This window comes from Danio rerio, chromosome 2, assembly GCF_049306965.1.
Source record: "Danio rerio strain Tuebingen ecotype United States chromosome 2, GRCz12tu, whole genome shotgun sequence".
Classification (NCBI taxonomy): Eukaryota; Metazoa; Chordata; class Actinopteri; order Cypriniformes; family Danionidae; genus Danio; species Danio rerio.
Genome location: NC_133177.1, coordinates 16,583,459 through 16,652,532, shown reverse-complemented (window position 1 = coordinate 16,652,532; position 69,074 = coordinate 16,583,459). Strand labels below are relative to the sequence as shown.

Genomic DNA, 69,074 nt, shown 5'->3' with positions numbered 1-69,074 from the left:
TGTCTGGGGCAGCTTCAGCTCCAAAGGGACCCCTGGGTAAGACTTATGGAGGGTTTCTTGAATGCCAAAACAAGCTGCCAGCAACTGCCACAATAGGCGGGAATCAGTCACTCTTTCTGGGGCAGCTAGACCTCTTGAAGGACCCCAAGAACAAGACCTCCAGGGCGTTTCTTCCAAGCCCAAACGAGCTGCCACAATAGGCGGGAATCAGTCACTCTTTCTGGGGCAGCTAGACCTCTGGAAGGGCCCCAAGAACAGACCTCCAGGGCGTTTCTTCCATGCCCAAACGTGCTGCCCCAACTAGCAGGAATCAGTCACCCTGTCTGGGGCAGCTTCAGCTGCCCAAGGGACCATTGGGAAGGACGTCCAGGGTGATTCTTCCATGCCCACTTGAGCCACCACAGTCAGCGGGGAAGGAGTCACTCTTTCTGGGGCAGCTTCAGCTCTAAAGGGACCCCTGGGTAAGACTTGCGGAGGGTTTCTTGAATGCCAAAACGAGCTGCCAGCAACTGGCAGGAATCAGTCACTCTTTCTGGGGCAGCTTGAGCTCTTGAAGGGCCCCAAGAACAAGACCTCCAGGGCGTTTCTTCCATGCCCAATTGAGCTGCCACAATAAGCGGGAGTCAGTCACCCTGTCTGGGGCAGCTTCAGCTCCAAAGGGACCCCTGGGTAAGACTTATGGAGGGTTTCTTGAATGCCAAAACAAGCTGCCAGCAACTGCCACAATAGGCGGGAATCAGTCACTCTTTCTGGGGCAGCTAGACCTCTTGAAGGACCCCAAGAACAAGACCTCCAGGGCGTTTCTTCCAAGCCCAAACGAGCTGCCACAATAGGCGGGAATCAGTCACTCTTTCTGGGGCAGCTAGACCTCTGGAAGGGCCCCAAGAACAGACCTCCAGGGCGTTTCTTCCAAGCCCAAACGAGATGCCTCCACAAGCGGCAATCAGTCACCCTTTCTGGGGCAGCTTCGGCTACTCAAGGGACCAGTGGGAAGGACTTCCAGGGCGATTCTTCCATGCCCACTTGAGCCACCATAATCAGCAGGAATCGGTCACTCTTTCTGGGGTGTGTTTTAGCTCTCAAAAGCGCCCTGGAAGGACTTCCATGGCCACAATTAGCGGGAAACCATCACCTTTTTTAGGGTCAGACCCAGCTCTTAAGGGACCCTTCCATGGGAAGGACTTCCAGAGCCTTTCTTCCAATCCAGCTTGGCCGGAAATCAGTCACCCTTTCCCGGGGATACGCTTAAGCTCCTAAGGGCCCCCCTTTCCGGAGCGTTTTTCCTTGCCCGCACTGGCCTTGACTCTGGCTGGGTAATCTTCACCCTCTCTGGGGGCAAGCACCTGCCCTGTGGGGGACCCTGGAGGAACACCTGTTCTCCAGCAGTGCCCGGGTAGCCCAAACTTAAGCCCGGGAACATTGACTTGGTTAACCGCAGGTGCCAGCCTTGCGTGCCGCTGGTGCCCCAAAGGGGCATGTACCTCTAGGCGCGGGACGTCCCCACACGTAGGCTGGGAGTTGGGGCCCCGGCCCGGCGCTTTGGACCCTGGGTGAATGCGACAGGAGCGGGGGTTTCATGCTTTGCCATTTTTCAAATCCTCTGCACAGCTCTCTGGACCCACCATCCCCCAGGTCAGACTTAGGTCCTGATTGGGAATTATCCTCTCCACAGCTCTCTGGACCCACCATCCCCCAGGTCAGACTTGGGTCCTGATTGGGAATTATCCTCTCCACAGCTCTCTGGACCCACCATCCCCCAGGTCAGACTTAGGTCCTGATTGGGAATTTTGGATGGATTTTTTTTATTTATTTTTTTTTCCTCCCTGAGTTGCAATATGTGCATCGTGGCTCATGGACTAGAATAAGAGGATCCTGCCAAGAGGGTTGTTCATGCTCACTGTCTAAACGAGCGCATAAGACAGATACCTAATCGCAAAGAAGCGCAAGTCCCTACATTCAATCTAACGTTATGTTAAATTTCATGCAATCTAGTTCTGCTGTTCACCGCTTAATGAGTGCACCGTTCCCGGAGGTACTGCAATACCAGGTCGATGCGTGGAGTGGGTGGAGCAAGCCCCTAACCCATCTCCCAGCTGCAAAAATCAATTTAATATATAGTGCCCGGGTAGGGCACGTATCAGATATTAAACTGATAAGAACAGATACTACACTTGATCTTAGCCAAAAGGCCGAGAAGCGATACCCACAAACTGTCAGCAGTAGGAGCCGCAATCTACGCCACAAATAATACAATGTCGGCAAGCATAACAGGTACTAATTTTTAACCCTTAAACCTCCAGCACATTTGCTGACAGACAGACAGACATAACATTTTAGGCTTAACTAAGAGCCGTTGGTGACCAAAAACAAACTCCAAGCTTGAATACGGCAAAGAGACGTGACTATGGGCCGCTGGTGCCCAATGAGGGTACTTGAAAAGCCCCTGTTTGAGAGACTTTTCCGACCAAGTCAGTGTAGTTGCCATCCCCCCTTCAGAAGTCCAGACCAGGATTTTGTCTGGGCCGGCCTCGGAGATCAACCTGTCTTCCTTTACCTGCTTGAGCCTTGGGAAAAGACTTCCATGCCCGTATGAGCCACCACAGTCAGCGGGAATCAGTGACTCTTTTTTGGGGCAGCTCCAGCTCTAAAGGAACCCCTGGAAAGGACTTGCATGGCATTTCTTCCATGCCCGCGTGAGCCACCACATCAGTCACTCCTTCTGGGGCAGCTTGAGCTCTTGAAGGAGCCCAAGAAAAGACCTCCAGGGCATTTCTTCCAATCCCAAACGAGCTGCCCCAACTAGCAGGAATCAGTCACTCTTTCTGGGGCAGCCTCAGCTACTTAAGGGACCCCTGGGAAGGACCTCCAGGGTGATTCTTCCATGCCCACTTGAGCCACCACAGTCAGCGGGGAAGGAGTCACTCTTTCTGGGGCAGCTTCAGCTCTAAAGGGACCCCTGGGTAAGACTTGCGGAGGGTTTCTTGAATGCCAAAACGAGCTGCCAGCAACTGGCAGGAATCAGTCACTCTTTCTGGGGCAGCTTGAGCTCTTGAAGGACCCCAAGAAAAGACCTCCAGGGCATTTCTTCCATGCCCAAAGGAGCTGCCCCAACTAGCAGGAATCAGTCACTCTTTGTGGGGTAGCTTCAGCTACTTAAGGGACCATTGGGAAGGACCTCCAGGGTGATTCTTTCATGCCCACTTGAGCCACCACAATCAGCGGGAATCAGTCACTCTTTTTGGGGCAGCTTCAGCTCTAAAGGGAACCCTGGGAAAGACCTCCAGAGAGTTTCTTGCGTGCCCGAACGAGCTGCCAGCAATTGGCAGGAACCAGCCACTCTTTCCGGGGGCAGCTTCAGCTCTGAAGGGAACCCTGGAAAAAGACTTCCAGGGGGCTTCTTGAACGCCCACGCGAGCTGCCAGCTCCTGGCAGGGATCAGTCACTCTTTCTGGGACAGCTTGAGCTCKTGAAGTAGCCCAAGAAAAGACCTCCAGGGTGTTTCTTCCATGCCCACTTGAGCCACCACAGTCGGCGGGGAATCAGTCACTCTTTCCGGGGGCGGCTTCAGCTCAAAATGGACCCCTGGGAAAGACTTCCAGAGGGTTTCTTGAATGCCCTAACGAGCTGCCAGCAACTGGCAGGAATATGTCACTCTTTCCGGGGCAGCTTGATCTCTTGAAGGAGCCCAAGAGAATACCTCCAGGGCATTTCTTCCATGCCCRAACGAGCTGCCAGCAATTGGCAGGAATCAGTCACTCTTTCCGGGGCAGCTTGAGCTCTTGAAGGACCCCAAGAAAAGACCTCCAGGGCATTTCTTCCATGCCCAAAGGAGCTGCCCCAACTGGCAGGAATCAGTCACTCTTTCTGGGGCAGCCTCAGCTACTTAAGGGACCCCTGGGAAGGACCTCCAGGGTGATTCTTCCATGCCCACTTGAGCCACCACAGTCAGCGGGGAAGGAGTCACTCTTTCTGGGKCAGCTTCAGCTCTAAAGGGACCCCTGGGTAAGACTTGTGGAGGGTTTCTTGAATGCCAAAACGAGCTGCCAGCAACTGGCAGGAATCAGTCACTCTTTCTGGGGCAGCTTGAGCTCTTGAAGGACCCCAAGAACAAGACCTCCAGGGCGTTTCTTCCAAGCCCAAACGAGCTGCCACAATAGGCGGGAATCAGTCACTCTTTCTGGGGCAGCTAGACCTCTGGAAGGGCCCCAAGAACAGACCTCCAGGGCGTTTCTTCCATGCCCAAACGTGCTGCCCCAACTAGCAGGAATCAGTCACCCTGTCTGGGGCAGCTTCAGCTGCCCAAGGGACCATTGGGAAGGACGTCCAGGGTGATTCTTCCATGCCCACTTGAGCCACCACAGTCAGCGGGGAAGGAGTCACTCTTTCTGGGGCAGCTTCAGCTCTAAAGGGACCCCTGGGTAAGACTTGCGGAGGGTTTCTTGAATGCCAAAACGAGCTGCCAGCAACTGGCAGGAATCAGTCACTCTTTCTGGGGCAGCTTGAGCTCTTGAAGGGCCCCAAGAACAAGACCTCCAGGGCGTTTCTTCCATGCCCAATTGAGCTGCCACAATAAGCGGGAGTCAGTCACCCTGTCTGGGGCAGCTTCAGCTCCAAAGGGACCCCTGGGTAAGACTTATGGAGGGTTTCTTGAATGCCAAAACAAGCTGCCAGCAACTGCCACAATAGGCGGGAATCAGTCACTCTTTCTGGGGCAGCTAGACCTCTTGAAGGACCCCAAGAACAAGACCTCCAGGGCGTTTCTTCCAAGCCCAAACGAGCTGCCACAATAGGCGGGAATCAGTCACTCTTTCTGGGGCAGCTAGACCTCTGGAAGGGCCCCAAGAACAGACCTCCAGGGCGTTTCTTCCAAGCCCAAACGAGATGCCTCCACAAGCGGCAATCAGTCACCCTTTCTGGGGCAGCTTCGGCTACTCAAGGGACCAGTGGGAAGGACTTCCAGGGCGTTTCTTCCAAGCCCAAACGAGCTGCCACAATAGGCGGGAATCAGTCACTCTTTCTGGGGCAGCTAGACCTCTGGAAGGGCCCCAAGAACAGACCTCCAGGGCGTTTCTTCCATGCCCAAACGTGCTGCCCCAACTAGCAGGAATCAGTCACCCTGTCTGGGGCAGCTTCAGCTGCCCAAGGGACCATTGGGAAGGACGTCCAGGGTGATTCTTCCATGCCCACTTGAGCCACCACAGTCAGCGGGGAAGGAGTCACTCTTTCTGGGGCAGCTTCAGCTCTAAAGGGACCCCTGGGTAAGACTTGCGGAGGGTTTCTTGAATGCCAAAACGAGCTGCCAGCAACTGGCAGGAATCAGTCACTCTTTCTGGGGCAGCTTGAGCTCTTGAAGGGCCCCAAGAACAAGACCTCCAGGGCGTTTCTTCCATGCCCAATTGAGCTGCCACAATAAGCGGGAGTCAGTCACCCTGTCTGGGGCAGCTTCAGCTCCAAAGGGACCCCTGGGTAAGACTTATGGAGGGTTTCTTGAATGCCAAAACAAGCTGCCAGCAACTGCCACAATAGGCGGGAATCAGTCACTCTTTCTGGGGCAGCTAGACCTCTTGAAGGACCCCAAGAACAAGACCTCCAGGGCGTTTCTTCCAAGCCCAAACGAGCTGCCACAATAGGCGGGAATCAGTCACTCTTTCTGGGGCAGCTAGACCTCTGGAAGGGCCCCAAGAACAGACCTCCAGGGCGTTTCTTCCATGCCCAAACGTGCTGCCCCAACTAGCAGGAATCAGTCACCCTGTCTGGGGCAGCTTCAGCTGCCCAAGGGACCATTGGGAAGGACGTCCAGGGTGATTCTTCCATGCCCACTTGAGCCACCACAGTCAGCGGGGAAGGAGTCACTCTTTCTGGGGCAGCTTCAGCTCTAAAGGGACCCCTGGGTAAGACTTGCGGAGGGTTTCTTGAATGCCAAAACGAGCTGCCAGCAACTGGCAGGAATCAGTCACTCTTTCTGGGGCAGCTTGAGCTCTTGAAGGGCCCCAAGAACAAGACCTCCAGGGCGTTTCTTCCATGCCCAATTGAGCTGCCACAATAAGCGGGAGTCAGTCACCCTGTCTGGGGCAGCTTCAGCTCCAAAGGGACCCCTGGGTAAGACTTATGGAGGGTTTCTTGAATGCCAAAACAAGCTGCCAGCAACTGCCACAATAGGCGGGAATCAGTCACTCTTTCTGGGGCAGCTAGACCTCTTGAAGGACCCCAAGAACAAGACCTCCAGGGCGTTTCTTCCAAGCCCAAACGAGCTGCCACAATAGGCGGGAATCAGTCACTCTTTCTGGGGCAGCTAGACCTCTGGAAGGGCCCCAAGAACAGACCTCCAGGGCGTTTCTTCCAAGCCCAAACGAGATGCCTCCACAAGCGGCAATCAGTCACCCTTTCTGGGGCAGCTTCGGCTACTCAAGGGACCAGTGGGAAGGACTTCCAGGGCGTTTCTTCCAAGCCCAAACGAGCTGCCACAATAGGCGGGAATCAGTCACTCTTTCTGGGGCAGCTAGACCTCTGGAAGGGCCCCAAGAACAGACCTCCAGGGCGTTTCTTCCATGCCCAAACGTGCTGCCCCAACTAGCAGGAATCAGTCACCCTGTCTGGGGCAGCTTCAGCTGCCCAAGGGACCATTGGGAAGGACGTCCAGGGTGATTCTTCCATGCCCACTTGAGCCACCACAGTCAGCGGGGAAGGAGTCACTCTTTCTGGGGCAGCTTCAGCTCTAAAGGGACCCCTGGGTAAGACTTGCGGAGGGTTTCTTGAATGCCAAAACGAGCTGCCAGCAACTGGCAGGAATCAGTCACTCTTTCTGGGGCAGCTTGAGCTCTTGAAGGGCCCCAAGAACAAGACCTCCAGGGCGTTTCTTCCATGCCCAATTGAGCTGCCACAATAAGCGGGAGTCAGTCACCCTGTCTGGGGCAGCTTCAGCTCCAAAGGGACCCCTGGGTAAGACTTATGGAGGGTTTCTTGAATGCCAAAACAAGCTGCCAGCAACTGCCACAATAGGCGGGAATCAGTCACTCTTTCTGGGGCAGCTAGACCTCTTGAAGGACCCCAAGAACAAGACCTCCAGGGCGTTTCTTCCAAGCCCAAACGAGCTGCCACAATAGGCGGGAATCAGTCACTCTTTCTGGGGCAGCTAGACCTCTGGAAGGGCCCCAAGAACAGACCTCCAGGGCGTTTCTTCCAAGCCCAAACGAGATGCCTCCACAAGCGGCAATCAGTCACCCTTTCTGGGGCAGCTTCGGCTACTCAAGGGACCAGTGGGAAGGACTTCCAGGGCGTTTCTTCCAAGCCCAAACGAGCTGCCACAATAGGCGGGAATCAGTCACTCTTTCTGGGGCAGCTAGACCTCTGGAAGGGCCCCAAGAACAGACCTCCAGGGCGTTTCTTCCATGCCCAAACGTGCTGCCCCAACTAGCAGGAATCAGTCACCCTGTCTGGGGCAGCTTCAGCTGCCCAAGGGACCATTGGGAAGGACGTCCAGGGTGATTCTTCCATGCCCACTTGAGCCACCACAGTCAGCGGGGAAGGAGTCACTCTTTCTGGGGCAGCTTCAGCTCTAAAGGGACCCCTGGGTAAGACTTGCGGAGGGTTTCTTGAATGCCAAAACGAGCTGCCAGCAACTGGCAGGAATCAGTCACTCTTTCTGGGGCAGCTTGAGCTCTTGAAGGGCCCCAAGAACAAGACCTCCAGGGCGTTTCTTCCATGCCCAATTGAGCTGCCACAATAAGCGGGAGTCAGTCACCCTGTCTGGGGCAGCTTCAGCTCCAAAGGGACCCCTGGGTAAGACTTATGGAGGGTTTCTTGAATGCCAAAACAAGCTGCCAGCAACTGCCACAATAGGCGGGAATCAGTCACTCTTTCTGGGGCAGCTAGACCTCTTGAAGGACCCCAAGAACAAGACCTCCAGGGCGTTTCTTCCAAGCCCAAACGAGCTGCCACAATAGGCGGGAATCAGTCACTCTTTCTGGGGCAGCTAGACCTCTGGAAGGGCCCCAAGAACAGACCTCCAGGGCGTTTCTTCCAAGCCCAAACGAGATGCCTCCACAAGCGGCAATCAGTCACCCTTTCTGGGGCAGCTTCGGCTACTCAAGGGACCAGTGGGAAGGACTTCCAGGGCGATTCTTCCATGCCCACTTGAGCCACCATAATCAGCAGGAATCGGTCACTCTTTCTGGGGTGTGTTTTAGCTCTCAAAAGCGCCCTGGAAGGACTTCCATGGCCACAATTAGCGGGAAACCATCACCTTTTTTAGGGTCAGACCCAGCTCTTAAGGGACCCTTCCATGGGAAGGACTTCCAGAGCCTTTCTTCCAATCCAGCTTGGCCGGAAATCAGTCACCCTTTCCCGGGGATACGCTTAAGCTCCTAAGGGCCCCCCTTTCCGGAGCGTTTTTCCTTGCCCGCACTGGCCTTGACTCTGGCTGGGTAATCTTCACCCTCTCTGGGGGCAAGCACCTGCCCTGTGGGGGACCCTGGAGGAACACCTGTTCTCCAGCAGTGCCCGGGTAGCCCAAACTTAAGCCCGGGAACATTGACTTGGTTAACCGCAGGTGCCAGCCTTGCGTGCCGCTGGTGCCCCAAAGGGGCATGTACCTCTAGGCGCGGGACGTCCCCACACGTAGGCTGGGAGTTGGGGCCCCGGCCCGGCGCTTTGGACCCTGGGTGAATGCGACAGGAGCGGGGGTTTCATGCTTTGCCATTTTTCAAATCCTCTGCACAGCTCTCTGGACCCACCATCCCCCAGGTCAGACTTGGGTCCTGATTGGGAATTATCCTCGCCACAGCTCTCTGGACCCACCATCCCCCAGGTCAGACTTGGGTCCTGATTGGGAATTATCCTCTCCACAGCTCTCTGGACCCACCATCCCCCAGGTCAGACTTAGGTCCTGATTGGGAATTTTGGATGGATTTTTTTTATTTATTTTTTTTTCCTCCCTGAGTTGCAATATGTGCATCGTGGCTCATGGACTAGAATAAGAGGATCCTGCCAAGAGGGTTGTTCATGCTCACTGTCTAAACGAGCGCATAAGACAGATACCTAATCGCAAAGAAGCGCAAGTCCCTACATTCAATCTAACGTTATGTTAAATTTCATGCAATCTAGTTCTGCTGTTCACCGCTTAATGAGTGCACCGTTCCCGGAGGTACTGCAATACCAGGTCGATGCGTGGAGTGGGTGGAGCAAGCCCCTAACCCATCTCCCAGCTGCAAAAATCAATTTAATATATAGTGCCCGGGTAGGGCACGTATCAGATATTAAACTGATAAGAACAGATACTACACTTGATCTTAGCCAAAAGGCCGAGAAGCGATACCCACAAACTGTCAGCAGTAGGAGCCGCAATCTACGCCACAAATAATACAATGTCGGCAAGCATAACAGGTACTAATTTTTAACCCTTAAACCTCCAGCACATTTGCTGACAGACAGACAGACATAACATTTTAGGCTTAACTAAGAGCCGTTGGTGACCAAAAACAAACTCCAAGCTTGAATACGGCAAAGAGACGTGACTATGGGCCGCTGGTGCCCAATGAGGGTACTTGAAAAGCCCCTGTTTGAGAGACTTTTCCGACCAAGTCAGTGTAGTTGCCATCCCCCCTTCAGAAGTCCAGACCAGGATTTTGTCTGGGCCGGCCTCGGAGATCAACCTGTCTTCCTTTACCTGCTTGAGCCTTGGGAAAAGACTTCCATGCCCGTATGAGCCACCACAGTCAGCGGGAATCAGTGACTCTTTTTTGGGGCAGCTCCAGCTCTAAAGGAACCCCTGGAAAGGACTTGCATGGCATTTCTTCCATGCCCGCGTGAGCCACCACATCAGTCACTCCTTCTGGGGCAGCTTGAGCTCTTGAAGGAGCCCAAGAAAAGACCTCCAGGGCATTTCTTCCAATCCCAAACGAGCTGCCCCAACTAGCAGGAATCAGTCACTCTTTCTGGGGCAGCCTCAGCTACTTAAGGGACCCCTGGGAAGGACCTCCAGGGTGATTCTTCCATGCCCACTTGAGCCACCACAGTCAGCGGGGAAGGAGTCACTCTTTCTGGGGCAGCTTCAGCTCTAAAGGGACCCCTGGGTAAGACTTGCGGAGGGTTTCTTGAATGCCAAAACGAGCTGCCAGCAACTGGCAGGAATCAGTCACTCTTTCTGGGGCAGCTTGAGCTCTTGAAGGACCCCAAGAAAAGACCTCCAGGGCATTTCTTCCATGCCCAAAGGAGCTGCCCCAACTAGCAGGAATCAGTCACTCTTTGTGGGGTAGCTTCAGCTACTTAAGGGACCATTGGGAAGGACCTCCAGGGTGATTCTTTCATGCCCACTTGAGCCACCACAATCAGCGGGAATCAGTCACTCTTTTTGGGGCAGCTTCAGCTCTAAAGGGAACCCTGGGAAAGACCTCCAGAGAGTTTCTTGCGTGCCCGAACGAGCTGCCAGCAATTGGCAGGAACCAGCCACTCTTTCCGGGGGCAGCTTCAGCTCTGAAGGGAACCCTGGAAAAAGACTTCCAGGGGGCTTCTTGAACGCCCACGCGAGCTGCCAGCTCCTGGCAGGGATCAGTCACTCTTTCTGGGACAGCTTGAGCTCGTGAAGTAGCCCAAGAAAAGACCTCCAGGGTGTTTCTTCCATGCCCACTTGAGCCACCACAGTCGGCGGGGAATCAGTCACTCTTTCCGGGGGCGGCTTCAGCTCAAAATGGACCCCTGGGAAAGACTTCCAGAGGGTTTCTTGAATGCCCTAACGAGCTGCCAGCAACTGGCAGGAATATGTCACTCTTTCCGGGGCAGCTTGATCTCTTGAAGGAGCCCAAGAGAATACCTCCAGGGCATTTCTTCCATGCCCAAACGAGCTGCCAGCAATTGGCAGGAATCAGTCACTCTTTCCGGGGCAGCTTGAGCTCTTGAAGGACCCCAAGAAAAGACCTCCAGGGCATTTCTTCCATGCCCAAAGGAGCTGCCCCAACTGGCAGGAATCAGTCACTCTTTCTGGGGCAGCCTCAGCTACTTAAGGGACCCCTGGGAAGGACCTCCAGGGTGATTCTTCCATGCCCACTTGAGCCACCACAGTCAGCGGGGAAGGAGTCACTCTTTCTGGGGCAGCTTCAGCTCTAAAGGGACCCCTGGGTAAGACTTGTGGAGGGTTTCTTGAATGCCAAAACGAGCTGCCAGCAACTGGCAGGAATCAGTCACTCTTTCTGGGGCAGCTTGAGCTCTTGAAGGACCCCAAGAACAAGACCTCCAGGGCGTTTCTTCCAAGCCCAAACGAGCTGCCACAATAGGCGGGAATCAGTCACTCTTTCTGGGGCAGCTAGACCTCTGGAAGGGCCCCAAGAACAGACCTCCAGGGCGTTTCTTCCATGCCCAAACGTGCTGCCCCAACTAGCAGGAATCAGTCACCCTGTCTGGGGCAGCTTCAGCTGCCCAAGGGACCATTGGGAAGGACGTCCAGGGTGATTCTTCCATGCCCACTTGAGCCACCACAGTCAGCGGGGAAGGAGTCACTCTTTCTGGGGCAGCTTCAGCTCTAAAGGGACCCCTGGGTAAGACTTGCGGAGGGTTTCTTGAATGCCAAAACGAGCTGCCAGCAACTGGCAGGAATCAGTCACTCTTTCTGGGGCAGCTTGAGCTCTTGAAGGGCCCCAAGAACAAGACCTCCAGGGCGTTTCTTCCATGCCCAATTGAGCTGCCACAATAAGCGGGAGTCAGTCACCCTGTCTGGGGCAGCTTCAGCTCCAAAGGGACCCCTGGGTAAGACTTATGGAGGGTTTCTTGAATGCCAAAACAAGCTGCCAGCAACTGCCACAATAGGCGGGAATCAGTCACTCTTTCTGGGGCAGCTAGACCTCTTGAAGGACCCCAAGAACAAGACCTCCAGGGCGTTTCTTCCAAGCCCAAACGAGCTGCCACAATAGGCGGGAATCAGTCACTCTTTCTGGGGCAGCTAGACCTCTGGAAGGGCCCCAAGAACAGACCTCCAGGGCGTTTCTTCCATGCCCAAACGTGCTGCCCCAACTAGCAGGAATCAGTCACCCTGTCTGGGGCAGCTTCAGCTGCCCAAGGGACCATTGGGAAGGACGTCCAGGGTGATTCTTCCATGCCCACTTGAGCCACCACAGTCAGCGGGGAAGGAGTCACTCTTTCTGGGGCAGCTTCAGCTCTAAAGGGACCCCTGGGTAAGACTTGCGGAGGGTTTCTTGAATGCCAAAACGAGCTGCCAGCAACTGGCAGGAATCAGTCACTCTTTCTGGGGCAGCTTGAGCTCTTGAAGGGCCCCAAGAACAAGACCTCCAGGGCGTTTCTTCCATGCCCAATTGAGCTGCCACAATAAGCGGGAGTCAGTCACCCTGTCTGGGGCAGCTTCAGCTCCAAAGGGACCCCTGGGTAAGACTTATGGAGGGTTTCTTGAATGCCAAAACAAGCTGCCAGCAACTGCCACAATAGGCGGGAATCAGTCACTCTTTCTGGGGCAGCTAGACCTCTTGAAGGACCCCAAGAACAAGACCTCCAGGGCGTTTCTTCCAAGCCCAAACGAGCTGCCACAATAGGCGGGAATCAGTCACTCTTTCTGGGGCAGCTAGACCTCTGGAAGGGCCCCAAGAACAGACCTCCAGGGCGTTTCTTCCAAGCCCAAACGAGATGCCTCCACAAGCGGCAATCAGTCACCCTTTCTGGGGCAGCTTCGGCTACTCAAGGGACCAGTGGGAAGGACTTCCAGGGCGATTCTTCCATGCCCACTTGAGCCACCATAATCAGCAGGAATCGGTCACTCTTTCTGGGGTGTGTTTTAGCTCTCAAAAGCGCCCTGGAAGGACTTCCATGGCCACAATTAGCGGGAAACCATCACCTTTTTTAGGGTCAGACCCAGCTCTTAAGGGACCCTTCCATGGGAAGGACTTCCAGAGCCTTTCTTCCAATCCAGCTTGGCCGGAAATCAGTCACCCTTTCCCGGGGATACGCTTAAGCTCCTAAGGGCCCCCCTTTCCGGAGCGTTTTTCCTTGCCCGCACTGGCCTTGACTCTGGCTGGGTAATCTTCACCCTCTCTGGGGGCAAGCACCTGCCCTGTGGGGGACCCTGGAGGAACACCTGTTCTCCAGCAGTGCCCGGGTAGCCCAAACTTAAGCCCGGGAACATTGACTTGGTTAACCGCAGGTGCCAGCCTTGCGTGCCGCTGGTGCCCCAAAGGGGCATGTACCTCTAGGCGCGGGACGTCCCCACACGTAGGCTGGGAGTTGGGGCCCCGGCCCGGCGCTTTGGACCCTGGGTGAATGCGACAGGAGCGGGGGTTTCATGCTTTGCCATTTTTCAAATCCTCTGCACAGCTCTCTGGACCCACCATCCCCCAGGTCAGACTTAGGTCCTGATTGGGAATTATCCTCTCCACAGCTCTCTGGACCCACCATCCCCCAGGTCAGACTTGGGTCCTGATTGGGAATTATCCTCTCCACAGCTCTCTGGACCCACCATCCCCCAGGTCAGACTTAGGTCCTGATTGGGAATTTTGGATGGATTTTTTTTATTTATTTTTTTTTCCTCCCTGAGTTGCAATATGTGCATCGTGGCTCATGGACTAGAATAAGAGGATCCTGCCAAGAGGGTTGTTCATGCTCACTGTCTAAACGAGCGCATAAGACAGATACCTAATCGCAAAGAAGCGCAAGTCCCTACATTCAATCTAACGTTATGTTAAATTTCATGCAATCTAGTTCTGCTGTTCACCGCTTAATGAGTGCACCGTTCCCGGAGGTACTGCAATACCAGGTCGATGCGTGGAGTGGGTGGAGCAAGCCCCTAACCCATCTCCCAGCTGCAAAAATCAATTTAATATATAGTGCCCGGGTAGGGCACGTATCAGATATTAAACTGATAAGAACAGATACTACACTTGATCTTAGCCAAAAGGCCGAGAAGCGATACCCACAAACTGTCAGCAGTAGGAGCCGCAATCTACGCCACAAATAATACAATGTCGGCAAGCATAACAGGTACTAATTTTTAACCCTTAAACCTCCAGCACATTTGCTGACAGACAGACAGACATAACATTTTAGGCTTAACTAAGAGCCGTTGGTGACCAAAAACAAACTCCAAGCTTGAATACGGCAAAGAGACGTGACTATGGGCCGCTGGTGCCCAATGAGGGTACTTGAAAAGCCCCTGTTTGAGAGACTTTTCCGACCAAGTCAGTGTAGTTGCCATCCCCCCTTCAGAAGTCCAGACCAGGATTTTGTCTGGGCCGGCCTCGGAGATCAACCTGTCTTCCTTTACCTGCTTGAGCCTTGGGAAAAGACTTCCATGCCCGTATGAGCCACCACAGTCAGCGGGAATCAGTGACTCTTTTTTGGGGCAGCTCCAGCTCTAAAGGAACCCCTGGAAAGGACTTGCATGGCATTTCTTCCATGCCCGCGTGAGCCACCACATCAGTCACTCCTTCTGGGGCAGCTTGAGCTCTTGAAGGAGCCCAAGAAAAGACCTCCAGGGCATTTCTTCCAATCCCAAACGAGCTGCCCCAACTAGCAGGAATCAGTCACTCTTTCTGGGGCAGCCTCAGCTACTTAAGGGACCCCTGRGAAGGACCTCCAGGGTGATTCTTCCATGCCCACTTGAGCCACCACAGTCAGCGGGGAAGGAGTCACTCTTTCTGGGGCAGCTTCAGCTCTAAAGGGACCCCTGGGTAAGACTTGCGGAGGGTTTCTTGAATGCCAAAACGAGCTGCCAGCAACTGGCAGGAATCAGTCACTCTTTCTGGGGCAGCTTGAGCTCTTGAAGGACCCCAAGAAAAGACCTCCAGGGCATTTCTTCCATGCCCAAAGGAGCTGCCCCAACTAGCAGGAATCAGTCACTCTTTGTGGGGTAGCTTCAGCTACTTAAGGGACCATTGGGAAGGACCTCCAGGGTGATTCTTTCATGCCCACTTGAGCCACCACAATCAGCGGGAATCAGTCACTCTTTTTGGGGCAGCTTCAGCTCTAAAGGGAACCCTGGGAAAGACCTCCAGAGAGTTTCTTGCGTGCCCGAACGAGCTGCCAGCAATTGGCAGGAACCAGCCACTCTTTCCGGGGGCAGCTTCAGCTCTGAAGGGAACCCTGGAAAAAGACTTCCAGGGGGCTTCTTGAACGCCCACGCGAGCTGCCAGCTCCTGGCAGGGATCAGTCACTCTTTCTGGGACAGCTTGAGCTCGTGAAGTAGCCCAAGAAAAGACCTCCAGGGTGTTTCTTCCATGCCCACTTGAGCCACCACAGTCGGCGGGGAATCAGTCACTCTTTCCGGGGGCGGCTTCAGCTCAAAATGGACCCCTGGGAAAGACTTCCAGAGGGTTTCTTGAATGCCCTAACGAGCTGCCAGCAACTGGCAGGAATATGTCACTCTTTCCGGGGCAGCTTGATCTCTTGAAGGAGCCCAAGAGAATACCTCCAGGGCATTTCTTCCATGCCCAAACGAGCTGCCAGCAATTGGCAGGAATCAGTCACTCTTTCCGGGGCAGCTTGAGCTCTTGAAGGACCCCAAGAAAAGACCTCCAGGGCATTTCTTCCATGCCCAAAGGAGCTGCCCCAACTGGCAGGAATCAGTCACTCTTTCTGGGGCAGCCTCAGCTACTTAAGGGACCCCTGGGAAGGACCTCCAGGGTGATTCTTCCATGCCCACTTGAGCCACCACAGTCAGCGGGGAAGGAGTCACTCTTTCTGGGGCAGCTTCAGCTCTAAAGGGACCCCTGGGTAAGACTTGTGGAGGGTTTCTTGAATGCCAAAACGAGCTGCCAGCAACTGGCAGGAATCAGTCACTCTTTCTGGGGCAGCTTGAGCTCTTGAAGGACCCCAAGAACAAGACCTCCAGGGCGTTTCTTCCAAGCCCAAACGAGCTGCCACAATAGGCGGGAATCAGTCACTCTTTCTGGGGCAGCTAGACCTCTGGAAGGGCCCCAAGAACAGACCTCCAGGGCGTTTCTTCCATGCCCAAACGTGCTGCCCCAACTAGCAGGAATCAGTCACCCTGTCTGGGGCAGCTTCAGCTGCCCAAGGGACCATTGGGAAGGACGTCCAGGGTGATTCTTCCATGCCCACTTGAGCCACCACAGTCAGCGGGGAAGGAGTCACTCTTTCTGGGGCAGCTTCAGCTCTAAAGGGACCCCTGGGTAAGACTTGCGGAGGGTTTCTTGAATGCCAAAACGAGCTGCCAGCAACTGGCAGGAATCAGTCACTCTTTCTGGGGCAGCTTGAGCTCTTGAAGGGCCCCAAGAACAAGACCTCCAGGGCGTTTCTTCCATGCCCAATTGAGCTGCCACAATAAGCGGGAGTCAGTCACCCTGTCTGGGGCAGCTTCAGCTCCAAAGGGACCCCTGGGTAAGACTTATGGAGGGTTTCTTGAATGCCAAAACAAGCTGCCAGCAACTGCCACAATAGGCGGGAATCAGTCACTCTTTCTGGGGCAGCTAGACCTCTTGAAGGACCCCAAGAACAAGACCTCCAGGGCGTTTCTTCCAAGCCCAAACGAGCTGCCACAATAGGCGGGAATCAGTCACTCTTTCTGGGGCAGCTAGACCTCTGGAAGGGCCCCAAGAACAGACCTCCAGGGCGTTTCTTCCATGCCCAAACGTGCTGCCCCAACTAGCAGGAATCAGTCACCCTGTCTGGGGCAGCTTCAGCTGCCCAAGGGACCATTGGGAAGGACGTCCAGGGTGATTCTTCCATGCCCACTTGAGCCACCACAGTCAGCGGGGAAGGAGTCACTCTTTCTGGGGCAGCTTCAGCTCTAAAGGGACCCCTGGGTAAGACTTGCGGAGGGTTTCTTGAATGCCAAAACGAGCTGCCAGCAACTGGCAGGAATCAGTCACTCTTTCTGGGGCAGCTTGAGCTCTTGAAGGGCCCCAAGAACAAGACCTCCAGGGCGTTTCTTCCATGCCCAATTGAGCTGCCACAATAAGCGGGAGTCAGTCACCCTGTCTGGGGCAGCTTCAGCTCCAAAGGGACCCCTGGGTAAGACTTATGGAGGGTTTCTTGAATGCCAAAACAAGCTGCCAGCAACTGCCACAATAGGCGGGAATCAGTCACTCTTTCTGGGGCAGCTAGACCTCTTGAAGGACCCCAAGAACAAGACCTCCAGGGCGTTTCTTCCAAGCCCAAACGAGCTGCCACAATAGGCGGGAATCAGTCACTCTTTCTGGGGCAGCTAGACCTCTGGAAGGGCCCCAAGAACAGACCTCCAGGGCGTTTCTTCCAAGCCCAAACGAGATGCCTCCACAAGCGGCAATCAGTCACCCTTTCTGGGGCAGCTTCGGCTACTCAAGGGACCAGTGGGAAGGACTTCCAGGGCGATTCTTCCATGCCCACTTGAGCCACCATAATCAGCAGGAATCGGTCACTCTTTCTGGGGTGTGTTTTAGCTCTCAAAAGCGCCCTGGAAGGACTTCCATGGCCACAATTAGCGGGAAACCATCACCTTTTTTAGGGTCAGACCCAGCTCTTAAGGGACCCTTCCATGGGAAGGACTTCCAGAGCCTTTCTTCCAATCCAGCTTGGCCGGAAATCAGTCACCCTTTCCCGGGGATACGCTTAAGCTCCTAAGGGCCCCCCTTTCCGGAGCGTTTTTCCTTGCCCGCACTGGCCTTGACTCTGGCTGGGTAATCTTCACCCTCTCTGGGGGCAAGCACCTGCCCTGTGGGGGACCCTGGAGGAACACCTGTTCTCCAGCAGTGCCCGGGTAGCCCAAACTTAAGCCCGGGAACATTGACTTGGTTAACCGCAGGTGCCAGCCTTGCGTGCCGCTGGTGCCCCAAAGGGGCATGTACCTCTAGGCGCGGGACGTCCCCACACGTAGGCTGGGAGTTGGGGCCCCGGCCCGGCGCTTTGGACCCTGGGTGAATGCGACAGGAGCGGGGGTTTCATGCTTTGCCATTTTTCAAATCCTCTGCACAGCTCTCTGGACCCACCATCCCCCAGGTCAGACTTGGGTCCTGATTGGGAATTATCCTCTCCACAGCTCTCTGGACCCACCATCCCCCAGGTCAGACTTAGGTCCTGATTGGGAATTTTGGATGGATTTTTTTTATTTATTTTTTTTTCCTCCCTGAGTTGCAATATGTGCATCGTGGCTCATGGACTAGAATAAGAGGATCCTGCCAAGAGGGTTGTTCATGCTCACTGTCTAAACGAGCGCATAAGACAGATACCTAATCGCAAAGAAGCGCAAGTCCCTACATTCAATCTAACGTTATGTTAAATTTCATGCAATCTAGTTCTGCTGTTCACCGCTTAATGAGTGCACCGTTCCCGGAGGTACTGCAATACCAGGTCGATGCGTGGAGTGGGTGGAGCAAGCCCCTAACCCATCTCCCAGCTGCAAAAATCAATTTAATATATAGTGCCCGGGTAGGGCACGTATCAGATATTAAACTGATAAGAACAGATACTACACTTGATCTTAGCCAAAAGGCCGAGAAGCGATACCCACAAACTGTCAGCAGTAGGAGCCGCAATCTACGCCACAAATAATACAATGTCGGCAAGCATAACAGGTACTAATTTTTAACCCTTAAACCTCCAGCACATTTGCTGACAGACAGACAGACATAACATTTTAGGCTTAACTAAGAGCCGTTGGTGACCAAAAACAAACTCCAAGCTTGAATACGGCAAAGAGACGTGACTATGGGCCGCTGGTGCCCAATGAGGGTACTTGAAAAGCCCCTGTTTGAGAGACTTTTCCGACCAAGTCAGTGTAGTTGCCATCCCCCCTTCAGAAGTCCAGACCAGGATTTTGTCTGGGCCGGCCTCGGAGATCAACCTGTCTTCCTTTACCTGCTTGAGCCTTGGGAAAAGACTTCCATGCCCGTATGAGCCACCACAGTCAGCGGGAATCAGTGACTCTTTTTTGGGGCAGCTCCAGCTCTAAAGGAACCCCTGGAAAGGACTTGCATGGCATTTCTTCCATGCCCGCGTGAGCCACCACATCAGTCACTCCTTCTGGGGCAGCTTGAGCTCTTGAAGGAGCCCAAGAAAAGACCTCCAGGGCATTTCTTCCAATCCCAAACGAGCTGCCCCAACTAGCAGGAATCAGTCACTCTTTCTGGGGCAGCCTCAGCTACTTAAGGGACCCCTGGGAAGGACCTCCAGGGTGATTCTTCCATGCCCACTTGAGCCACCACAGTCAGCGGGGAAGGAGTCACTCTTTCTGGGGCAGCTTCAGCTCTAAAGGGACCCCTGGGTAAGACTTGCGGAGGGTTTCTTGAATGCCAAAACGAGCTGCCAGCAACTGGCAGGAATCAGTCACTCTTTCTGGGGCAGCTTGAGCTCTTGAAGGACCCCAAGAAAAGACCTCCAGGGCATTTCTTCCATGCCCAAAGGAGCTGCCCCAACTAGCAGGAATCAGTCACTCTTTGTGGGGTAGCTTCAGCTACTTAAGGGACCATTGGGAAGGACCTCCAGGGTGATTCTTTCATGCCCACTTGAGCCACCACAATCAGCGGGAATCAGTCACTCTTTTTGGGGCAGCTTCAGCTCTAAAGGGAACCCTGGGAAAGACCTCCAGAGAGTTTCTTGCGTGCCCGAACGAGCTGCCAGCAATTGGCAGGAACCAGCCACTCTTTCCGGGGGCAGCTTCAGCTCTGAAGGGAACCCTGGAAAAAGACTTCCAGGGGGCTTCTTGAACGCCCACGCGAGCTGCCAGCTCCTGGCAGGGATCAGTCACTCTTTCTGGGACAGCTTGAGCTCGTGAAGTAGCCCAAGAAAAGACCTCCAGGGTGTTTCTTCCATGCCCACTTGAGCCACCACAGTCGGCGGGGAATCAGTCACTCTTTCCGGGGGCGGCTTCAGCTCAAAATGGACCCCTGGGAAAGACTTCCAGAGGGTTTCTTGAATGCCCTAACGAGCTGCCAGCAACTGGCAGGAATATGTCACTCTTTCCGGGGCAGCTTGATCTCTTGAAGGAGCCCAAGAGAATACCTCCAGGGCATTTCTTCCATGCCCAAACGAGCTGCCAGCAATTGGCAGGAATCAGTCACTCTTTCCGGGGCAGCTTGAGCTCTTGAAGGACCCCAAGAAAAGACCTCCAGGGCATTTCTTCCATGCCCAAAGGAGCTGCCCCAACTGGCAGGAATCAGTCACTCTTTCTGGGGCAGCCTCAGCTACTTAAGGGACCCCTGGGAAGGACCTCCAGGGTGATTCTTCCATGCCCACTTGAGCCACCACAGTCAGCGGGGAAGGAGTCACTCTTTCTGGGGCAGCTTCAGCTCTAAAGGGACCCCTGGGTAAGACTTGTGGAGGGTTTCTTGAATGCCAAAACGAGCTGCCAGCAACTGGCAGGAATCAGTCACTCTTTCTGGGGCAGCTTGAGCTCTTGAAGGACCCCAAGAACAAGACCTCCAGGGCGTTTCTTCCAAGCCCAAACGAGCTGCCACAATAGGCGGGAATCAGTCACTCTTTCTGGGGCAGCTAGACCTCTGGAAGGGCCCCAAGAACAGACCTCCAGGGCGTTTCTTCCATGCCCAAACGTGCTGCCCCAACTAGCAGGAATCAGTCACCCTGTCTGGGGCAGCTTCAGCTGCCCAAGGGACCATTGGGAAGGACGTCCAGGGTGATTCTTCCATGCCCACTTGAGCCACCACAGTCAGCGGGGAAGGAGTCACTCTTTCTGGGGCAGCTTCAGCTCTAAAGGGACCCCTGGGTAAGACTTGCGGAGGGTTTCTTGAATGCCAAAACGAGCTGCCAGCAACTGGCAGGAATCAGTCACTCTTTCTGGGGCAGCTTGAGCTCTTGAAGGGCCCCAAGAACAAGACCTCCAGGGCGTTTCTTCCATGCCCAATTGAGCTGCCACAATAAGCGGGAGTCAGTCACCCTGTCTGGGGCAGCTTCAGCTCCAAAGGGACCCCTGGGTAAGACTTATGGAGGGTTTCTTGAATGCCAAAACAAGCTGCCAGCAACTGCCACAATAGGCGGGAATCAGTCACTCTTTCTGGGGCAGCTAGACCTCTTGAAGGACCCCAAGAACAAGACCTCCAGGGCGTTTCTTCCAAGCCCAAACGAGCTGCCACAATAGGCGGGAATCAGTCACTCTTTCTGGGGCAGCTAGACCTCTGGAAGGGCCCCAAGAACAGACCTCCAGGGCGTTTCTTCCATGCCCAAACGTGCTGCCCCAACTAGCAGGAATCAGTCACCCTGTCTGGGGCAGCTTCAGCTGCCCAAGGGACCATTGGGAAGGACGTCCAGGGTGATTCTTCCATGCCCACTTGAGCCACCACAGTCAGCGGGGAAGGAGTCACTCTTTCTGGGGCAGCTTCAGCTCTAAAGGGACCCCTGGGTAAGACTTGCGGAGGGTTTCTTGAATGCCAAAACGAGCTGCCAGCAACTGGCAGGAATCAGTCACTCTTTCTGGGGCAGCTTGAGCTCTTGAAGGGCCCCAAGAACAAGACCTCCAGGGCGTTTCTTCCATGCCCAATTGAGCTGCCACAATAAGCGGGAGTCAGTCACCCTGTCTGGGGCAGCTTCAGCTCCAAAGGGACCCCTGGGTAAGACTTATGGAGGGTTTCTTGAATGCCAAAACAAGCTGCCAGCAACTGCCACAATAGGCGGGAATCAGTCACTCTTTCTGGGGCAGCTAGACCTCTTGAAGGACCCCAAGAACAAGACCTCCAGGGCGTTTCTTCCAAGCCCAAACGAGCTGCCACAATAGGCGGGAATCAGTCACTCTTTCTGGGGCAGCTAGACCTCTGGAAGGGCCCCAAGAACAGACCTCCAGGGCGTTTCTTCCAAGCCCAAACGAGATGCCTCCACAAGCGGCAATCAGTCACCCTTTCTGGGGCAGCTTCGGCTACTCAAGGGACCAGTGGGAAGGACTTCCAGGGCGATTCTTCCATGCCCACTTGAGCCACCATAATCAGCAGGAATCGGTCACTCTTTCTGGGGTGTGTTTTAGCTCTCAAAAGCGCCCTGGAAGGACTTCCATGGCCACAATTAGCGGGAAACCATCACCTTTTTTAGGGTCAGACCCAGCTCTTAAGGGACCCTTCCATGGGAAGGACTTCCAGAGCCTTTCTTCCAATCCAGCTTGGCCGGAAATCAGTCACCCTTTCCCGGGGATACGCTTAAGCTCCTAAGGGCCCCCCTTTCCGGAGCGTTTTTCCTTGCCCGCACTGGCCTTGACTCTGGCTGGGTAATCTTCACCCTCTCTGGGGGCAAGCACCTGCCCTGTGGGGGACCCTGGAGGAACACCTGTTCTCCAGCAGTGCCCGGGTAGCCCAAACTTAAGCCCGGGAACATTGACTTGGTTAACCGCAGGTGCCAGCCTTGCGTGCCGCTGGTGCCCCAAAGGGGCATGTACCTCTAGGCGCGGGACGTCCCCACACGTAGGCTGGGAGTTGGGGCCCCGGCCCGGCGCTTTGGACCCTGGGTGAATGCGACAGGAGCGGGGGTTTCATGCTTTGCCATTTTTCAAATCCTCTGCACAGCTCTCTGGACCCACCATCCCCCAGGTCAGACTTGGGTCCTGATTGGGAATTATCCTCTCCACAGCTCTCTGGACCCACCATCCCCCAGGTCAGACTTAGGTCCTGATTGGGAATTTTGGATGGATTTTTTTTATTTATTTTTTTTTCCTCCCTGAGTTGCAATATGTGCATCGTGGCTCATGGACTAGAATAAGAGGATCCTGCCAAGAGGGTTGTTCATGCTCACTGTCTAAACGAGCGCATAAGACAGATACCTAATCGCAAAGAAGCGCAAGTCCCTACATTCAATCTAACGTTATGTTAAATTTCATGCAATCTAGTTCTGCTGTTCACCGCTTAATGAGTGCACCGTTCCCGGAGGTACTGCAATACCAGGTCGATGCGTGGAGTGGGTGGAGCAAGCCCCTAACCCATCTCCCAGCTGCAAAAATCAATTTAATATATAGTGCCCGGGTAGGGCACGTATCAGATATTAAACTGATAAGAACAGATACTACACTTGATCTTAGCCAAAAGGCCGAGAAGCGATACCCACAAACTGTCAGCAGTAGGAGCCGCAATCTACGCCACAAATAATACAATGTCGGCAAGCATAACAGGTACTAATTTTTAACCCTTAAACCTCCAGCACATTTGCTGACAGACAGACAGACATAACATTTTAGGCTTAACTAAGAGCCGTTGGTGACCAAAAACAAACTCCAAGCTTGAATACGGCAAAGAGACGTGACTATGGGCCGCTGGTGCCCAATGAGGGTACTTGAAAAGCCCCTGTTTGAGAGACTTTTCCGACCAAGTCAGTGTAGTTGCCATCCCCCCTTCAGAAGTCCAGACCAGGATTTTGTCTGGGCCGGCCTCGGAGATCAACCTGTCTTCCTTTACCTGCTTGAGCCTTGGGAAAAGACTTCCATGCCCGTATGAGCCACCACAGTCAGCGGGAATCAGTGACTCTTTTTTGGGGCAGCTCCAGCTCTAAAGGAACCCCTGGAAAGGACTTGCATGGCATTTCTTCCATGCCCGCGTGAGCCACCACATCAGTCACTCCTTCTGGGGCAGCTTGAGCTCTTGAAGGAGCCCAAGAAAAGACCTCCAGGGCATTTCTTCCAATCCCAAACGAGCTGCCCCAACTAGCAGGAATCAGTCACTCTTTCTGGGGCAGCCTCAGCTACTTAAGGGACCCCTGGGAAGGACCTCCAGGGTGATTCTTCCATGCCCACTTGAGCCACCACAGTCAGCGGGGAAGGAGTCACTCTTTCTGGGGCAGCTTCAGCTCTAAAGGGACCCCTGGGTAAGACTTGCGGAGGGTTTCTTGAATGCCAAAACGAGCTGCCAGCAACTGGCAGGAATCAGTCACTCTTTCTGGGGCAGCTTGAGCTCTTGAAGGACCCCAAGAAAAGACCTCCAGGGCATTTCTTCCATGCCCAAAGGAGCTGCCCCAACTAGCAGGAATCAGTCACTCTTTGTGGGGTAGCTTCAGCTACTTAAGGGACCATTGGGAAGGACCTCCAGGGTGATTCTTTCATGCCCACTTGAGCCACCACAATCAGCGGGAATCAGTCACTCTTTTTGGGGCAGCTTCAGCTCTAAAGGGAACCCTGGGAAAGACCTCCAGAGAGTTTCTTGCGTGCCCGAACGAGCTGCCAGCAATTGGCAGGAACCAGCCACTCTTTCCGGGGGCAGCTTCAGCTCTGAAGGGAACCCTGGAAAAAGACTTCCAGGGGGCTTCTTGAACGCCCACGCGAGCTGCCAGCTCCTGGCAGGGATCAGTCACTCTTTCTGGGACAGCTTGAGCTCGTGAAGTAGCCCAAGAAAAGACCTCCAGGGTGTTTCTTCCATGCCCACTTGAGCCACCACAGTCGGCGGGGAATCAGTCACTCTTTCCGGGGGCGGCTTCAGCTCAAAATGGACCCCTGGGAAAGACTTCCAGAGGGTTTCTTGAATGCCCTAACGAGCTGCCAGCAACTGGCAGGAATATGTCACTCTTTCCGGGGCAGCTTGATCTCTTGAAGGAGCCCAAGAGAATACCTCCAGGGCATTTCTTCCATGCCCAAACGAGCTGCCAGCAATTGGCAGGAATCAGTCACTCTTTCCGGGGCAGCTTGAGCTCTTGAAGGACCCCAAGAAAAGACCTCCAGGGCATTTCTTCCATGCCCAAAGGAGCTGCCCCAACTGGCAGGAATCAGTCACTCTTTCTGGGGCAGCCTCAGCTACTTAAGGGACCCCTGGGAAGGACCTCCAGGGTGATTCTTCCATGCCCACTTGAGCCACCACAGTCAGCGGGGAAGGAGTCACTCTTTCTGGGGCAGCTTCAGCTCTAAAGGGACCCCTGGGTAAGACTTGTGGAGGGTTTCTTGAATGCCAAAACGAGCTGCCAGCAACTGGCAGGAATCAGTCACTCTTTCTGGGGCAGCTTGAGCTCTTGAAGGACCCCAAGAACAAGACCTCCAGGGCGTTTCTTCCAAGCCCAAACGAGCTGTCACAATAGGCGGGAATCAGTCACTCTTTCTGGGGCAGCTAGACCTCTGGAAGGGCCCCAAGAACAGACCTCCAGGGCGTTTCTTCCATGCCCAAACGTGCTGCCCCAACTAGCAGGAATCAGTCACCCTGTCTGGGGCAGCTTCAGCTGCCCAAGGGACCATTGGGAAGGACGTCCAGGGTGATTCTTCCATGCCCACTTGAGCCACCACAGTCAGCGGGGAAGGAGTCACTCTTTCTGGGGCAGCTTCAGCTCTAAAGGGACCCCTGGGTAAGACTTGCGGAGGGTTTCTTGAATGCCAAAACGAGCTGCCAGCAACTGGCAGGAATCAGTCACTCTTTCTGGGGCAGCTTGAGCTCTTGAAGGGCCCCAAGAACAAGACCTCCAGGGCGTTTCTTCCATGCCCAATTGAGCTGCCACAATAAGCGGGAGTCAGTCACCCTGTCTGGGGCAGCTTCAGCTCCAAAGGGACCCCTGGGTAAGACTTATGGAGGGTTTCTTGAATGCCAAAACAAGCTGCCAGCAACTGCCACAATAGGCGGGAATCAGTCACTCTTTCTGGGGCAGCTTGAGCTCTTGAAGGACCCCAAGAACAAGACCTCCAGGGCGTTTCTTCCAAGCCCAAACGAGCTGCCACAATAGGCGGGAATCAGTCACTCTTTCTGGGGCAGCTAGACCTCTGGAAGGGCCCCAAGAACAGACCTCCAGGGCGTTTCTTCCATGCCCAAACGTGCTGCCCCAACTAGCAGGAATCAGTCACCCTGTCTGGGGCAGCTTCAGCTGCCCAAGGGACCATTGGGAAGGACGTCCAGGGTGATTCTTCCATGCCCACTTGAGCCACCACAGTCAGCGGGGAAGGAGTCACTCTTTCTGGGGCAGCTTCAGCTCTAAAGGGACCCCTGGGTAAGACTTGCGGAGGGTTTCTTGAATGCCAAAACGAGCTGCCAGCAACTGGCAGGAATCAGTCACTCTTTCTGGGGCAGCTTGAGCTCTTGAAGGGCCCCAAGAACAAGACCTCCAGGGCGTTTCTTCCATGCCCAATTGAGCTGCCACAATAAGCGGGAGTCAGTCACCCTGTCTGGGGCAGCTTCAGCTCCAAAGGGACCCCTGGGTAAGACTTATGGAGGGTTTCTTGAATGCCAAAACAAGCTGCCAGCAACTGCCACAATAGGCGGGAATCAGTCACTCTTTCTGGGGCAGCTAGACCTCTTGAAGGACCCCAAGAACAAGACCTCCAGGGCGTTTCTTCCAAGCCCAAACGAGCTGCCACAATAGGCGGGAATCAGTCACTCTTTCTGGGGCAGCTAGACCTCTGGAAGGGCCCCAAGAACAGACCTCCAGGGCGTTTCTTCCAAGCCCAAACGAGATGCCTCCACAAGCGGCAATCAGTCACCCTTTCTGGGGCAGCTTCGGCTACTCAAGGGACCAGTGGGAAGGACTTCCAGGGCGATTCTTCCATGCCCACTTGAGCCACCATAATCAGCAGGAATCGGTCACTCTTTCTGGGGTGTGTTTTAGCTCTCAAAAGCGCCCTGGAAGGACTTCCATGGCCACAATTAGCGGGAAACCATCACCTTTTTTAGGGTCAGACCCAGCTCTTAAGGGACCCTTCCATGGGAAGGACTTCCAGAGCCTTTCTTCCAATCCAGCTTGGCCGGAAATCAGTCACCCTTTCCCGGGGATACGCTTAAGCTCCTAAGGGCCCCCCTTTCCGGAGCGTTTTTCCTTGCCCGCACTGGCCTTGACTCTGGCTGGGTAATCTTCACCCTCTCTGGGGGCAAGCACCTGCCCTGTGGGGGACCCTGGAGGAACACCTGTTCTCCAGCAGTGCCCGGGTAGCCCAAACTTAAGCCCGGGAACATTGACTTGGTTAACCGCAGGTGCCAGCCTTGCGTGCCGCTGGTGCCCCAAAGGGGCATGTACCTCTAGGCGCGGGACGTCCCCACACGTAGGCTGGGAGTTGGGGCCCCGGCCCGGCGCTTTGGACCCTGGGTGAATGCGACAGGAGCGGGGGTTTCATGCTTTGCCATTTTTCAAATCCTCTGCACAGCTCTCTGGACCCACCATCCCCCAGGTCAGACTTGGGTCCTGATTGGGAATTATCCTCTCCACAGCTCTCTGGACCCACCATCCCCCAGGTCAGACTTAGGTCCTGATTGGGAATTTTGGATGGATTTTTTTTATTTATTTTTTTTTCCTCCCTGAGTTGCAATATGTGCATCGTGGCTCATGGACTAGAATAAGAGGATCCTGCCAAGAGGGTTGTTCATGCTCACTGTCTAAACGAGCGCATAAGACAGATACCTAATCGCAAAGAAGCGCAAGTCCCTACATTCAATCTAACGTTATGTTAAATTTCATGCAATCTAGTTCTGCTGTTCACCGCTTAATGAGTGCACCGTTCCCGGAGGTACTGCAATACCAGGTCGATGCGTGGAGTGGGTGGAGCAAGCCCCTAACCCATCTCCCAGCTGCAAAAATCAATTTAATATATAGTGCCCGGGTAGGGCACGTATCAGATATTAAACTGATAAGAACAGATACTACACTTGATCTTAGCCAAAAGGCCGAGAAGCAATACCCACAAACTGTCAGCAGTAGGAGCCGCAATCTACGCCACAAATAATACAATGTCGGCAAGCATAACAGGTACTAATTTTTAACCCTTAAACCTCCAGCACATTTGCTGACAGACAGACAGACATAACATTTTAGGCTTAACTAAGAGCCGTTGGTGACCAAAAACAAACTCCAAGCTTGAATACGGCAAAGAGACGTGACTATGGGCCGCTGGTGCCCAATGAGGGTACTTGAAAAGCCCCTGTTTGAGAGACTTTTCCGACCAAGTCAGTGTAGTTGCCATCCCCCCTTCAGAAGTCCAGACCAGGATTTTGTCTGGGCCGGCCTCGGAGATCAACCTGTCTTCCTTTACCTGCTTGAGCCTTGGGAAAAGACTTCCATGCCCGTATGAGCCACCACAGTCAGCGGGAATCAGTGACTCTTTTTTGGGGCAGCTCCAGCTCTAAAGGAACCCCTGGAAAGGACTTGCATGGCATTTCTTCCATGCCCGCGTGAGCCACCACATCAGTCACTCCTTCTGGGGCAGCTTGAGCTCTTGAAGGAGCCCAAGAAAAGACCTCCAGGGCATTTCTTCCAATCCCAAACGAGCTGCCCCAACTAGCAGGAATCAGTCACTCTTTCTGGGGCAGCCTCAGCTACTTAAGGGACCCCTGGGAAGGACCTCCAGGGTGATTCTTCCATGCCCACTTGAGCCACCACAGTCAGCGGGGAAGGAGTCACTCTTTCTGGGGCAGCTTCAGCTCTAAAGGGACCCCTGGGTAAGACTTGCGGAGGGTTTCTTGAATGCCAAAACGAGCTGCCAGCAACTGGCAGGAATCAGTCACTCTTTCTGGGGCAGCTTGAGCTCTTGAAGGACCCCAAGAAAAGACCTCCAGGGCATTTCTTCCATGCCCAAAGGAGCTGCCCCAACTAGCAGGAATCAGTCACTCTTTGTGGGGTAGCTTCAGCTACTTAAGGGACCATTGGGAAGGACCTCCAGGGTGATTCTTTCATGCCCACTTGAGCCACCACAATCAGCGGGAATCAGTCACTCTTTTTGGGGCAGCTTCAGCTCTAAAGGGAACCCTGGGAAAGACCTCCAGAGAGTTTCTTGCGTGCCCGAACGAGCTGCCAGCAATTGGCAGGAACCAGCCACTCTTTCCGGGGGCAGCTTCAGCTCTGAAGGGAACCCTGGAAAAAGACTTCCAGGGGGCTTCTTGAACGCCCACGCGAGCTGCCAGCTCCTGGCAGGGATCAGTCACTCTTTCTGGGACAGCTTGAGCTCGTGAAGTAGCCCAAGAAAAGACCTCCAGGGTGTTTCTTCCATGCCCACTTGAGCCACCACAGTCGGCGGGGAATCAGTCACTCTTTCCGGGGGCGGCTTCAGCTCAAAATGGACCCCTGGGAAAGACTTCCAGAGGGTTTCTTGAATGCCCTAACGAGCTGCCAGCAACTGGCAGGAATATGTCACTCTTTCCGGGGCAGCTTGATCTCTTGAAGGAGCCCAAGAGAATACCTCCAGGGCATTTCTTCCATGCCCAAACGAGCTGCCAGCAATTGGCAGGAATCAGTCACTCTTTCCGGGGCAGCTTGAGCTCTTGAAGGACCCCAAGAAAAGACCTCCAGGGCATTTCTTCCATGCCCAAAGGAGCTGCCCCAACTGGCAGGAATCAGTCACTCTTTCTGGGGCAGCCTCAGCTACTTAAGGGACCCCTGGGAAGGACCTCCAGGGTGATTCTTCCATGCCCACTTGAGCCACCACAGTCAGCGGGGAAGGAGTCACTCTTTCTGGGGCAGCTTCAGCTCTAAAGGGACCCCTGGGTAAGACTTGTGGAGGGTTTCTTGAATGCCAAAACGAGCTGCCAGCAACTGGCAGGAATCAGTCACTCTTTCTGGGGCAGCTTGAGCTCTTGAAGGACCCCAAGAACAAGACCTCCAGGGCGTTTCTTCCAAGCCCAAACGAGCTGCCACAATAGGCGGGAATCAGTCACTCTTTCTGGGGCAGCTAGACCTCTGGAAGGGCCCCAAGAACAGACCTCCAGGGCGTTTCTTCCATGCCCAAACGTGCTGCCCCAACTAGCAGGAATCAGTCACCCTGTCTGGGGCAGCTTCAGCTGCCCAAGGGACCATTGGGAAGGACGTCCAGGGTGATTCTTCCATGCCCACTTGAGCCACCACAGTCAGCGGGGAAGGAGTCACTCTTTCTGGGGCAGCTTCAGCTCTAAAGGGACCCCTGGGTAAGACTTGCGGAGGGTTTCTTGAATGCCAAAACGAGCTGCCAGCAACTGGCAGGAATCAGTCACTCTTTCTGGGGCAGCTTGAGCTCTTGAAGGGCCCCAAGAACAAGACCTCCAGGGCGTTTCTTCCATGCCCAATTGAGCTGCCACAATAAGCGGGAGTCAGTCACCCTGTCTGGGGCAGCTTCAGCTCCAAAGGGACCCCTGGGTAAGACTTATGGAGGGTTTCTTGAATGCCAAAACAAGCTGCCAGCAACTGCCACAATAGGCGGGAATCAGTCACTCTTTCTGGGGCAGCTAGACCTCTTGAAGGACCCCAAGAACAAGACCTCCAGGGCGTTTCTTCCAAGCCCAAACGAGCTGCCACAATAGGCGGGAATCAGTCACTCTTTCTGGGGCAGCTAGACCTCTGGAAGGGCCCCAAGAACAGACCTCCAGGGCGTTTCTTCCATGCCCAAACGTGCTGCCCCAACTAGCAGGAATCAGTCACCCTGTCTGGGGCAGCTTCAGCTGCCCAAGGGACCATTGGGAAGGACGTCCAGGGTGATTCTTCCATGCCCACTTGAGCCACCACAGTCAGCGGGGAAGGAGTCACTCTTTCTGGGGCAGCTTCAGCTCTAAAGGGACCCCTGGGTAAGACTTGCGGAGGGTTTCTTGAATGCCAAAACGAGCTGCCAGCAACTGGCAGGAATCAGTCACTCTTTCTGGGGCAGCTTGAGCTCTTGAAGGGCCCCAAGAACAAGACCTCCAGGGCGTTTCTTCCATGCCCAATTGAGCTGCCACAATAAGCGGGAGTCAGTCACCCTGTCTGGGGCAGCTTCAGCTCCAAAGGGACCCCTGGGTAAGACTTATGGAGGGTTTCTTGAATGCCAAAACAAGCTGCCAGCAACTGCCACAATAGGCGGGAATCAGTCACTCTTTCTGGGGCAGCTAGACCTCTTGAAGGACCCCAAGAACAAGACCTCCAGGGCGTTTCTTCCAAGCCCAAACGAGCTGCCACAATAGGCGGGAATCAGTCACTCTTTCTGGGGCAGCTAGACCTCTGGAAGGGCCCCAAGAACAGACCTCCAGGGCGTTTCTTCCAAGCCCAAACGAGATGCCTCCACAAGCGGCAATCAGTCACCCTTTCTGGGGCAGCTTCGGCTACTCAAGGGACCAGTGGGAAGGACTTCCAGGGCGATTCTTCCATGCCCACTTGAGCCACCATAATCAGCAGGAATCGGTCACTCTTTCTGGGGTGTGTTTTAGCTCTCAAAAGCGCCCTGGAAGGACTTCCATGGCCACAATTAGCGGGAAACCATCACCTTTTTTAGGGTCAGACCCAGCTCTTAAGGGACCCTTCCATGGGAAGGACTTCCAGAGCCTTTCTTCCAATCCAGCTTGGCCGGAAATCAGTCACCCTTTCCCGGGGATACGCTTAAGCTCCTAAGGGCCCCCCTTTCCGGAGCGTTTTTCCTTGCCCGCACTGGCCTTGACTCTGGCTGGGTAATCTTCACCCTCTCTGGGGGCAAGCACCTGCCCTGTGGGGGACCCTGGAGGAACACCTGTTCTCCAGCAGTGCCCGGGTAGCCCAAACTTAAGCCCGGGAACATTGACTTGGTTAACCGCAGGTGCCAGCCTTGCGTGCCGCTGGTGCCCCAAAGGGGCATGTACCTCTAGGCGCGGGACGTCCCCACACGTAGGCTGGGAGTTGGGGCCCCGGCCCGGCGCTTTGGACCCTGGGTGAATGCGACAGGAGCGGGGGTTTCATGCTTTGCCATTTTTCAAATCCTCTGCACAGCTCTCTGGACCCACCATCCCCCAGGTCAGACTTAGGTCCTGATTGGGAATTATCCTCTCCACAGCTCTCTGGACCCACCATCCCCCAGGTCAGACTTGGGTCCTGATTGGGAATTATCCTCTCCACAGCTCTCTGGACCCACCATCCCCCAGGTCAGACTTAGGTCCTGATTGGGAATTTTGGATGGATTTTTTTTATTTATTTTTTTTTCCTCCCTGAGTTGCAATATGTGCATCGTGGCTCATGGACTAGAATAAGAGGATCCTGCCAAGAGGGTTGTTCATGCTCACTGTCTAAACGAGCGCATAAGACAGATACCTAATCGCAAAGAAGCGCAAGTCCCTACATTCAATCTAACGTTATGTTAAATTTCATGCAATCTAGTTCTGCTGTTCACCGCTTAATGAGTGCACCGTTCCCGGAGGTACTGCAATACCAGGTCGATGCGTGGAGTGGGTGGAGCAAGCCCCTAACCCATCTCCCAGCTGCAAAAATCAATTTAATATATAGTGCCCGGGTAGGGCACGTATCAGATATTAAACTGATAAGAACAGATTTTCTTTCGAAAAAAAATTTATTGACAGCGTTTTCCATAACATTTTCATCTCCAAAAACATATCTTTATCTTTTTTGTTCACATATTTCCCTTAAAATCTTCCAGAGTAAATGAATAGGAGTAAAACAGAGGATAAATTAAAAGGGCAGGTGTTTTGTGTGAACTTAAAATACAATAATGTTTGTAAAAGGGACATGTTTTTAAAAACAAAAACATACAATAGGGTAAAAAACAAGGCTGTTCAATAAAAATAAAGGATAAAAAATAAAACCATAAACAATAAAACAATAAAACTGGCCTAAAAACTTGTTGGCTAGTCACCATTTTAACTAAGCACTGGACTTAATGGAACTAAAGCAAAACAAAACACACGATAAAACATTTTTGCACACTTTAAAAGACAATAAAACGCAGACAATAAGCATAAAATTTCCCTTTAAAAAAAAAAACTTGGTTCTTGGAAGAAATAAAAGTGTATGTTGTGTAAAAAGTCTTTGTGTGTGCGTGTGTTATGTTAAAAGCGAGAGAGTCCAGGCGCAGCGTTGATAAAAGCGAATAAAACCGGTCCAGTAAAAACAATGTAAAAGCGTAGACGCAATACAAAGAAATAAAATCATTTCTTTGTCCCGGATCGAGGGTGAGTCCTAACAATAAAATCCATTCACACCAACTCTCCAGGCCGGTCACAGTCCCTGCGTTTCAGGGGCATAGCGGAGATCCCCCTCCTCTGGCCTGCTGGCCCGCTGTTCCCGTAGCCAGAGTGGTGAGGGTGCATCTACGGGCGGCCAGGTACGGTGGCGGCCGGGACCTCCTCCGTTTGACCCCGGCCCCCTTGGCCTCTTGTTAAGGTACGGTACCCCTGTAGCGTGGTTGCTATCATTCTCTTTGTCCCTTGAAGGGGTACCGTGACCTGCTTCCCCACCAGCAGGTTTCTTGAGACCCAGATGGCATCCTTGATGGCGGTCAGGGTGAGCCAGAGCGCTGTAAAATCCTGTTTTGTCATGTCTTTCACGCCCTGGCCCACCCCATGGATGAAAAGGTGGTAGTCCATCTGGGCCCTCCCCGCCGGCAGGTACTGATGATACAGGGGGCCGGTCCTGGCCCACAGGTCCCGCGCAGCGCCGCACTCCCAGAGCAGGTGCCGCACGGTCTCTGGGCATCCACACCCAGGCCGTGGGCAGGTGGGGTTTTTGGCCATGCCTCTGGAGTGCATAACCGCCCTGACCGGGAGGATCTCATGTGCCACCATCCACAACAGGTCCTTGTGTCCGTTCTGGAGAGCTGGGTGGGCCACGTTTCTCCACACTTGTTGGGCCTCACATAATGTGAGGCCCGGCACCCGACTCACCGTCTCTCGATCCTGGACAAGAGAAATGAGAGCCTTGTGGTTAGTCAAAATGGTGACATCGTTGGTCTCTAAAACATACTTCTTTAAAAATTTCTTTATAAAATCATATTCTTTTGGTAAATTAAAAGATACTGGGTTTTTAAGATCCACCGTTAAAACTTTCAGGCTTCTTAAGTAGGACCCCATCCAGAATCGAGTCATGGCTGCCGTCTTGTTTTCCTTGGATGGGGTCAATGCGTAGCTAAAATGCAGGGCGGTGAAGCGGCTGCCTAAAAACAGGTGGGGATCTGGGAGGCCTTTTCCACCATGTTCTGGCTTTTTCTTCAGTTCAGTCCTTTTTAGGCGCTCCCACTTGGATCCCCACAGGAAATAAAACACCGCCCTTTCCAGCTTCCTGATAAAACTTCTCGGTGGACTAAAAACAGAGGAAACAAGTAAAATGAGGGGTAAAATCACAGATTTAAAAATCAAAATTTTGCCCTCCATAGTCAGCTTTCTCAAACCCCAGTATCCCAACTTTTTATTTACTTTATTTAAAATATCATCCCAGTTATGCCCTCCTCCACCCTCTTTATCGAACTTCACCCCTAAAATCTTTAAAAAGTTGTCATTAAAAATAAGGTCCAGCCCCGTCGTCTGTACGTCCCCCCATGGCCCAAAGAGTTGGGCCTCGGACTTGTTCCTGTTTAGTTTGGCGCCCGAGGCCCGACCATACCAGTCTGTTAAATCTAAAACTCTTTGTAGGGTTAAAAAGTCAGTGGCTAAAATCGTTATATCATCCATGTATAAGACGCACTTAGCGATCAGTCCCCCTGTCCCTGGTACCTTAAAACCATTGACCCATTTGTCCCTTCTCAAGATCTGTGCTAAAGGCTCTATACATGCCACGTACAGAAGGGGGGATAACGGACACCCCTGACGGACGCCGCTGGAAATTTTAACTTCCTTTGATAGATGCCCATTTACTAGGATTTTGCTTGTCAACCCATTGTATAGCAATCCCACCCAGGCTATGAATTTCCCCGGGAAACCCATATTTTTCAGTACCTCTAGGAGGTACTGGTGCGAGACTCGATCAAAGGCTTTTTCAAAATCTAAATTTAGGACTGCTAACCGAATGTTTCTGTCTCTCGCAAAACAGATGGCATCTCTGATCAGTATGAGGCTGTCCGTGATCTTCCTTCCAGGTACAGCACAGGCTTGATCCAGGTGGATCACGTCCTCTAAAACTGTGGTCATTCGTGAAGCTAAAATCTTGCTAAAAATCTTGTAGTCAAAATTTAAAAGTGTAATAGGTCTCCAGTTCTGCAATTTCTGTCTATCTCCTTTTTTATACAAAAGTGTTACAATCCCCATTTTAAAACTATCAGGAAGTCTATTTGTGTTCTCAAATTCATTAAAAACAGTCATTAAATCTTGCACTAAAATATCCCCGAAGGTTGAATAAAATTCGTATGGGAGCCCGTCAAAGCCTGGGGATTTACCTCGTTTAAAACTTTTGAGGGCTTTTTGAAAATCTAAAATGCTAAAATTTTGGGTTAAAAGTGCATGATTGCTGTTTTTAACTTTGTTGTCTAAAAAGGATAAAACTTCTTTTTGGACTTCCTGATTTACTTCTTTTTCGTTAAAAAGTTGTGTATAAAAAAGTTCTATTGTTTCTAAAATGTCTTGTGTGGTACTTGCCTCCCTCCCTTCTGTTTTTAGAGTGTTTATTGCCCTCCCACTTGTCATGATTTTCTTAAAAAAGTACCTTGTGCATTTTTCCCCTTCTTCAATTTCTTTTTCTTTGCTTCTTACTATTACACCTTTACTTTGTATTTTTGACAATTCTAGCATTTCTTTTTTAACTTCAATTACTTCTTGTTTAAAATCAAATCCATTGTTTAAAAGGTTAAAATATCTTTGTAAACGTTTTTGCAGCCCCAACATGCGTTTTTTCCCTTTGTTTTTTCTCTGTTTTCCTATTTTTTTAAAATATGTTCTTGTCCTCCCTTTAACCATTTCCCACCACTGTGCTCGTGTATCATAAAAGTCCTGGAGGGTCTGCCATTGGCTGAACTGCTCCCTATATCCTTTAACCACTTCCTCCTCTTCCAACAGGGAGCAGTTCAGCTTCCACAGCCCTCCGCCTATCGTCACACCAGGGGGGAGTGAAAGAGTGCAGGATAGTATTGTGTGATCAGAAAAAAAGGTGGGGGTCAATGTAGCATCCACGGGCGGGAAATCTCTTGTAAAAATATAATCTATTCGAGAGGCACTGGTGCTGTCACTACTGAACCAAGTGAAGCCTTCCTCTCTTGGATGCACTTGTCTAAAACAGTCAACTAATCTAAAATCTTTAACTAAATGGTTTAAAAGAGTTGATGTTTTGTCCAATTTAAAATCTGCCTTTTTCCTGTCTTTCTGTGTTAGAATACAATTAAAATCCCCTGCCACCACTAGGGGAGGTTTGCCAAGCATGTGGGGCTGCAAGTCTTCTAAAAGTTCATATCTCTCGTTTTTATCAGTGTGTCCGTATATATTTAAAACGTTAAAATCTCTTCCTAAAAAAGTCAGTGTTACTAAAAAGGCCCGCCCATCTCTCACCACAGTGGTACCCTTCACCAGAATGTTGGGATTGTTTATTAAAATTGCGACCCCATCATTTTTGTTTTGGTTCGATCCGCTCCATAGGGAGGGACCTGGGGTCCACACGTCTTCCCACTTTCTGTAATTAGAGATAAAAGGTAAGGCACATTCTTGTAATAAAAACACATCAGACTTTAAGAGTTTTAAAAAAGATAAAACGCTTTGTGCTCGAATGGGGCTCCTCACACTTCTCACATTAATAGTGGAAATAGTAAGGGCCATGAGCAGATGAAAAGGGGATATGAACATTTAAAAGAGTTACAGTTAGTTTACAAAGATATCAATGGTTTTAAAAACAAGATAAAAATCAGGTTATGTCTTGTTGCATCTGCTCTTCACCTATCCCAACAGGTGTTGGGTCAGGGGAGGAGATGCTAACCACTTCAGAAGCCACAGAGAAGACCTCTTGTAGCTCCTTCGGTGATGATGATCTTAGCTTTACATGCAGAAATGAAACTCCATTAGGAGAACCTAAGGGCCATGAGCGGTCTAGATCTTCCGATTTGGAACTATCTAGCCGCTCTGAAGCCCTTAGTCTTTTCTCCTCCATTTCTAGAGGAGATCTCGCAGCCCGTTTCTGCATCTGAGCATAAGGAAGTGAACACTGAGTTTCACTTTGACTAGCGTCAACACTTGCCTCAGAGACGGTGAGGAGAGAGGAAGCCGTTTCCTCCTCCTCATTGGCTGTTACACCTTGTGTCACACTTTGTTGGGGAGGGGCTTCCTCCCTCTGTTCAAATAAAATGGGTGACTCCGCCCCTACGGCCGCCCCACTTCCCTCTTCCTGGCCGGTTCCTGTGGCTGGCAGGGAATTTCCCGCCAAAACCACAGGGACCGCCTCCTCCCTTTGTTCAACCATGCTTGCTTGTGGGGCGGCCATTTTGTTGTTTTTCAGTTTGTTGGCAAAGCTTTTTGGGCAATCTCTGAAGAGATGGTTTTCTTCTCCACACAGATTGCACCGCCTGCCATTGGTGCACTGCTCAAAACTGTGACCAACTTCTCTGCACTTCCCACAGATTAACTCCTGGCATGCTTCAGCGAGATGCCCATTCTTCCCACACTTTCTGCACAATTTGGGCATCCCCTGATAATGAATGTAGCCCCTGTTCTCTCCAAGCACAATCATTGAGGGCAGATGTCTCAGGCCCTGGTAGCCCCCGGCATCTTCCCATTGTTTAATGGGAATTCGCCAGGAGCAATTCCAGATGCCATCCTCATCTAGCACCTTGACTGGCTGGCCTCGAACAGTGCAATATCTGCCCAGCCACACACAAATGTCATCTCCAGTAACTGTTTCATTAAACATTCTGACAATCACAGTTTTAAGTGTGTTGTCAGAAAGTTTTTCCACAGTAAACATGGAAAACTGGATCTTAACCGCATCAAACCTTTGCCAGAAGTCATTTAATAGGGAAGCAGCTCTAAAACTAACATCAAATCCTTTTCCTAGAGGCAGAGTCACGATACAATTCAGGTCTTCAGGTCTAAAATTTAAGGTTTTTTGTATCAGCTTCCTGGAGAAGTCCAGTCTGGACATCTCCAGGAGCTTACCATTTTTTTCTTTTAATAAAAAGCGTACGCTGTGGTGCCTCCTCACGCCGGCACGAGCAGCCGACATGGTGGAGGCACCAACAGCTTAAAACACACTAAAACACTAAAACCCAAATAAATAGCCAATAAATACTTAAAACGTCTTACCTTAAAAAGTGCAATTCCTTTACCTCTCAAGGGTTGAGAGCTCACAACACAGGGGTAATTGTGAGCCAGGAAACCTCCAAGAGGCGATCGCTGTCACTGCCCGCGAGGTAAGCCCAAGTATAATACTGATAAGAACAGATACTACACTTGATCTTAGCCAAAAGGCCGAGAAGCGATACCCACAAACTGTCAGCAGTAGGAGCCGCAATCTACGCCACAAATAATACAATGTCGGCAAGCATAACAGGTACTAATTTTTAACCCTTAAACCTCCAGCACATTTGCTGACAGACAGACAGACATAACATTTTAGGCTTAACTAAGAGCCGTTGGTGACCAAAAACAAACTCCAAGCTTGAATACGGCAAAGAGACGTGACTATGGGCCGCTGGTGCCCAATGAGGGTACTTGAAAAGCCCCTGTTTGAGAGACTTTTCCGACCAAGTCAGTGTAGTTGCCATCCCCCCTTCAGAAGTCCAGACCAGGATTTTGTCTGGGCCGGCCTCGGAGATCAACCTGTCTTCCTTTACCTGCTTGAGCCTTGGGAAAAGACTTCCATGCCCGTATGAGCCACCACAGTCAGCGGGAATCAGTGACTCTTTTTTGGGGCAGCTCCAGCTCTAAAGGAACCCCTGGAAAGGACTTGCATGGCATTTCTTCCATGCCCGCGTGAGCCACCACATCAGTCACTCCTTCTGGGGCAGCTTGAGCTCTTGAAGGAGCCCAAGAAAAGACCTCCAGGGCATTTCTTCCAATCCCAAACGAGCTGCCCCAACTAGCAGGAATCAGTCACTCTTTCTGGGGCAGCCTCAGCTACTTAAGGGACCCCTGGGAAGGACCTCCAGGGTGATTCTTCCATGCCCACTTGAGCCACCACAGTCAGCGGGGAAGGAGTCACTCTTTCTGGGGCAGCTTCAGCTCTAAAGGGACCCCTGGGTAAGACTTGCGGAGGGTTTCTTGAATGCCAAAACGAGCTGCCAGCAACTGGCAGGAATCAGTCACTCTTTCTGGGGCAGCTTGAGCTCTTGAAGGACCCCAAGAAAAGACCTCCAGGGCATTTCTTCCATGCCCAAAGGAGCTGCCCCAACTAGCAGGAATCAGTCACTCTTTGTGGGGTAGCTTCAGCTACTTAAGGGACCATTGGGAAGGACCTCCAGGGTGATTCTTTCATGCCCACTTGAGCCACCACAATCAGCGGGAATCAGTCACTCTTTTTGGGGCAGCTTCAGCTCTAAAGGGAACCCTGGGAAAGACCTCCAGAGAGTTTCTTGCGTGCCCGAACGAGCTGCCAGCAATTGGCAGGAACCAGCCACTCTTTCCGGGGGCAGCTTCAGCTCTGAAGGGAACCCTGGAAAAAGACTTCCAGGGGGCTTCTTGAACGCCCACGCGAGCTGCCAGCTCCTGGCAGGGATCAGTCACTCTTTCTGGGACAGCTTGAGCTCTTGAAGTAGCCCAAGAAAAGACCTCCAGGGTGTTTCTTCCATGCCCACTTGAGCCACCACAGTCGGCGGGGAATCAGTCACTCTTTCCGGGGGCGGCTTCAGCTCAAAATGGACCCCTGGGAAAGACTTCCAGAGGGTTTCTTGAATGCCCTAACGAGCTGCCAGCAACTGGCAGGAATATGTCACTCTTTCCGGGGCAGCTTGATCTCTTGAAGGAGCCCAAGAGAATACCTCCAGGGCATTTCTTCCATGCCCGAACGAGCTGCCAGCAATTGGCAGGAATCAGTCACTCTTTCCGGGGCAGCTTGAGCTCTTGAAGGACCCCAAGAAAAGACCTCCAGGGCATTTCTTCCATGCCCAAAGGAGCTGCCCCAACTGGCAGGAATCAGTCACTCTTTCTGGGGCAGCCTCAGCTACTTAAGGGACCCCTGGGAAGGACCTCCAGGGTGATTCTTCCATGCCCACTTGAGCCACCACAGTCAGCGGGGAAGGAGTCACTCTTTCCGGGTTCAGCTTCAGCTCTAAAGGGACCCCTGGGTAAGACTTGTGGAGGGTTTCTTGAATGCCAAAACGAGCTGCCAGCAACTGGCAGGAATCAGTCACTCTTTCTGGGGCAGCTTGAGCTCTTGAAGGACCCCAAGAACAAGACCTCCAGGGCGTTTCTTCCAAGCCCAAACGAGCTGCCACAATAGGCGGGAATCAGTCACTCTTTCTGGGGCAGCTAGACCTCTGGAAGGGCCCCAAGAACAGACCTCCAGGGCGTTTCTTCCATGCCCAAACGTGCTGCCCCAACTAGCAGGAATCAGTCACCCTGTCTGGGGCAGCTTCAGCTGCCCAAGGGACCATTGGGAAGGACGTCCAGGGTGATTCTTCCATGCCCACTTGAGCCACCACAGTCAGCGGGGAAGGAGTCACTCTTTCTGGGGCAGCTTCAGCTCTAAAGGGACCCCTGGGTAAGACTTGCGGAGGGTTTCTTGAATGCCAAAACGAGCTGCCAGCAACTGGCAGGAATCAGTCACTCTTTCTGGGGCAGCTTGAGCTCTTGAAGGGCCCCAAGAACAAGACCTCCAGGGCGTTTCTTCCATGCCCAATTGAGCTGCCACAATAAGCGGGAGTCAGTCACCCTGTCTGGGGCAGCTTCAGCTCCAAAGGGACCCCTGGGTAAGACTTATGGAGGGTTTCTTGAATGCCAAAACAAGCTGCCAGCAACTGCCACAATAGGCGGGAATCAGTCACTCTTTCTGGGGCAGCTAGACCTCTTGAAGGACCCCAAGAACAAGACCTCCAGGGCGTTTCTTCCAAGCCCAAACGAGCTGCCACAATAGGCGGGAATCAGTCACTCTTTCTGGGGCAGCTAGACCTCTGGAAGGGCCCCAAGAACAGACCTCCAGGGCGTTTCTTCCAAGCCCAAACGAGATGCCTCCACAAGCGGCAATCAGTCACCCTTTCTGGGGCAGCTTCGGCTACTCAAGGGACCAGTGGGAAGGACTTCCAGGGCGTTTCTTCCAAGCCCAAACGAGCTGCCACAATAGGCGGGAATCAGTCACTCTTTCTGGGGCAGCTAGACCTCTGGAAGGGCCCCAAGAACAGACCTCCAGGGCGTTTCTTCCATGCCCAAACGTGCTGCCCCAACTAGCAGGAATCAGTCACCCTGTCTGGGGCAGCTTCAGCTGCCCAAGGGACCATTGGGAAGGACGTCCAGGGCGATTCTTCCATGCCCACTTGAGCCACCACAGTCAGCGGGGAAGGAGTCACTCTTTCTGGGGCAGCTTCAGCTCTAAAGGGACCCCTGGGTAAGACTTGCGGAGGGTTTCTTGAATGCCAAAACGAGCTGCCAGCAACTGGCAGGAATCAGTCACTCTTTCTGGGGCAGCTTGAGCTCTTGAAGGGCCCCAAGAACAAGACCTCCAGGGCGTTTCTTCCATGCCCAATTGAGCTGCCACAATAAGCGGGAGTCAGTCACCCTGTCTGGGGCAGCTTCAGCTCCAAAGGGACCCCTGGGTAAGACTTATGGAGGGTTTCTTGAATGCCAAAACAAGCTGCCAGCAACTGCCACAATAGGCGGGAATCAGTCACTCTTTCTGGGGCAGCTAGACCTCTTGAAGGACCCCAAGAACAAGACCTCCAGGGCGTTTCTTCCAAGCCCAAACGAGCTGCCACAATAGGCGGGAATCAGTCACTCTTTCTGGGGCAGCTAGACCTCTGGAAGGGCCCCAAGAACAGACCTCCAGGGCGTTTCTTCCATGCCCAAACGTGCTGCCCCAACTAGCAGGAATCAGTCACCCTGTCTGGGGCAGCTTCAGCTGCCCAAGGGACCATTGGGAAGGACGTCCAGGGTGATTCTTCCATGCCCACTTGAGCCACCACAGTCAGCGGGGAAGGAGTCACTCTTTCTGGGGCAGCTTCAGCTCTAAAGGGACCCCTGGGTAAGACTTGCGGAGGGTTTCTTGAATGCCAAAACGAGCTGCCAGCAACTGGCAGGAATCAGTCACTCTTTCTGGGGCAGCTTGAGCTCTTGAAGGGCCCCAAGAACAAGACCTCCAGGGCGTTTCTTCCATGCCCAATTGAGCTGCCACAATAAGCGGGAGTCAGTCACCCTGTCTGGGGCAGCTTCAGCTCCAAAGGGACCCCTGGGTAAGACTTATGGAGGGTTTCTTGAATGCCAAAACAAGCTGCCAGCAACTGCCACAATAGGCGGGAATCAGTCACTCTTTCTGGGGCAGCTAGACCTCTTGAAGGACCCCAAGAACAAGACCTCCAGGGCGTTTCTTCCAAGCCCAAACGAGCTGCCACAATAGGCGGGAATCAGTCACTCTTTCTGGGGCAGCTAGACCTCTGGAAGGGCCCCAAGAACAGACCTCCAGGGCGTTTCTTCCAAGCCCAAACGAGATGCCTCCACAAGCGGCAATCAGTCACCCTTTCTGGGGCAGCTTCGGCTACTCAAGGGACCAGTGGGAAGGACTTCCAGGGCGTTTCTTCCAAGCCCAAACGAGCTGCCACAATAGGCGGGAATCAGTCACTCTTTCTGGGGCAGCTAGACCTCTGGAAGGGCCCCAAGAACAGACCTCCAGGGCGTTTCTTCCATGCCCAAACGTGCTGCCCCAACTAGCAGGAATCAGTCACCCTGTCTGGGGCAGCTTCAGCTGCCCAAGGGACCATTGGGAAGGACGTCCAGGGTGATTCTTCCATGCCCACTTGAGCCACCACAGTCAGCGGGGAAGGAGTCACTCTTTCTGGGGCAGCTTCAGCTCTAAAGGGACCCCTGGGTAAGACTTGCGGAGGGTTTCTTGAATGCCAAAACGAGCTGCCAGCAACTGGCAGGAATCAGTCACTCTTTCTGGGGCAGCTTGAGCTCTTGAAGGGCCCCAAGAACAAGACCTCCAGGGCGTTTCTTCCATGCCCAATTGAGCTGCCACAATAAGCGGGAGTCAGTCACCCTGTCTGGGGCAGCTTCAGCTCCAAAGGGACCCCTGGGTAAGACTTATGGAGGGTTTCTTGAATGCCAAAACAAGCTGCCAGCAACTGCCACAATAGGCGGGAATCAGTCACTCTTTCTGGGGCAGCTAGACCTCTTGAAGGACCCCAAGAACAAGACCTCCAGGGCGTTTCTTCCAAGCCCAAACGAGCTGCCACAATAGGCGGGAATCAGTCACTCTTTCTGGGGCAGCTAGACCTCTGGAAGGGCCCCAAGAACAGACCTCCAGGGCGTTTCTTCCAAGCCCAAACGAGATGCCTCCACAAGCGGCAATCAGTCACCCTTTCTGGGGCAGCTTCGGCTACTCAAGGGACCAGTGGGAAGGACTTCCAGGGCGTTTCTTCCAAGCCCAAACGAGCTGCCACAATAGGCGGGAATCAGTCACTCTTTCTGGGGCAGCTAGACCTCTGGAAGGGCCCCAAGAACAGACCTCCAGGGCGTTTCTTCCATGCCCAAACGTGCTGCCCCAACTAGCAGGAATCAGTCACCCTGTCTGGGGCAGCTTCAGCTGCCCAAGGGACCATTGGGAAGGACGTCCAGGGTGATTCTTCCATGCCCACTTGAGCCACCACAGTCAGCGGGGAAGGAGTCACTCTTTCTGGGGCAGCTTCAGCTCTAAAGGGACCCCTGGGTAAGACTTGCGGAGGGTTTCTTGAATGCCAAAACGAGCTGCCAGCAACTGGCAGGAATCAGTCACTCTTTCTGGGGCAGCTTGAGCTCTTGAAGGGCCCCAAGAACAAGACCTCCAGGGCGTTTCTTCCATGCCCAATTGAGCTGCCACAATAAGCGGGAGTCAGTCACCCTGTCTGGGGCAGCTTCAGCTCCAAAGGGACCCCTGGGTAAGACTTATGGAGGGTTTCTTGAATGCCAAAACAAGCTGCCAGCAACTGCCACAATAGGCGGGAATCAGTCACTCTTTCTGGGGCAGCTAGACCTCTTGAAGGACCCCAAGAACAAGACCTCCAGGGCGTTTCTTCCAAGCCCAAACGAGCTGCCACAATAGGCGGGAATCAGTCACTCTTTCTGGGGCAGCTAGACCTCTGGAAGGGCCCCAAGAACAGACCTCCAGGGCGTTTCTTCCAAGCCCAAACGAGATGCCTCCACAAGCGGCAATCAGTCACCCTTTCTGGGGCAGCTTCGGCTACTCAAGGGACCAGTGGGAAGGACTTCCAGGGCGATTCTTCCATGCCCACTTGAGCCACCATAATCAGCAGGAATCGGTCACTCTTTCTGGGGTGTGTTTTAGCTCTCAAAAGCGCCCTGGAAGGACTTCCATGGCCACAATTAGCGGGAAACCATCACCTTTTTTAGGGTCAGACCCAGCTCTTAAGGGACCCTTCCATGGGAAGGACTTCCAGAGCCTTTCTTCCAATCCAGCTTGGCCGGAAATCAGTCACCCTTTCCCGGGGGTACGCTTAAGCTCCTAAGGGCCCCCCTTTCCGGAGCGTTTTTCCTTGCCCGCACTGGCCTTGACTCTGGCTGGGTAATCTTCACCCTCTCTGGGGGCAAGCACCTGCCCTGTGGGGGACCCTGGAGGAACACCTGTTCTCCAGCAGTGCCCGGGTAGCCCAAACTTAAGCCCGGGAACATTGACTTGGTTAACCGCAGGTGCCAGCCTTGCGTGCCGCTGGTGCCCCAAAGGGCATGTACCTCTAGGCGCGGGACGTCCCCACTCGTAGGCTGGGAGTTGGGGCCCCGGCCCGGCGCTTTGGACCCTGGGTGAATGCGACAGGAGCGGGGGGTTTCATACTTTGCCATTTTTCAAATCCTCTGCACAGCTCTCTGGACCCACCATCCCCCAGGTCAGACTTGGGTCCTGATTGGGAATTATCCTCGCCACAGCTCTCTGGACCCACCATCCCCCAGGTCAGACTTGGGTCCTGATTGGGAATTATCCTCTCCACAGCTCTCTGGACCCACCATCCCCCAGGTCAGACTTAGGTCCTGATTGGGAATTTTGGATGGATTTTTTTTGTTTATTTTTTTTTCCTCCCTGAGTTGCAATATGTGCATCGTGGCTCATGGACTAGAATAAGAGGATCCTGCCAAGAGGGTTGTTCATGCTCACTGTCTAAACGAGCGCATAAGACAGATACCTAATCGCAAAGAAGCGCAAGTCCCTACATTCAATCTAACGTTATGTTAAATTTCATGCAATCTAGTTCTGCTGTTCACCGCTTAATGAGTGCACCGTTCCCGGAGGTACTGCAATACCAGGTCGATGCGTGGAGTGGGTGGAGCAAGCCCCTAACCCATCTCCCAGCTGCAAAAATCAATTTAATATATAGTGCCCGGGTAGGGCACGTATCAGATATTAAACTGATAAGAACAGATACTACACTTGATCTTAGCCAAAAGGCCGAGAAGCGATACCCACAAACTGTCAGCAGTAGGAGCCGCAATCTACGCCACAAATAATACAATGTCGGCAAGCATAACAGGTACTAATTTTTAACCCTTAAACCTCCAGCACATTTGCTGACAGACAGACAGACATAACATTTTAGGCTTAACTAAGAGCCGTTGGTGACCAAAAACAAACTCCAAGCTTGAATACGGCAAAGAGACGTGACTATGGGCCGCTGGTGCCCAATGAGGGTACTTGAAAAGCCCCTGTTTGAGAGACTTTTCCGACCAAGTCAGTGTAGTTGCCATCCCCCCTTCAGAAGTCCAGACCAGGATTTTGTCTGGGCCGGCCTCGGAGATCAACCTGTCTTCCTTTACCTGCTTGAGCCTTGGGAAAAGACTTCCATGCCCGTATGAGCCACCACAGTCAGCGGGAATCAGTGACTCTTTTTTGGGGCAGCTCCAGCTCTAAAGGAACCCCTGGAAAGGACTTGCATGGCATTTCTTCCATGCCCGCGTGAGCCACCACATCAGTCACTCCTTCTGGGGCAGCTTGAGCTCTTGAAGGAGCCCAAGAAAAGACCTCCAGGGCATTTCTTCCAATCCCAAACGAGCTGCCCCAACTAGCAGGAATCAGTCACTCTTTCTGGGGCAGCCTCAGCTACTTAAGGGACCCCTGGGAAGGACCTCCAGGGTGATTCTTCCATGCCCACTTGAGCCACCACAGTCAGCGGGGAAGGAGTCACTCTTTCTGGGGCAGCTTCAGCTCTAAAGGGACCCCTGGGTAAGACTTGCGGAGGGTTTCTTGAATGCCAAAACGAGCTGCCAGCAACTGGCAGGAATCAGTCACTCTTTCTGGGGCAGCTTGAGCTCTTGAAGGACCCCAAGAAAAGACCTCCAGGGCATTTCTTCCATGCCCAAAGGAGCTGCCCCAACTAGCAGGAATCAGTCACTCTTTGTGGGGTAGCTTCAGCTACTTAAGGGACCATTGGGAAGGACCTCCAGGGTGATTCTTTCATGCCCACTTGAGCCACCACAATCAGCGGGAATCAGTCACTCTTTTTGGGGCAGCTTCAGCTCTAAAGGGAACCCTGGGAAAGACCTCCAGAGAGTTTCTTGCGTGCCCGAACGAGCTGCCAGCAATTGGCAGGAACCAGCCACTCTTTCCGGGGGCAGCTTCAGCTCTGAAGGGAACCCTGGAAAAAGACTTCCAGGGGGCTTCTTGAACGCCCACGCGAGCTGCCAGCTCCTGGCAGGGATCAGTCACTCTTTCTGGGACAGCTTGAGCTCGTGAAGTAGCCCAAGAAAAGACCTCCAGGGTGTTTCTTCCATGCCCACTTGAGCCACCACAGTCGGCGGGGAATCAGTCACTCTTTCCGGGGGCGGCTTCAGCTCAAAATGGACCCCTGGGAAAGACTTCCAGAGGGTTTCTTGAATGCCCTAACGAGCTGCCAGCAACTGGCAGGAATATGTCACTCTTTCCGGGGCAGCTTGATCTCTTGAAGGAGCCCAAGAGAATACCTCCAGGGCATTTCTTCCATGCCCAAACGAGCTGCCAGCAATTGGCAGGAATCAGTCACTCTTTCCGGGGCAGCTTGAGCTCTTGAAGGACCCCAAGAAAAGACCTCCAGGGCATTTCTTCCATGCCCAAAGGAGCTGCCCCAACTGGCAGGAATCAGTCACTCTTTCTGGGGCAGCCTCAGCTACTTAAGGGACCCCTGGGAAGGACCTCCAGGGTGATTCTTCCATGCCCACTTGAGCCACCACAGTCAGCGGGGAAGGAGTCACTCTTTCTGGGGCAGCTTCAGCTCTAAAGGGACCCCTGGGTAAGACTTGTGGAGGGTTTCTTGAATGCCAAAACGAGCTGCCAGCAACTGGCAGGAATCAGTCACTCTTTCTGGGGCAGCTTGAGCTCTTGAAGGACCCCAAGAACAAGACCTCCAGGGCGTTTCTTCCAAGCCCAAACGAGCTGCCACAATAGGCGGGAATCAGTCACTCTTTCTGGGGCAGCTAGACCTCTGGAAGGGCCCCAAGAACAGACCTCCAGGGCGTTTCTTCCATGCCCAAACGTGCTGCCCCAACTAGCAGGAATCAGTCACCCTGTCTGGGGCAGCTTCAGCTGCCCAAGGGACCATTGGGAAGGACGTCCAGGGTGATTCTTCCATGCCCACTTGAGCCACCACAGTCAGCGGGGAAGGAGTCACTCTTTCTGGGGCAGCTTCAGCTCTAAAGGGACCCCTGGGTAAGACTTGCGGAGGGTTTCTTGAATGCCAAAACGAGCTGCCAGCAACTGGCAGGAATCAGTCACTCTTTCTGGGGCAGCTTGAGCTCTTGAAGGGCCCCAAGAACAAGACCTCCAGGGCGTTTCTTCCATGCCCAATTGAGCTGCCACAATAAGCGGGAGTCAGTCACCCTGTCTGGGGCAGCTTCAGCTCCAAAGGGACCCCTGGGTAAGACTTATGGAGGGTTTCTTGAATGCCAAAACAAGCTGCCAGCAACTGCCACAATAGGCGGGAATCAGTCACTCTTTCTGGGGCAGCTTGAGCTCTTGAAGGACCCCAAGAACAAGACCTCCAGGGCGTTTCTTCCAAGCCCAAACGAGCTGCCACAATAGGCGGGAATCAGTCACTCTTTCTGGGGCAGCTAGACCTCTGGAAGGGCCCCAAGAACAGACCTCCAGGGCGTTTCTTCCATGCCCAAACGTGCTGCCCCAACTAGCAGGAATCAGTCACCCTGTCTGGGGCAGCTTCAGCTGCCCAAGGGACCATTGGGAAGGACGTCCAGGGTGATTCTTCCATGCCCACTTGAGCCACCACAGTCAGCGGGGAAGGAGTCACTCTTTCTGGGGCAGCTTCAGCTCTAAAGGGACCCCTGGGTAAGACTTGCGGAGGGTTTCTTGAATGCCAAAACGAGCTGCCAGCAACTGGCAGGAATCAGTCACTCTTTCTGGGGCAGCTTGAGCTCTTGAAGGGCCCCAAGAACAAGACCTCCAGGGCGTTTCTTCCATGCCCAATTGAGCTGCCACAATAAGCGGGAGTCAGTCACCCTGTCTGGGGCAGCTTCAGCTCCAAAGGGACCCCTGGGTAAGACTTATGGAGGGTTTCTTGAATGCCAAAACAAGCTGCCAGCAACTGCCACAATAGGCGGGAATCAGTCACTCTTTCTGGGGCAGCTAGACCTCTTGAAGGACCCCAAGAACAAGACCTCCAGGGCGTTTCTTCCAAGCCCAAACGAGCTGCCACAATAGGCGGGAATCAGTCACTCTTTCTGGGGCAGCTAGACCTCTGGAAGGGCCCCAAGAACAGACCTCCAGGGCGTTTCTTCCAAGCCCAAACGAGATGCCTCCACAAGCGGCAATCAGTCACCCTTTCTGGGGCAGCTTCGGCTACTCAAGGGACCAGTGGGAAGGACTTCCAGGGCGATTCTTCCATGCCCACTTGAGCCACCATAATCAGCAGGAATCGGTCACTCTTTCTGGGGTGTGTTTTAGCTCTCAAAAGCGCCCTGGAAGGACTTCCATGGCCACAATTAGCGGGAAACCATCACCTTTTTTAGGGTCAGACCCAGCTCTTAAGGGACCCTTCCATGGGAAGGACTTCCAGAGCCTTTCTTCCAATCCAGCTTGGCCGGAAATCAGTCACCCTTTCCCGGGGATACGCTTAAGCTCCTAAGGGCCCCCCTTTCCGGAGCGTTTTTCCTTGCCCGCACTGGCCTTGACTCTGGCTGGGTAATCTTCACCCTCTCTGGGGGCAAGCACCTGCCCTGTGGGGGACCCTGGAGGAACACCTGTTCTCCAGCAGTGCCCGGGTAGCCCAAACTTAAGCCCGGGAACATTGACTTGGTTAACCGCAGGTGCCAGCCTTGCGTGCCGCTGGTGCCCCAAAGGGGCATGTACCTCTAGGCGCGGGACGTCCCCACACGTAGGCTGGGAGTTGGGGCCCCGGCCCGGCGCTTTGGACCCTGGGTGAATGCGACAGGAGCGGGGGTTTCATGCTTTGCCATTTTTCAAATCCTCTGCACAGCTCTCTGGACCCACCATCCCCCAGGTCAGACTTGGGTCCTGATTGGGAATTATCCTCTCCACAGCTCTCTGGACCCACCATCCCCCAGGTCAGACTTAGGTCCTGATTGGGAATTTTGGATGGATTTTTTTTATTTATTTTTTTTTCCTCCCTGAGTTGCAATATGTGCATCGTGGCTCATGGACTAGAATAAGAGGATCCTGCCAAGAGGGTTGTTCATGCTCACTGTCTAAACGAGCGCATAAGACAGATACCTAATCGCAAAGAAGCGCAAGTCCCTACATTCAATCTAACGTTATGTTAAATTTCATGCAATCTAGTTCTGCTGTTCACCGCTTAATGAGTGCACCGTTCCCGGAGGTACTGCAATACCAGGTCGATGCGTGGAGTGGGTGGAGCAAGCCCCTAACCCATCTCCCAGCTGCAAAAATCAATTTAATATATAGTGCCCGGGTAGGGCACGTATCAGATATTAAACTGATAAGAACAGATACTACACTTGATCTTAGCCAAAAGGCCGAGAAGCAATACCCACAAACTGTCAGCAGTAGGAGCCGCAATCTACGCCACAAATAATACAATGTCGGCAAGCATAACAGGTACTAATTTTTAACCCTTAAACCTCCAGCACATTTGCTGACAGACAGACAGACATAACATTTTAGGCTTAACTAAGAGCCGTTGGTGACCAAAAACAAACTCCAAGCTTGAATACGGCAAAGAGACGTGACTATGGGCCGCTGGTGCCCAATGAGGGTACTTGAAAAGCCCCTGTTTGAGAGACTTTTCCGACCAAGTCAGTGTAGTTGCCATCCCCCCTTCAGAAGTCCAGACCAGGATTTTGTCTGGGCCGGCCTCGGAGATCAACCTGTCTTCCTTTACCTGCTTGAGCCTTGGGAAAAGACTTCCATGCCCGTATGAGCCACCACAGTCAGCGGGAATCAGTGACTCTTTTTTGGGGCAGCTCCAGCTCTAAAGGAACCCCTGGAAAGGACTTGCATGGCATTTCTTCCATGCCCGCGTGAGCCACCACATCAGTCACTCCTTCTGGGGCAGCTTGAGCTCTTGAAGGAGCCCAAGAAAAGACCTCCAGGGCATTTCTTCCAATCCCAAACGAGCTGCCCCAACTAGCAGGAATCAGTCACTCTTTCTGGGGCAGCCTCAGCTACTTAAGGGACCCCTGGGAAGGACCTCCAGGGTGATTCTTCCATGCCCACTTGAGCCACCACAGTCAGCGGGGAAGGAGTCACTCTTTCTGGGGCAGCTTCAGCTCTAAAGGGACCCCTGGGTAAGACTTGCGGAGGGTTTCTTGAATGCCAAAACGAGCTGCCAGCAACTGGCAGGAATCAGTCACTCTTTCTGGGGCAGCTTGAGCTCTTGAAGGACCCCAAGAAAAGACCTCCAGGGCATTTCTTCCATGCCCAAAGGAGCTGCCCCAACTAGCAGGAATCAGTCACTCTTTGTGGGGTAGCTTCAGCTACTTAAGGGACCATTGGGAAGGACCTCCAGGGTGATTCTTTCATGCCCACTTGAGCCACCACAATCAGCGGGAATCAGTCACTCTTTTTGGGGCAGCTTCAGCTCTAAAGGGAACCCTGGGAAAGACCTCCAGAGAGTTTCTTGCGTGCCCGAACGAGCTGCCAGCAATTGGCAGGAACCAGCCACTCTTTCCGGGGGCAGCTTCAGCTCTGAAGGGAACCCTGGAAAAAGACTTCCAGGGGGCTTCTTGAACGCCCACGCGAGCTGCCAGCTCCTGGCAGGGATCAGTCACTCTTTCTGGGACAGCTTGAGCTCGTGAAGTAGCCCAAGAAAAGACCTCCAGGGTGTTTCTTCCATGCCCACTTGAGCCACCACAGTCGGCGGGGAATCAGTCACTCTTTCCGGGGGCGGCTTCAGCTCAAAATGGACCCCTGGGAAAGACTTCCAGAGGGTTTCTTGAATGCCCTAACGAGCTGCCAGCAACTGGCAGGAATATGTCACTCTTTCCGGGGCAGCTTGATCTCTTGAAGGAGCCCAAGAGAATACCTCCAGGGCATTTCTTCCATGCCCAAACGAGCTGCCAGCAATTGGCAGGAATCAGTCACTCTTTCCGGGGCAGCTTGAGCTCTTGAAGGACCCCAAGAAAAGACCTCCAGGGCATTTCTTCCATGCCCAAAGGAGCTGCCCCAACTGGCAGGAATCAGTCACTCTTTCTGGGGCAGCCTCAGCTACTTAAGGGACCCCTGGGAAGGACCTCCAGGGTGATTCTTCCATGCCCACTTGAGCCACCACAGTCAGCGGGGAAGGAGTCACTCTTTCTGGGGCAGCTTCAGCTCTAAAGGGACCCCTGGGTAAGACTTGTGGAGGGTTTCTTGAATGCCAAAACGAGCTGCCAGCAACTGGCAGGAATCAGTCACTCTTTCTGGGGCAGCTTGAGCTCTTGAAGGACCCCAAGAACAAGACCTCCAGGGCGTTTCTTCCAAGCCCAAACGAGCTGCCACAATAGGCGGGAATCAGTCACTCTTTCTGGGGCAGCTAGACCTCTGGAAGGGCCCCAAGAACAGACCTCCAGGGCGTTTCTTCCATGCCCAAACGTGCTGCCCCAACTAGCAGGAATCAGTCACCCTGTCTGGGGCAGCTTCAGCTGCCCAAGGGACCATTGGGAAGGACGTCCAGGGTGATTCTTCCATGCCCACTTGAGCCACCACAGTCAGCGGGGAAGGAGTCACTCTTTCTGGGGCAGCTTCAGCTCTAAAGGGACCCCTGGGTAAGACTTGCGGAGGGTTTCTTGAATGCCAAAACGAGCTGCCAGCAACTGGCAGGAATCAGTCACTCTTTCTGGGGCAGCTTGAGCTCTTGAAGGGCCCCAAGAACAAGACCTCCAGGGCGTTTCTTCCATGCCCAATTGAGCTGCCACAATAAGCGGGAGTCAGTCACCCTGTCTGGGGCAGCTTCAGCTCCAAAGGGACCCCTGGGTAAGACTTATGGAGGGTTTCTTGAATGCCAAAACAAGCTGCCAGCAACTGCCACAATAGGCGGGAATCAGTCACTCTTTCTGGGGCAGCTAGACCTCTTGAAGGACCCCAAGAACAAGACCTCCAGGGCGTTTCTTCCAAGCCCAAACGAGCTGCCACAATAGGCGGGAATCAGTCACTCTTTCTGGGGCAGCTAGACCTCTGGAAGGGCCCCAAGAACAGACCTCCAGGGCGTTTCTTCCATGCCCAAACGTGCTGCCCCAACTAGCAGGAATCAGTCACCCTGTCTGGGGCAGCTTCAGCTGCCCAAGGGACCATTGGGAAGGACGTCCAGGGTGATTCTTCCATGCCCACTTGAGCCACCACAGTCAGCGGGGAAGGAGTCACTCTTTCTGGGGCAGCTTCAGCTCTAAAGGGACCCCTGGGTAAGACTTGCGGAGGGTTTCTTGAATGCCAAAACGAGCTGCCAGCAACTGGCAGGAATCAGTCACTCTTTCTGGGGCAGCTTGAGCTCTTGAAGGGCCCCAAGAACAAGACCTCCAGGGCGTTTCTTCCATGCCCAATTGAGCTGCCACAATAAGCGGGAGTCAGTCACCCTGTCTGGGGCAGCTTCAGCTCCAAAGGGACCCCTGGGTAAGACTTATGGAGGGTTTCTTGAATGCCAAAACAAGCTGCCAGCAACTGCCACAATAGGCGGGAATCAGTCACTCTTTCTGGGGCAGCTAGACCTCTTGAAGGACCCCAAGAACAAGACCTCCAGGGCGTTTCTTCCAAGCCCAAACGAGCTGCCACAATAGGCGGGAATCAGTCACTCTTTCTGGGGCAGCTAGACCTCTGGAAGGGCCCCAAGAACAGACCTCCAGGGCGTTTCTTCCAAGCCCAAACGAGATGCCTCCACAAGCGGCAATCAGTCACCCTTTCTGGGGCAGCTTCGGCTACTCAAGGGACCAGTGGGAAGGACTTCCAGGGCGATTCTTCCATGCCCACTTGAGCCACCATAATCAGCAGGAATCGGTCACTCTTTCTGGGGTGTGTTTTAGCTCTCAAAAGCGCCCTGGAAGGACTTCCATGGCCACAATTAGCGGGAAACCATCACCTTTTTTAGGGTCAGACCCAGCTCTTAAGGGACCCTTCCATGGGAAGGACTTCCAGAGCCTTTCTTCCAATCCAGCTTGGCCGGAAATCAGTCACCCTTTCCCGGGGATACGCTTAAGCTCCTAAGGGCCCCCCTTTCCGGAGCGTTTTTCCTTGCCCGCACTGGCCTTGACTCTGGCTGGGTAATCTTCACCCTCTCTGGGGGCAAGCACCTGCCCTGTGGGGGACCCTGGAGGAACACCTGTTCTCCAGCAGTGCCCGGGTAGCCCAAACTTAAGCCCGGGAACATTGACTTGGTTAACCGCAGGTGCCAGCCTTGCGTGCCGCTGGTGCCCCAAAGGGGCATGTACCTCTAGGCGCGGGACGTCCCCACACGTAGGCTGGGAGTTGGGGCCCCGGCCCGGCGCTTTGGACCCTGGGTGAATGCGACAGGAGCGGGGGTTTCATGCTTTGCCATTTTTCAAATCCTCTGCACAGCTCTCTGGACCCACCATCCCCCAGGTCAGACTTAGGTCCTGATTGGGAATTATCCTCTCCACAGCTCTCTGGACCCACCATCCCCCAAGTCAGACTTGGGTCCTGATTGGGAATTATCCTCTCCACAGCTCTCTGGACCCACCATCCCCCAGGTCAGACTTAGGTCCTGATTGGGAATTTTGGATGGATTTTTTTTATTTATTTTTTTTTCCTCCCTGAGTTGCAATATGTGCATCGTGGCTCATGGACTAGAATAAGAGGATCCTGCCAAGAGGGTTGTTCATGCTCACTGTCTAAACGAGCGCATAAGACAGATACCTAATCGCAAAGAAGCGCAAGTCCCTACATTCAATCTAACGTTATGTTAAATTTCATGCAATCTAGTTCTGCTGTTCACCGCTTAATGAGTGCACCGTTCCCGGAGGTACTGCAATACCAGGTCGATGCGTGGAGTGGGTGGAGCAAGCCCCTAACCCATCTCCCAGCTGCAAAAATCAATTTAATATATAGTGCCCGGGTAGGGCACGTATCAGATATTAAACTGATAAGAACAGATTTTTTTCTTACGAAAAAAATTTATTGACAGCGTTTGACAATTTTTACATAAAATCTCCATCCCAAAAACACATCTTAATCTTTTGTCGTTTCACATATTTTCTTTTGAATATAAAACTTACAGAATAAATAAATAAATGCAATAAAATACAGTATAAATTTAAAAAGTGCTATTGTGTGAACGTACAAATCAATGGTGTTTGAATAAAAGACGTGTTTTTAAAAAACAAACAACATACAATGGAGTAAAAACAAGGCTGTTCAATAAAATAAAGGCTAAAAACTAAAAACATAGACAATAAACTGGCCTAAAACTTGTTGGCTAATCACCATTTTAACTAAACACTGGACTTAAAGGGGCTAAAACAGAAAACACATGTTAAAAACATTTTAGCACACTTTAAAAGACAATAAAACACAGACAATAAGCATAACATTTTCTTTTAAAAACGTTGGTTTTTTTGGAAGAAATAAAAGTGTATGTTTTGCAAAAGTCTTTTGTGTGTGCGTGTGTTATGTCAAAAAAAGAAAGAGAGAGTCCAGGCGCTGCGTTGATAAAAGCAAAAAAACCGGTCCAGTAAAAACGATATAAAAGAGTGGACGCAATCCAAAGAAATAAAATCATTTCTTTGTCCAAGATCGAGGGTGAGTCATACCAAAAGAGTCCGTTCACACCAACTCTCCAGGACGGTCACAGCCCCTGTGTTTCAAGGGCATAGCGGAGATCCCCCTCCTCTGGCCTGCTGGCCCGCTGTTCCCGTAGCCAGAGTGGTGAGGGTGCATCTACGGGCGGCCAGGTACGGTGGCGGCCGGGACCTCCTCCGTGTGACCCCGGCCCCCTTGGCCTCTTGTCAAGGTCCGGTACCCCTGTAGCGTGGTTGTTATCAGTCCCTTTGTCCCTTGCAGGGGTACCGTGACCTGCTTCCCCACCAGCAGGTTTCTTGTGACCCAGATGGCATCCTTGATGGCGGTCAGGGTGAGCCAGAGCGATGTAAAGTCCTGTTTTGTCATGTCTTTCACGCCCTGGCCCACCCCATGGATGATAAGGTGGTAGTCCATCTGGGCCCTCCCCGCCGGCAGGTACTGATGATACAGGGGGCCGGTCCTGGCCCACAGGTCCCGCGCAGCGCCGCACTCCCAGAGCAGGTGCCGCACGGTCTCTGGGCATCCACACCCAGGCCGTGGGCAGACGGGGTTTCTGGCCATGCCTCTGGAGTGCATAACCGCCCTGACCGGGAGGATCTCATGTGCCACCATCCACAACAGGTCCTTGTGTCCGTTCTGGAGAGCTGGGTGGGCCGCGTTCCTCCACACTTGTTGGGCCTCACATAATGTGAGGCCCGGGACCCGACTCACCGTCTCTCGATCCTGCACAAGAGAAATGAGAGCCTTGTGGTTAGTTAAAATGGTGACATCGTTAGTCTCTAAAACATACTTCTTTAAAAATTTCTTTATAAAATCATACTCCCTAGGTAAATTAAAAGACACTGGGTACTTAAGGTCCACTGCTAAAACTTTCAGGGTTCTCAGGTAGGACCCCATCCAGAAGCGAGTCATGGCAGCCGTCTTGTTTTCTCTGGATGGGGTCAACGCGTAACTAAAATGCAGGGCGGTGAAGCGGCTGCCTAAAAACAGGTGGGGATCCGGGAGGCCTTTTCCACCATGTTCGGGCTTTTTCTTTAACTCTGTTCTTCTTAGGCGCTCCCACTTGGATCCCCACAGGAAATAAAACACCGCCCTTTCCAACTTCCTGATAAAACGTCTTGGTGGACTAAAAACAGAAGAAACAAGTAAAATGAGTGGTAAAATTACGGATTTAAAAATCAAAATTTTACCTTCCATTGTTAATTTTTGTAACCCCCAGAATCCCAGCTTTTGGTTTACCTTTGTTAAAATGTCGTTCCAATTTTGCCCTCCCCCACCCTCTTTGTCAAATTTTACCCCTAAAATTTTAAAATCATTTTCCTTAAAAGTCAGCTCTAGTCCCTCTGTGACGACGTTACCCCACGGCCCGAAGAGCTGGGCCTCGGACTTTTTTCGGTTTAATCTGGCTCCCGAGGCCCGACCGTAGAAATCGGTCAAATCCATAGCTCTTCGGGCCGAGGTGAGGTCTGTCGTTAAAAGGGTAACGTCGTCCATATATAAAACACAAGATGCTGTTAAACCCCCCGGAATTTTAAAACCTGTAATCCATTTATCCCTTCTCAAGAGCTGTGCCAGTGGTTCAATACAAACCACATACAGGAGTGGGGATAACGGACACCCTTGACGGACGCCACTGCAGATATTTACTGCTTTTGTTAAATGCCCATTTACAATGATTTTGCTGACAAGGTCATTGTACAGCAGTCCCACCCATGCTAAAAATCTTCCCGGGAACCCCATTTTTTCCAGTACTTGTAACAAGTACTGGTGCGAGACTCTGTCAAATGCTTTTTCAAAATCTAAATTTACCACGGCTAGACGAATGTTTCTGTCTCTCGCGTAACAGATGGCATCTCGGATCAGCAATAGGCTGTCCGTGATCTTCCTCCCGGGCACAGCACAGGCTTGATCCGGGTGGATTACATCCTCTAAAACTGTCGACATCCGTGTCGCTAAAATCTTTGTAAAAAGTTTATAATCTGTGTTTAAAAGAGTGATTGGTCGCCAATTTTTTAAAATTTTCTTGTCATCTTTTTTAAAAAGCAGAGAAACTATTCCTAATCTAAAATCTGCAGGTAGTTTGTTAAAATTTTCGAATTCATTAAAAACAGTCAGTAAAACCCCAGCTAAAATGTCCCAGAAACATTGATAAAACTCCAGGGGAAGACCGTCCATTCCTGGAGACTTCCCCTTTTTAAAACTTTTAAGAGCTTTATCTAAATCTTCTTTCTTAAAATCTTGGGTTAAAACTGAATGTTTTTCTTTTTGTACTTTTTTGTCTAAAAAATTTAAAACCTCGTTTAAAGCGTCCTCGTGTACTATTTTTTTCCCATATAAATTTTCGTAAAACTTTTCGACTTCTTTTAAAACCCCCTCTGTGGTATTTAAAATAGTCCCCTCATCGTTTTTAATCTTTGATATCCCACCTCCCTTTGTGATTATTTTTTTAAAAAAATATCTTGTACACTTTTCATTTTCTTCAATTTTTTTCTCTTTTGCTCTTAAAATCACTCCCCTGCTATTTTCCTCTGCTAAAACCAACATCTCTTTTTTAACTTCTTTAATTTCATTGTTAAAATCAAAGCCCATATTTAAAAGGTTAAAATATCTTTGTAAACGTTTTTGCAGCCCCAACATGCGTTTTTTCCTTTTGTTTTTTCTCTGTTTTCCTATTTTTTTAAAATATGTTCTTGTCCTCCCTTTAACCATTTCCCACCACTGTGCTCGTGTATCATAAAAGTCCTGGAGGGTCTGCCATTGGCTGAACTGCTCCCTATATCCTTTCACCACTTCCTCCTCTTCCAACAGGGAGCAGTTCAGCTTCCACAGCCCTCCGCCTATCGTCACACCAGGGGGAAGTGAAAGAGTGCAGGATAGTATTGTGTGATCAGAAAAAAAGGTGGGGGTCAATGTAGCATCCACGGGCGGGAAATCTCTTGTAAAAATATAGTCTATTCGAGAGGCACTGGTGCTGTCACTACTGAACCAAGTGAAGCCTTCCTCTCTTGGATGCACTTGTCTAAAACAGTCAACTAATTTAAAATCTTTAACTAAATGGTTTAAAAGAGTTGATGTTTTGTCCAATTTAAAATCTGCCTTTTTCCTGTCTTTCTGTGTTAGAATACAATTAAAATCCCCTGCCACCACTAGGGGAGGTTTACCAAGCATGTGGGGCTGCAAGTCTTCTAAAAGTTCATATCTCTCGTTTTTATCAGTGTGTCCGTATATATTTAAAACGTTAAAATCTCTTCCTAAAAAAGTCAGTGTTACTAAAAAGGCCCGCCCATCTCTCACCACAGTGGTACCCTTCACCAGAATGTTGGGATTGTTTATTAAAATTGCGACCCCATCATTTTTGTTTTGGTTCGATCCGCTCCATAGGGAGGGACCTGGGGTCCACACGTCTTCCCACTTTCTGTAATTAGAGATAAAAGGTAAGGCACATTCTTGTAATAAAAACACATCAGACTTTAAGAGTTTTAAAAAAGATAAAACGCTTTGTGCTCGAATGGGGCTCCTCACACTTCTCACATTAATAGTGGAAATAGTAAGGGCCATGAGCAGATGAAAAGGGGATATGAACATTTAAAAGAGTTACAGTTAGTTTACAAAGATATCAATGGTTTTAAAAACAAGATAAAAATCAGGTTATGTCTTGTTGCATCTGCTCTTCACCTATCCCAACAGGTGTTGGGTCAGGGGAGGAGATGCTAACCACTTCAGAAGCCACAGAGAAGACCTCTTGTAGCTCCTTCGGTGATGATGATCTTAGCTTTACATGCAGAAATGAAACTCCATTAGGAGAACCTAAGGGCCATGAGCGGTCTAGATCTTCCGATTTGGAACTATCTAGCCGCTCTGAAGCCCTTAGTCTTTTCTCCTCCATTTCTAGAGGAGATCTCGCAGCCCGTTTCTGCATCTGAGCATAAGGAAGTGAACACTGAGTTTCACTTTGACTAGCGTCAACACTTGCCTCAGAGACGGTGAGGAGAGAGGAAGCCGTTTCCTCCTCCTCATTGGCTGTTACACCTTGTGTCACACTTTGTTGGGGAGGGGCTTCCTCCCTCTGTTCAAATAAAATGGGGGACTCCGCCCCTACGGCCGCCCCACTTCCTTCTTCCTGGCCGGTTCCTGTGGCTGGCAGGGAATTTCCCGCCAAAACCACAGGGACCGCCTCCTCCCTTTGTTCAACCATGCTTGCTTGTGGGGCGGCCATTTTGTTGTTTTTCAGCTTGTTGGCAAAGCTTTTTGGGCAATCTCTGAAGAGATGGTTTTCTTCTCCACACAGATTGCACCGCCTGCCATTGGTGCACTGCTCAAAACTGTGACCAACTTCTCTGCACTTCCCACAGATTAACTCCTGGCATGCTTCAGCGAGATGCCCATTCTTCCCACACTTTCTGCACAATTTGGGCATCCCCTGATAATGAATGTAGCCCCTGTTCTCTCCAAGCACAATCATTGAGGGCAGATGTCTCAGGCCCTGGTAGCCCCCGGCATCTTCCCATTGTTTAATGGGAATTCGCCAGGAGCAATTCCAGATGCCATCCTCATCTAGCACCTTGACTGGCTGGCCTCGAACAGTGCAATATCTGCCCAGCCACACACAAATGTCATCTCCAGTAACTGTTTCATTAAACATTCTGACAATCACAGTTTTAAGTGTGTTGTCAGAAAGTTTTTCCACAGTAAACATGGAAAACTGGATCTTAACCGCATCAAACCTTTGCCAGAAGTCATTTAATAGGGAAGCAGCTCTAAAACTAACATCAAATCCTTTTCCTAGAGGCAGAGTCACGATACAATTCAGGTCTTCAGGTCTAAAATTTAAGGTTTTTTGTATCAGCTTCCTGGAGAAGTCCAGTCTGGACATCTCCAGGAGCTTACCATTTTTTTCTTTTAATAAAAAGCGTACGCTGTGGTGCCTCCTCACGCCGGCACGAGCAGCCGACATGGTGGAGGCACCAACAGCTTAAAACACACTAAAACACTAAAACCACAATAAATAGCCAATAAATACTTAAAACGTCTTACCTTAAAAAGTGCAATTCCTTTACCTCTCAAGGGTTGAGAGCTCACAACACAGGAGTAATTGTGAGCCAGGAAACCTCCAAGAGGCGATCGCTGTCACTGCCCGCGAGGCAAGCCCAAGTATAATACTGATAAGAACAGATTTTTTTTTTTTTTTTTTTTTTTCGAAAAAAATTTATTGACAGCGTTTCCCATTTGTTTCTTACATCACAATCATATCTAAAAACATATCTCTTCACTTAGTTTCATTTGAGTACTTAACAGTAAATAAATAAAAAATGAATAAATATATAAATAAATAAATAAATACTTGCAAAAGTACTTTAAATGAACATAAAATGTCAAGTGTATAGAGGACATGTTTTTTTTTTTAAAAAAGGCAAACAAATGAAAGACTAAAAAACAAGCTGTTCAATAAAAATTAAAACGGGTCTAAAAAAGAATCACGGTCTAGTCACCATTTTAACAACGCAGGACTTAGTAAAAATGAATTGAAACATAAAACACACATTTTAAAACATTTCAATACACATTAAAAGACATATGGCACTTAACAAAAACACTTTAAAATCAGGGTTTGTGGAGGAAATAAAAGTGTATGTTGTGCGAAAGTCTTTTGTGTGTGCGTGTGTTATGTAAAAAAAAAGTCCTTGGCGTAGATGTTGATAAAAAAAGTGATAAAAACCAGTCCGTTAAAAAATGCATGAAAAGCAATAGTAACAATAAGAAGATAAAATCATTTCTTTGTCCAGGATCGAGGGTGAGTCATACCAAAAAAAAGTCCATTCACACCAACTCTCCAGGACGGTCACAGCCCCTGTGTTTCAAGGGCATAGCGAAGATCCCCCTCCTCTGGCCTGCTGGCCCGCTGTTCCCGTAGCCAGAGTGGTGAGGGTGCATCTACGGGCGGCCAGGTACGGTGGCGGCCGGGACCTCCTCCGTGCGACCCCGGCCCCCTTGGCCTCTTGTCAAGGTCCGGTACCCCTGTAGCGTGGTTGTTATCAGTCCCTTTGTCCCTTGCAGGGGTACCGTGACCTGCTTCCCCACCAGCAGGTTTCTTGTGACCCAGATGGCATCCTTGATGGCGGTCAGGGTGAGCCAGAGCGATGTAAAGTCCTGTTTTGTCATGTCTTTCACGCCCTGGCCCACCCCATGGATGATAAGGTGGTAGTCCATCTGGGCCCTCCCCGCCGGCAGGTACTGATGATACAGGGGGCCGGTCCTGGCCCACAGGTCCCGCGCAGCGCCGCACTCCCAGAGCAGGTGCCGCACGGTCTCTGGGCATCCACACCCAGGCCGTGGGCAGACGGGGTTTCTGGCCATGCCTCTGGAGTGCATGACCGCCCTGACCGGGAGGATCTCATGTGCCACCATCCACAACAGGTCCTTGTGTCCGTTCTGGAGAGCTGGGTGGGCCGCGTTCCTCTGTGTCCATCTGATAAGAACAGATACTACACTTGATCTTAGCCAAAAGGCCGAGAAGCGATACCCACAAACTGTCAGCAGTAGGAGCCGCAATCTACGCCACAAATAATACAATGTCGGCAAGCATAACAGGTACTAATTTTTAACCCTTAAACCTCCAGCACATTTGCTGACAGACAGACAGACATAACATTTTAGGCTTAACTAAGAGCCGTTGGTGACCAAAAACAAACTCCAAGCTTGAATACGGCAAAGAGACGTGACTATGGGCCGCTGGTGCCCAATGAGGGTACTTGAAAAGCCCCTGTTTGAGAGACTTTTCCGACCAAGTCAGTGTAGTTGCCATCCCCCCTTCAGAAGTCCAGACCAGGATTTTGTCTGGGCCGGCCTCGGAGATCAACCTGTCTTCCTTTACCTGCTTGAGCCTTGGGAAAAGACTTCCATGCCCGTATGAGCCACCACAGTCAGCGGGAATCAGTGACTCTTTTTTGGGGCAGCTCCAGCTCTAAAGGAACCCCTGGAAAGGACTTGCATGGCATTTCTTCCATGCCCGCGTGAGCCACCACATCAGTCACTCCTTCTGGGGCAGCTTGAGCTCTTGAAGGAGCCCAAGAAAAGACCTCCAGGGCATTTCTTCCAATCCCAAACGAGCTGCCCCAACTAGCAGGAATCAGTCACTCTTTCTGGGGCAGCCTCAGCTACTTAAGGGACCCCTGGGAAGGACCTCCAGGGTGATTCTTCCATGCCCACTTGAGCCACCACAGTCAGCGGGGAAGGAGTCACTCTTTCTGGGGCAGCTTCAGCTCTAAAGGGACCCCTGGGTAAGACTTGCGGAGGGTTTCTTGAATGCCAAAACGAGCTGCCAGCAACTGGCAGGAATCAGTCACTCTTTCTGGGGCAGCTTGAGCTCTTGAAGGACCCCAAGAAAAGACCTCCAGGGCATTTCTTCCATGCCCAAAGGAGCTGCCCCAACTAGCAGGAATCAGTCACTCTTTGTGGGGTAGCTTCAGCTACTTAAGGGACCATTGGGAAGGACCTCCAGGGTGATTCTTTCATGCCCACTTGAGCCACCACAATCAGCGGGAATCAGTCACTCTTTTTGGGGCAGCTTCAGCTCTAAAGGGAACCCTGGGAAAGACCTCCAGAGAGTTTCTTGCGTGCCCGAACGAGCTGCCAGCAATTGGCAGGAACCAGCCACTCTTTCCGGGGGCAGCTTCAGCTCTGAAGGGAACCCTGGAAAAAGACTTCCAGGGGGCTTCTTGAACGCCCACGCGAGCTGCCAGCTCCTGGCAGGGATCAGTCACTCTTTCTGGGACAGCTTGAGCTCTTGAAGTAGCCCAAGAAAAGACCTCCAGGGTGTTTCTTCCATGCCCACTTGAGCCACCACAGTCGGCGGGGAATCAGTCACTCTTTCCGGGGGCGGCTTCAGCTCAAAATGGACCCCTGGGAAAGACTTCCAGAGGGTTTCTTGAATGCCCTAACGAGCTGCCAGCAACTGGCAGGAATATGTCACTCTTTCCGGGGCAGCTTGATCTCTTGAAGGAGCCCAAGAGAATACCTCCAGGGCATTTCTTCCATGCCCAAACGAGCTGCCAGCAATTGGCAGGAATCAGTCACTCTTTCCGGGGCAGCTTGAGCTCTTGAAGGACCCCAAGAAAAGACCTCCAGGGCATTTCTTCCATGCCCAAAGGAGCTGCCCCAACTGGCAGGAATCAGTCACTCTTTCTGGGGCAGCCTCAGCTACTTAAGGGACCCCTGGGAAGGACCTCCAGGGTGATTCTTCCATGCCCACTTGAGCCACCACAGTCAGCGGGGAAGGAGTCACTCTTTCTGGGGCAGCTTCAGCTCTAAAGGGACCCCTGGGTAAGACTTGTGGAGGGTTTCTTGAATGCCAAAACGAGCTGCCAGCAACTGGCAGGAATCAGTCACTCTTTCTGGGGCAGCTTGAGCTCTTGAAGGACCCCAAGAACAAGACCTCCAGGGCGTTTCTTCCAAGCCCAAACGAGCTGCCACAATAGGCGGGAATCAGTCACTCTTTCTGGGGCAGCTAGACCTCTGGAAGGGCCCCAAGAACAGACCTCCAGGGCGTTTCTTCCATGCCCAAACGTGCTGCCCCAACTAGCAGGAATCAGTCACCCTGTCTGGGGCAGCTTCAGCTGCCCAAGGGACCATTGGGAAGGACGTCCAGGGTGATTCTTCCATGCCCACTTGAGCCACCACAGTCAGCGGGGAAGGAGTCACTCTTTCTGGGGCAGCTTCAGCTCTAAAGGGACCCCTGGGTAAGACTTGCGGAGGGTTTCTTGAATGCCAAAACGAGCTGCCAGCAACTGGCAGGAATCAGTCACTCTTTCTGGGGCAGCTTGAGCTCTTGAAGGGCCCCAAGAACAAGACCTCCAGGGCGTTTCTTCCATGCCCAATTGAGCTGCCACAATAAGCGGGAGTCAGTCACCCTGTCTGGGGCAGCTTCAGCTCCAAAGGGACCCCTGGGTAAGACTTATGGAGGGTTTCTTGAATGCCAAAACAAGCTGCCAGCAACTGCCACAATAGGCGGGAATCAGTCACTCTTTCTGGGGCAGCTAGACCTCTTGAAGGACCCCAAGAACAAGACCTCCAGGGCGTTTCTTCCAAGCCCAAACGAGCTGCCACAATAGGCGGGAATCAGTCACTCTTTCTGGGGCAGCTAGACCTCTGGAAGGGCCCCAAGAACAGACCTCCAGGGCGTTTCTTCCATGCCCAAACGTGCTGCCCCAACTAGCAGGAATCAGTCACCCTGTCTGGGGCAGCTTCAGCTGCCCAAGGGACCATTGGGAAGGACGTCCAGGGTGATTCTTCCATGCCCACTTGAGCCACCACAGTCAGCGGGGAAGGAGTCACTCTTTCTGGGGCAGCTTCAGCTCTAAAGGGACCCCTGGGTAAGACTTGCGGAGGGTTTCTTGAATGCCAAAACGAGCTGCCAGCAACTGGCAGGAATCAGTCACTCTTTCTGGGGCAGCTTGAGCTCTTGAAGGGCCCCAAGAACAAGACCTCCAGGGCGTTTCTTCCATGCCCAATTGAGCTGCCACAATAAGCGGGAGTCAGTCACCCTGTCTGGGGCAGCTTCAGCTCCAAAGGGACCCCTGGGTAAGACTTATGGAGGGTTTCTTGAATGCCAAAACAAGCTGCCAGCAACTGCCACAATAGGCGGGAATCAGTCACTCTTTCTGGGGCAGCTAGACCTCTTGAAGGACCCCAAGAACAAGACCTCCAGGGCGTTTCTTCCAAGCCCAAACGAGCTGCCACAATAGGCGGGAATCAGTCACTCTTTCTGGGGCAGCTAGACCTCTGGAAGGGCCCCAAGAACAGACCTCCAGGGCGTTTCTTCCAAGCCCAAACGAGATGCCTCCACAAGCGGCAATCAGTCACCCTTTCTGGGGCAGCTTCGGCTACTCAAGGGACCAGTGGGAAGGACTTCCAGGGCGATTCTTCCATGCCCACTTGAGCCACCATAATCAGCAGGAATCGGTCACTCTTTCTGGGGTGTGTTTTAGCTCTCAAAAGCGCCCTGGAAGGACTTCCATGGCCACAATTAGCGGGAAACCATCACCTTTTTTAGGGTCAGACCCAGCTCTTAAGGGACCCTTCCATGGGAAGGACTTCCAGAGCCTTTCTTCCAATCCAGCTTGGCCGGAAATCAGTCACCCTTTCCCGGGGATACGCTTAAGCTCCTAAGGGCCCCCCTTTCCGGAGCGTTTTTCCTTGCCCGCACTGGCCTTGACTCTGGCTGGGTAATCTTCACCCTCTCTGGGGGCAAGCACCTGCCCTGTGGGGGACCCTGGAGGAACACCTGTTCTCCAGCAGTGCCCGGGTAGCCCAAACTTAAGCCCGGGAACATTGACTTGGTTAACCGCAGGTGCCAGCCTTGCGTGCCGCTGGTGCCCCAAAGGGGCATGTACCTCTAGGCGCGGGACGTCCCCACACGTAGGCTGGGAGTTGGGGCCCCGGCCCGGCGCTTTGGACCCTGGGTGAATGCGACAGGAGCGGGGGTTTCATGCTTTGCCATTTTTCAAATCCTCTGCACAGCTCTCTGGACCCACCATCCCCCAGGTCAGACTTGGGTCCTGATTGGGAATTATCCTCTCCACAGCTCTCTGGACCCACCATCCCCCAGGTCAGACTTAGGTCCTGATTGGGAATTTTGGATGGATTTTTTTTATTTATTTTTTTTTCCTCCCTGAGTTGCAATATGTGCATCGTGGCTCATGGACTAGAATAAGAGGATCCTGCCAAGAGGGTTGTTCATGCTCACTGTCTAAACGAGCGCATAAGACAGATACCTAATCGCAAAGAAGCGCAAGTCCCTACATTCAATCTAACGTTATGTTAAATTTCATGCAATCTAGTTCTGCTGTTCACCGCTTAATGAGTGCACCGTTCCCGGAGGTACTGCAATACCAGGTCGATGCGTGGAGTGGGTGGAGCAAGCCCCTAACCCATCTCCCAGCTGCAAAAATCAATTTAATATATAGTGCCCGGGTAGGGCACGTATCAGATATTAAACTGATAAGAACAGATTTTTTTCTTACGAAAAAAATTTATTGACAGCGTTTAACAATTTTACATAAAGTCTCTATCCCAAAAACACATCTTCATCTTTTGTCGTTTCACATATTTTCTTTTGAATATAAAACTTACAGAATAAATAAATAAATGCAATAAAATACAGTATAAATTTAAAAAATGCTATTGTGTGAACGTACAAATCAATGGTGTTTAAATAAAAGACGTGTTTTTTAAAAAACAAACAACATACAATGGAGTAAAAACAAGGCTGTTCAATAAAATAAAGGCTAAAAACTAAAAACATAGACAATAAAACTGGCCTAAAACTTGCTGGCTAATCACCATTTTAACTAAACACTGGACTTAAAGGGGCTAAATCAGAAAACACATGTTAAAACATTTTAGCGCACTTTAAAAGACAATAAAACACAGACAATAAGCATAACATTTTCCTTTAAAAACGTGGTTTTTTTGGAAGAAATAAAAGTGTATGTTTTGCAAAAGTCTTTTGTGTGTGCGTGTGTTATGTCAAAAAAAGAGAGAGTCCAGGCGCTGCGTTGATAAAAGCAATAAAATCGGTCCAGTAAAAACGATGTAAAAGAGTAGACGCAATCCAAAGAAATAAAATCATTTCTTTGTCCAGGATCGAGGGTGAGTCATACCAAAAAAAAAGTCCATTCACACCAACTCTCCAGGACGGTCACAGCCCCTGTGTTTCAAGGGCATAGCGGAGATCCCCCTCCTCTGGCCTGCTGGCCCGCTGTTCCCGTAGCCAGAGTGGTGAGGGTGCATCTACGGGCGGCCAGGTACGGTGGCGGCCGGGACCTCCTCCGTGCGACCCCGGCCCCCTTGGCCTCTTGTCAAGGTCCGGTACCCCTGTAGCGTGGTTGTTATCAGTCCCTTTGTCCCTTGCAGGGGTACCGTGACCTGCTTCCCCACCAGCAGGTTTCTTGTGACCCAGATGGCATCCTTGATGGCGGTCAGGGTGAGCCAGAGCGATGTAAAGTCCTGTTTTGTCATGTCTTTCACGCCCTGGCCCACCCCATGGATGATAAGGTGGTAGTCCATCTGGGCCCTCCCCGCCGGCAGGTACTGATGATACAGGGGGCCGGTCCTGGCCCACAGGTCCCGCGCAGCGCCGCACTCCCAGAGCAGGTGCCGCACGGTCTCTGGGCATCCACACCCAGGCCGTGGGCAGACGGGGTTTCTGGCCATGCCTCTGGAGTGCATAACCGCCCTGACCGGGAGGATCTCATGTGCCACCATCCACAACAGGTCCTTGTGTCCGTTCTGGAGAGCTGGGTGGGCCGCGTTCCTCCACACTTGTTGGGCCTCACATAATGTGAGGCCCGGGACCCGACTCACCGTCTCTCGATCCTGCACAAGAGAAATGAGAGCCTTGTGGTTGGTTAAAATGGTGACATCGTTAGTCTCTAAAACATACTTCTTTAAAAATTTCTTTATAAAATCATACTCCCTAGGTAAATTAAAAGACACTGGGTACTTAAGGTCCACTGCTAAAACTTTCAGGGTTCTCAGGTAGGACCCCATCCAGAAGCGAGTCATGGCAGCCGTCTTGTTTTCTCTGGATGGGGTCAACGCGTAACTAAAATGCAGGGCGGTGAAGCGGCTGCCTAAAAACAGGTGGGGATCCGGGAGGCCTTTTCCACCATGTTCGGGCTTTTTCTTTAACTCTGTTCTTCTTAGGCGCTCCCACTTGGATCCCCACAGGAAATAAAACACCGCCCTTTCCAACTTCCTGATAAAACGTCTTGGTGGACTAAAAACAGAAGAAACAAGTAAAATGAGTGGTAAAATTACGGATTTAAAAATCAAAATTTTACCCTCCATTGTTAATTTTCGTAACCCCCAGAATCCCAACTTTTGGTTTACCTTTGTTAAAATGTCGTTCCAATTTTGCCCTCCCCCACCCTCTTTGTCAAATTTTACCCCTAAAATTTTAAAATCATTTTCCTTAAAAGTCAGCTCTAGTCCCTCTGTGACGACGTTACCCCACGGCCCGAAGAGCTGGGCCTCGGACTTTTTTCGGTTTAATCTGGCTCCCGAGGCCCGACCGTAGAAATCGGTCAGATCCATAGCTCTTCGGGCCGAGGTGAGGTCTGTCGTTAAAAGGGTAACGTCGTCCATATATAAAACACAAGATGCTATTAAACCCCCCGGAATTTTAAAACCTGTAATCCATTTATCCCTTCTCAAGAGCTGTGCCAGTGGTTCAATACAAACCACATACAGGAGTGGGGATAACGGACACCCTTGACGGACGCCACTGCAGATATTTACTGCTTTTGTTAAATGCCCATTTACAATGATTTTGCTGACAAGGTCATTGTACAGCAGTCCCACCCATGCTAAAAATCTTCCCGGGAACCCCATTTTTTCCAGTACTTGTAACAAGTACTGGTGCGAGACTCTGTCAAATGCTTTTTCAAAATCTAAATTTACCACGGCTAGACGAATGTTTCTGTCTCTCGCGTAACAGATGGCATCTCGGATCAGCAATAGGCTGTCCGTGATCTTCCTCCCGGGCACAGCACAGGCTTGATCCGGGTGGATTACATCCTCTAAAACTGTCGACATCCGTGTCGCTAAAATCTTTGTAAAAAGTTTATAATCTGTGTTTAAAAGAGTGATTGGTCGCCAATTTTTTAAAATTTTCTTGTCATCTTTTTTAAAAAGCAGAGAAACTATTCCTAATCTAAAATCCGCAGGTAGTTTGTTAAAATTTTCGAATTCATTAAAAACAGTCAGTAAAACCCCAGCTAAAATGTCCCAGAAACATTGATAAAACTCCAGGGGAAGACCGTCCATTCCTGGAGACTTCCCCTTTTTAAAACTTTTAAGAGCTTTATCTAAATCTTCTTTCTTAAAATCTTGGGTTAAAACTGAATGTTTTTCTTTTTGTACTTTTTTGTCTAAAAAATTTAAAACCTCGTTTAAAGCGTCCTCGTGTACTATTTTTTTCCCATATAAATTTTCGTAAAACTTTTCGACTTCTTTTAAAACCCCCTCTGTGGTATTTAAAATAGTCCCCTCATCGTTTTTAATCTTTGATATCCCACCTCCCTTTGTGATTATTTTTTTAAAAAAATATCTTGTACACTTTTCATTTTCTTCAATTTTTTTCTCTTTTGCTCTTAAAATCACTCCCCTGCTATTTTCCTCTGCTAAAACCAACATCTCTTTTTTAACTTCTTTAATTTCATTGTTAAAATCAAAGCCCATATTTAAAAGGTTAAAATATCTTTGTAAACGTTTTTGCAGCCCCAACATGTGTTTTTTCCTTTTGTTTTTTCTCTGTTTTCCTATTTTTTTAAAATATGTTCTTGTCCTCCCTTTAACCA

General features: G+C 51.8%; 10 non-coding genes and 3 pseudogenes across 10 annotated transcripts; all 13 read right to left on the bottom strand.

The window, feature by feature from the left end:
- Positions 1-2,010: 2,010 nt before the first annotated feature.
- LOC141379305 (U2 spliceosomal RNA) lies at positions 2,011-2,201 on the bottom strand. The gene has a single exon (XR_012395854.1). It is a non-coding gene; the product is annotated as a U2 spliceosomal RNA (small nuclear RNA).
- A 6,919-nt stretch (positions 2,202-9,120) lies between these two features.
- On the bottom strand, positions 9,121-9,311 carry LOC141379300 (U2 spliceosomal RNA). The gene has a single exon (XR_012395852.1). It is a non-coding gene; the product is annotated as a U2 spliceosomal RNA (small nuclear RNA).
- Positions 9,312-13,710: 4,399 nt separating this feature from the next.
- Positions 13,711-13,901, bottom strand: LOC141379299 (U2 spliceosomal RNA). Its single transcript, XR_012395848.1, has one exon. It is a non-coding gene; the product is annotated as a U2 spliceosomal RNA (small nuclear RNA).
- A 4,335-nt stretch (positions 13,902-18,236) lies between these two features.
- LOC141379296 (U2 spliceosomal RNA) lies at positions 18,237-18,427 on the bottom strand. The gene has a single exon (XR_012395847.1). It is a non-coding gene; the product is annotated as a U2 spliceosomal RNA (small nuclear RNA).
- Positions 18,428-22,762: 4,335 nt separating this feature from the next.
- Positions 22,763-22,953, bottom strand: LOC141379294 (U2 spliceosomal RNA). Its single transcript, XR_012395837.1, has one exon. It is a non-coding gene; the product is annotated as a U2 spliceosomal RNA (small nuclear RNA).
- A 4,335-nt stretch (positions 22,954-27,288) lies between these two features.
- On the bottom strand, positions 27,289-27,479 carry LOC141379411 (U2 spliceosomal RNA). The gene has a single exon (XR_012396014.1). It is a non-coding gene; the product is annotated as a U2 spliceosomal RNA (small nuclear RNA).
- A 4,399-nt stretch (positions 27,480-31,878) lies between these two features.
- Positions 31,879-32,064, bottom strand: LOC141379423 (U2 spliceosomal RNA). Its single transcript, XR_012396028.1, has one exon. It is a non-coding gene; the product is annotated as a U2 spliceosomal RNA (small nuclear RNA).
- A 5,630-nt stretch (positions 32,065-37,694) lies between these two features.
- Positions 37,695-37,883, bottom strand: LOC141379455 (U2 spliceosomal RNA). The gene has a single exon (XR_012396097.1). It is a non-coding gene; the product is annotated as a U2 spliceosomal RNA (small nuclear RNA).
- Positions 37,884-44,803: 6,920 nt separating this feature from the next.
- Positions 44,804-44,994, bottom strand: LOC137488398 (U2 spliceosomal RNA). The gene has a single exon (XR_011007427.1). It is a non-coding gene; the product is annotated as a U2 spliceosomal RNA (small nuclear RNA).
- A 4,335-nt stretch (positions 44,995-49,329) lies between these two features.
- On the bottom strand, positions 49,330-49,520 carry LOC141379410 (U2 spliceosomal RNA). The gene has a single exon (XR_012396013.1). It is a non-coding gene; the product is annotated as a U2 spliceosomal RNA (small nuclear RNA).
- A 4,399-nt stretch (positions 49,521-53,919) lies between these two features.
- On the bottom strand, positions 53,920-54,097 carry LOC141379430 (U2 spliceosomal RNA; annotated as a pseudogene).
- A 6,978-nt stretch (positions 54,098-61,075) lies between these two features.
- Positions 61,076-61,235, bottom strand: LOC141379457 (U2 spliceosomal RNA; annotated as a pseudogene).
- Positions 61,236-65,570: 4,335 nt separating this feature from the next.
- LOC141379429 (U2 spliceosomal RNA) lies at positions 65,571-65,748 on the bottom strand (annotated as a pseudogene).
- Between the last annotated feature and the right edge of the window lie 3,326 nt (positions 65,749-69,074).